At 43.6% G+C, this 70,982-nt stretch overlaps 5 protein-coding genes across 7 annotated transcripts; 3 read left to right on the top strand and 2 right to left on the bottom strand.

Annotated features, from left to right (window-relative positions):
• Positions 1-2,756: 2,756 nt before the first annotated feature.
• Positions 2,757-3,296, bottom strand: LOC121054710 (oleosin L-like). The gene has a single exon (XM_040525153.1). It carries the CDS (start codon positions 3,294-3,296, stop codon positions 2,757-2,759), a length of 540 nt encoding a protein of 179 aa, XP_040381087.1.
• Positions 3,297-9,476: 6,180 nt separating this feature from the next.
• LOC102719872 (mitogen-activated protein kinase kinase 3) lies at positions 9,477-18,833 on the top strand. Of its 2 annotated transcripts, XM_006656021.3 has the most exons (10): positions 9,477-9,797; positions 11,566-11,817; positions 13,207-13,425; positions 13,535-13,672; positions 14,325-14,492; positions 14,908-15,021; positions 15,286-15,393; positions 16,852-16,943; positions 17,577-17,960; positions 18,153-18,833. In XM_006656021.3, the coding sequence occupies exons 1-9, from the start codon at positions 9,681-9,683 to the stop codon at positions 17,938-17,940; spliced, it is 1,572 nt and encodes a 523-aa protein (XP_006656084.1). In that variant the 5' UTR covers positions 9,477-9,680; the 3' UTR covers positions 17,941-17,960; positions 18,153-18,833. The 2 variants fall into 2 exon arrangements, with proteins under 2 accessions (XP_006656084.1, XP_015694336.1); XM_015838850.2 differs by lacking the exon at positions 18,153-18,833 and having other exon boundaries at positions 17,509-17,716.
• A 15,527-nt stretch (positions 18,834-34,360) lies between these two features.
• Positions 34,361-38,760, top strand: LOC102700350 (protein POOR HOMOLOGOUS SYNAPSIS 1). 2 transcript variants are annotated; one of them, XM_040525238.1, is made up of 11 exons: positions 34,361-34,704; positions 36,345-36,461; positions 36,570-36,635; positions 37,120-37,223; positions 37,303-37,448; positions 37,527-37,655; positions 37,757-37,803; positions 37,882-37,909; positions 37,995-38,068; positions 38,172-38,199; positions 38,462-38,760. In XM_040525238.1, exons 1-11 carry the CDS (start codon positions 34,405-34,407, stop codon positions 38,518-38,520), a joined length of 1,098 nt encoding a protein of 365 aa, XP_040381172.1. In that variant the 5' UTR covers positions 34,361-34,404; the 3' UTR covers positions 38,521-38,760. The 2 variants fall into 2 exon arrangements, with proteins under 2 accessions (XP_040381172.1, XP_006656967.3); XM_006656904.3 differs by having other exon boundaries at positions 37,303-37,655.
• Positions 38,761-39,273: 513 nt separating this feature from the next.
• On the bottom strand, positions 39,274-40,980 carry LOC102700631 (peroxidase 5). The gene is made up of 2 exons (XM_006656905.3): positions 40,619-40,980; positions 39,274-40,523 (listed from the first exon to the last, which is right to left on the bottom strand). Exons 1-2 carry the CDS (start codon positions 40,940-40,942, stop codon positions 39,645-39,647), a joined length of 1,203 nt encoding a protein of 400 aa, XP_006656968.2. The 5' UTR covers positions 40,943-40,980; the 3' UTR covers positions 39,274-39,644.
• Positions 40,981-60,770: 19,790 nt separating this feature from the next.
• LOC102720245 (probable WRKY transcription factor 19) lies at positions 60,771-67,617 on the top strand. The gene is made up of 5 exons (XM_040524965.1): positions 60,771-61,147; positions 63,937-63,964; positions 64,051-64,109; positions 64,195-64,222; positions 66,318-67,617. The coding sequence occupies exons 2-5, from the start codon at positions 63,946-63,948 to the stop codon at positions 67,376-67,378; spliced, it is 1,167 nt and encodes a 388-aa protein (XP_040380899.1). The 5' UTR covers positions 60,771-61,147; positions 63,937-63,945; the 3' UTR covers positions 67,379-67,617.
• Positions 67,618-70,982: the final 3,365 nt, after the last annotated feature.

The following is a 70,982-nucleotide window of genomic DNA, read 5'->3' as shown; positions in this document are numbered from 1 at the left end:
ACCCTCTTGGCAAACAATGTACCACAACTGCCACCGGCGCCTGATCTATCAGGCCATAACCTTTCTTCATGTCCTAGGATGTAGGTTCCTGGCCTCCTGCTCCTGCAGCTGCCCTTACTATCCAATATATGATATGTTTTTCCCCTTCCGCTGAAAATTGATCAATGTTGGCTGATCGATGAGACCTTAATTAGTGGATCCCAGCCTTAATCACCAAGGTATGCCCAATCTGAATGGATCGATTATATAATTTGGTCAAGATGAATTTGATCTGTAGTCTCTAAAAAATATTTTCCAATTGCTTTTGTTATTATTCCTCTCCTATCTGTCTTTGTTAGGTGAAATAGATAGGATAAGCAGTCTATTCATAATTAGTTAAAAGAGTGGTGTAGGGGTGGAGACGATTGCTATGATAGCTGAACAAAGGATGGTAAGAAAAAGGATGGTAAGAAAGATATACGTCAAAAGCTACTGTTGGTAAAAATAAGTATTTCCTATTTGTTGCATCACCCATCTAAGGCAAGGTTTGGATATCCTTTTGGTGTTAAAAAATAGTTTGGCCTTTTGCAAAGATAGTTTTAGGTTTAGAAGTGAATATTTTGGGTGCTTATTGATTGGGATGCTGGGTTGGAGTCTCACTATGTTCTGATGGAAGACATGGAGGATGATGATCCATGTACGTTTGGGATATTGATGAATCACTTTGATATATGTATCTAAGTATGTGTATGTATATAAGTATATGTATATATAATGAATGACATAGATGGATGGTAGAAATTGCTCGAGTAGGTGAACGTATGTCTATTATGCATTTTAATATATGTAGAATATGCATTTTAAAATCAATCTCTGACTGCTGAAGCATAGAGAGGTTCTTTCTATGCTTTTTTAAGCTATGATAGTTATGTATTTGATGACATTGGTTACTTCACACGTTTTTATCCTAAGATTTTATATTTTTTTTAGGAAATGAAAGTAAAAACAACTTGTGTTGATATTTTCACTACCATTTCAAATGAAATAAAAATAAACTGACATAGTGTTTTGTCATGTGGTTCTCAAGATTGTTTATGACACGATGAACGATTATTTATCGAATATATAATTCAAAACGTGTCTTTGCATGTGCACCATTACTAGTAAGAACCAATAGATTGGTATGGATTGGATTTACTTAGGTGATTGAGATTTTAAATGGATTTAGTTAGGTGCACCATTATGCATGTGCTTACATGCACATATAATTTTCATTCATATATATTTCTCCTATATCCATCGTTGTATATTTGTATTTTAATATTATGTACAACATGTGTCTAGTGCAAATTAATAATGACTCAATAACAAAATATTCTCAACCATCTTCTTACGAAATATTATTTGCAATAGGTTATTTTTTAATTTTTTCTTTGGAATTCTCGGTTATGATTTTTAATTACGTCATAAATACATTTTTCATGAATTTCTTTGACAAAACTATACTATATATCAACCTATACAACATATATTTTCCATTAAATTTCCTTACAAATTTTAAATCCTCCTCAAATTTAAACTCAAAACCGTGGTACATACCATACCATGTCCCCATGGAGGACCCGGTTACCGCGGTATCGGGAACCCTGCGCGGGAGTTTCTCGGTGCTCATAGACAAAACATTCTGTAGCCTCCTGCTATTATGCTGATGGGCACTCCCTCCGACCGATTTAAGCAGGGGTGAGAAAGATAGGAGGTGAGGAGTGAGGGGAGAATGAGGAATTAGATTGTGTTCTTTTGATCGTACCAGATGAAAGATTAGAGCGTGTTCTTTTGTTCGTATATGATAAATTATGTGATTCTTTTTATATTATCAGAGATATGAGATATTGATAGGCTTAGTCCATACACAACTTGCTTGATTTATTTTATGTTATGATGAGATTTTCACTGGCATATTATTGTGGGAATTGGATCCTCTCTCACATTGTATAGTAATGGTAGACAATGAATAGTAACGTGCCATGAGGAGAATCTGAGCTGTCCATTTCGAGATGAATCTGAGCTGTTCATTTCGAGATGGATGACCATGGATCTCTCTCTAATACAGTACCCTGCTACAGCACAGTAGCATTATTATTAATTTTATCTACAGTAGTTTTGCTATATTACAGTACAGTACAGTAAATTTGCTACATGAGCCTGCCATTTTTTTTCTTTTGCTACAGGAGCCTGCCATTTTTTTCTTGGTTTTTTTACTGTGCTTGTGTACCATTACCTTCCAATGCCAGACGACAATGGATTCAAGTCCATATATCATGACATTTCTACAGGCAGATCTATTAATGAGACGCTGGTAAAATGTCTTCTCGGTAAACGCGCCTACAAAAATGCAAAAACTAGGGTCCTTCGTTTTCGTCTAAAAATTCGTCTAAAAATCGAGGGAGTATTGAATTTGGGTAGCTTGGGAGTTTTATACAATTTTTATAAAACAAGTCTTATTTCTGTCTGCTTGTAAAAAGGATGGAGGGGTGTAAAAAAACCATTATAAGCACACTGTCGGCTACTCCACTTTACCAAACATTTACACGATGCCGTATTTTTGTGGGGCGTCAAATTTATTGGCCACATGGCAAGTTTCTGTGGAACATGGCATGAGAAAAGAAATATACACTGCCACGTACGAGTGTGACGCGCTCCAGCTAGCCAAAGCATCCCTTCAAGTTAACACCACCGAGCAACGCTAATGATAAACAAGCTATTTTCGGGACCAATAATTAAATATTGAACTGCATATTATGCCCTGGCTGCGTCTTCGGCGTCATCTTGGCCGGTCTCCCGGAGCCGATGCCCGACGAACGCCGCCCCTCCCGCGCCGCCGCCGTGTTGCATCTTCCCGTCATCCAGCGGCTGCACGACCATCCCGGCCGCGTGCCGCCTCTCCAGAGGTACCCGGCGGCCCAGGCGAGCGCCGAGACGCCCGCGACGCCGAGACCGCCGGCGGCGAGGAGCCCCGCCACGGCCATCCCCGCCCCCGCCGCCGCGGGCGCGAGCACGGGGCTGAATAGCACGAGCGGCGGCGCGGCGAGCGCGAGGCCCACGAGCGTGGCCAGGAGCACGGCCCCGGCGCCCGCCAGCAGCGCGGCGCCGACCGGGACGAGCAGCGCGGCCACGGCGAGCGAGGACGCGCGCGGGCTCCCCCGGAGCGCGGACCCGACGCCGACGCCCTCCATGCGGCGCAGCGGCTGGTGGCGCTGGTGCTGTCCGTGGTGGTGCAGGTGCGCACGCGCTGGCGGCGGCGCCACCATGGGCGCCATATCGCGGGCGGGTGTACGTGGCAGTGTACGTACGTTCAAGACGATGCGCGTGGACAAGCTCGATCTCGAGCTGGTCCTGCGTGTCGCGGATACACTTTCTTATAGCGAGCACCCACGGGCCACGGCCACGAGGACGACGATGCATGCGCGTCTCTGGGCATGAGGCGTGTCGTGAACACGTGGATTGCGCGCATGGCGGCCTGGTTGACACCTGCTTGCACGGTGGGCCGGAGAAGACATGCACGCGCGACGTCGGCATGTCTGCAAGCTAAGAGCATCTCAGAAGCTCACCGTGCTATCCTCCATTCTAAAAATATAATAAAAAGTAAAAATTTAGCTTCGATAGAATATCTATCTTATCATCTATTTTTGGATGCATGTCGTAAACTCTATATTTAGATGTTCTTTTTTCAATCCTTCAAATAGATATAGATGATGACATATATAGATGATCTGCTGGAGTATAAAGGGATATGAACGATAAAAGTGTTCTAGATGATTATCTAAATAAAGATATGGATAACTAAATTTAGATGAGTCCTTAGGATGCTCTAAGGCCGCCAGCCTGGCGACGGCAACCTTGTCACTTACGCTCATGATTATCCGGCGGCGTAAGCCATCCTGTAGAGAACTGGTGTTTAGTATTCTCTTTTTATTTAATATCACTGATTTTTAAGTACATATTTAACATTTATCCCATTATAAAATTATTAGTTATTTCGCTGTGATTTGATTTATTACTAAACACACCTTAAAATTTTTTATAGTTTTGCATATTTGTAAAAGTTTTGAATAAACTTGAATGGTTAAACATAGACTTAAAAATCAATGGTAAAAGGTAAATAAGAAATGAAGGGAGCTGTTACGTTTTCGTGTTAGGTTTGTTCTTTAACTAAATTTATATAAATATACTTACATCAACTATGCTAAATTATTTTTATTAAATTCACTATTAAATATACTTTGTAATATATTTTTTGTAAATCTTTCTATATTTTTTTTATAAATTTGATTAAACTTCAAGATATTTAACTTAGTACAGATTTAAAGTGATTTATAAACTTTTGTTTATCTTATGAAACGGGAATCATACTTCACCATCAATTGCTTTGCTAATTACCATGACCATATCACATTTCTAACTAGTCATGCATATTCATCTATATCTTAGCTTAACACAGTTTCCACTTCCATGTTATCGTGCTAAACTACCCCATGGACACAAACCAATACAACACTATCCCACTACCCCGCGCAGCCATCTCGATCCTTATAGTAAATTTTAAGGACCGTTCGGTCAATTTAAGATCGATATCGAGGGCGAAATGGACCCTATATAGCGAAACTTTATGGACCGTATTGGCTGTTCACCGAAAACATAGAAACGTATGCTAAAGTAATAAGTCCACTTGACATCCTTCAATTTATCGTTCAGACTGTTTTTCGTCCTTCGCCGTAAAATTAGATACAACTGGTCCTTAAACTATTAAAATTGGCACAACAGAGCTCCCTCGGCGGTTTTGGCTGACTTGACGTCTACATAATAAGTTTGATTAGGTCTCCGTCTCACGTGGCATTTACATGGCACTTACATGGCAATTATATATAAAAAAACAATGGGCTCACATGTCATCTGCACAAAAATAAATATTTAAAAATGACAGGCCCACAGTCAACTCCCAAAATAAATAAATATGGTAGCACATGTCATTGTTACTCCCCTACCATATTTATTTCTTTTAGGTAGCTGACTGTGGGCCCACATGGGCATGCCGTTTTTAAATCATTTTTTTCATGTAGCTGATAGGTGGGTCTACTGTTTTTCTGGTATATAATTGCCACGTAAGCTTCATGTCATGTGGGACGGAGACCTAGTCAAACTAGCCATGTATGCGCCAAGTCAGCCAAAACCGTCGAGAGACCTTTTTTACGCTGGTTTTGATAGTTTAGGGACCATTTGTATCTGATTTCACGGTCCAAAGATGAAAAATAAGTTGAACGACCGCATGTGGACTTATTTCTATGCTAAATACGGTTAGTAGAGAACATGAACAACATGCAGGCCAGGCCCAAACTTCATCCAGGCCAAACTTTTGCCGTTGCTCGACTACTAACCAGATCACCCAGATAGCCGAAGGGGCTGGTGGCTGGTGGGCCGTTGAGAAGCTCCACAGGATATCCTTGTAGGCTTGTAGCCTTCTAGGCCCCTGAGAAATCCGTGTGGAATGGATGTTGCCACCCACGATGCAGGCCGACCAGCCGTCGTCCGCCCGTCCTTGGAAGGCGCCGGAGTTTGACCGAGAGTCCGAGTGGCCCTTTCGAAAGCCGCCGGGGACAGGCACGGCTTGACTGTTGAGATATGCACATACGGTAGTGGAGTATATCTCTGGGTGGAGTGGAGTACGTACGTACGCGCGTGGATGGATCGATCATATGCACGTGGGTGGCGCATGCACCATGCAAACCCGTTGTGGCGATGACCACCGACCTGGATCGGGATGCGAGCGAGCTGAGCTACAGGCCGGCGCGCTCGCCTTCCCGGCCAGGCTGGCATGCATGCGCCCACTGATCGCCGCCATGCCCTACCCTGCCCCCGATCGACCCTAGCCTACCTTAGCTGCTGTACTGTGTTGTTGACTCTCATCGGGAAATGAACGAAGGAAACACACGTTACGTTAGTAGGAAACATATTTTTGGAGCGGATCGATGTGTATATATGGATATGGACACGACGATGCGCCGGCCTGTGCCCGGTATAGCGATCCTGCTCCTATATATACTCCTACAGATATGCGGATATCCGTATGCCGCCGGAAGGAGGTGCGGGTTGGGGACCTGGGGTACTTAGGCATGCAGTCTCTCTTGCCCGTCTGCTACGAGGTAGCGCTAGCGCGTCGTGCCGGAGAGACGACACCCTTCGCTATACGTCAGTACGTAGGCTTAATTTGTCGGGACTGTTTTGGCCCAGCGCAGTCGCGACTCGATCGATCAGTACGTAGAGTAGCTAGCTGCTCTAGCAGGTGTAGCGTCTTAGCTGTAGTATGCCTCTGGCTACGGCTGTAGCCTGGCTATTCGCGCAGGCAATTTGCAATGATGGACACGCCGGGCGGTCCTCTGCAGTAAGTGCACAGAGGAACAGTAATTTGTGTCTTGTGCTACAGTGATATACATTAATTTGCACGTATTCTTTTTATTTTATATTATAAGACTTTCTGAACTGGTTTATATTTATATGTGTGCTAATAAATATAAACATATATACTAGATGGATTTAGTCAAATCTAAAAAATCTTACGATATGAATGAAGGGTGTATCTCGGTTCTGTAGCAACCGTGTATCAACGGTGTTTAGAATCATGATTAGCCTCTGGGTACGGTATGATATACTGTAGCGCTTTTATTTTTGGACTGTTCTAACATCCAAAAAGGTAATCTAATGCTAATCATCGTAGCACATCCGTATTTTCTTTTTCAATGTAGAGGATCTCATCCATGCCATGTTTGGTTAATTAGCATATGCATGGCTTATCGTTTCGTGTTTTTTCAAGAAAAAAAGACAAACGGTATATTTATAATAAAAAATATTTTTTGAATTAAACTTTTATATACATATTTTAGTGTTTAAAAACAAAGCAAAATTATAATACGATAAAAATCAATTCTAAATTTACAATATTGTATCTAACAAACAAACACATTCTTCATCCTACCTATGATCCAGGTAAGAGGAAAAAAAAAAGTTAATCCTTGTTTCTGGGTTTTGAAAGTTTTAAAGTATCTCGTCCTAATCATAATCCGTCAGATTTCATAAAATGCATAAGTATATGTTCCATTAGATCAAATTTGGAGCAAGTAGACAAAAAAACTACTGTACCGCTTTTTATTTTTACTGTCCCAAAATATACATGTTGTATCTTGATCGCCAAATTGATGCGAGGTTAATAATATATTAATATATTGTAACATCTCAGCCCGTTTGAACCCTGGTAGTGTTTAGACCTATATGGCTCAGAAGTGGATCCATAGTGGTGGTTTAGTAACACCTTCGAAGTTTAGGTGAGTGAAAAAACTGCTTATAAGTCTGGGTACTTCAACCATAGTATTTTTCGGTGTGGGATACTTATACTAGGGGTATCTATAATATATATATATATGTACATATGGTATGAGGATACTGAATAGGAAGGGAATCATATTTGCACCGGATCGGATAGGAGTTTGGTATTATGCAGAGTACACGCCGAGGATATCAGACCTGACCGTGTCTACATGACAGATCTTAGTCTTGTTAGATTAAAACCCTACCATATCTGTAAGCCATATCCCCCACTATATAAGGGGGTATAGGGCACCCTCAGAGGACACGCAATCATACATCATCAAATACATTTTCAACAGAAATAGGGTATTATCTCACCAGCTAAGAGCTCGAACCTGGGTAAACCTTCGCCTTAATCCTAACCATCGACTTCCACATCTTTTAGCCACCCTATATTATATTGTTGCAAACCTAGATCATCGACACCTGGTTAACCCTTTTACACGAAGCGAAGACGAAAGTGTAAGCATGACATTATACGAACGTAGGTCCACTCAATGTGTAGAGCAGACTAATGTGAATTTCAGAGGCAGGGTGTTACATGTATATGAACCATGTGCCTTTGCAATATGACTATTTTGTTTTGGAAAACATTTCTAAATTCTAAACAACATTATAATTAAAAAAACATCATCTAAAATGATAATGGTTATCAACGATATACGTACTCATGCTTTGTTTTTTAAATGGATCGAAGCCATGCGCAGCCTCACAGAGAGAAGGGATTAAGTTGTTAATGATATTTGCAACCATAAAACATCTGCTCTATTATAGTCAAAGACATATGAAAATGATCAAAACCTACTATACAACCTATACTATGATTTGCTATAATTCTAATGTACTAGCCATAAAATAACTATTATGTACTCCTTCAATTTCACAATGTAAGACTCTTTAGCCTTGTCTAGATTTATATGGATGCTAATAAATCTAGACATATATATAAATTATATAAACTCATCAATTGATGAATTTAGACATCGATGAATTTAGACAAGAGTAAAGTCTTATGATATAAAACAGAGGTAGTAGCTAATTAGCTACACTTTTTTTTACAGTACGGCTACTTTGTACCCTTGTGCATACTGTTTTTATAAAATATTATTGCCGTATAGTTCTTCCATTATAACCATTTTTTTATCTGGTAGATGCCGCTACATCTCTATAATTAGTTATAGTAACACTTTTCTATAGAACAGTTCATGTACCTACATGTACCTACGTTCATACTACTTCTTAATGATATAGATCCATGTTATCTTTCTAATTCAACTATTGTTGAACATAACTACCAAATTTATAGTAATGCTAACGATAACATGGCATATCCCAAACACATTTTTAATAAAAGATTTTACCATGTTTGCGAGGTACGTAGATATATGGATAGATGATGCAACCGTACCTTGAGCATTGATCTAGTGAGAGACAATATATGAAAAAAAAATAGTGTAATGGTGGTTATGATGTAACTACATAGATAATTTTATTGCAATTGTGTTTGCTCTCAATATCTTTACCGTTAAAAGATATCGTTCGTCTAAAAGGTATTATTGATTGTTTTTCTTTAGATGTAAATCTTCCCCTCTTAGGGTTTATCTGTCGTTGACGTCAAGAAGGTAGATCGACATTGGATCGAAAGGATGAAAGGACGACCATCGAGGAGACATGAAGATCTGGAAACAGTTGACCGCCTTGGCACTCATTCTTTATGTTGAAAATTTGAACCCTTTAAATACATAAAACACCATGTAAATCGTGAAATACTTGAAAGTAAAACTTACAATAGAGAAATCACGTAAATCACGTCAATAACACAAAATCATGTCTTATTTTATTTTAACTGTATCGATACGATAACTTTTGTTTCGTTTAAAGGGTACCATTTTAATTTATATCTCTACGCGGCTAGGTTGGGAGTTTTCAGTGGGAGGCCAAATTTGCTACCATTTTAAGGCGCAGCCGCTGATAGATGGCCTTCTGATGCGGGGTCCAGGCGTCCACCTGGATCCTCCCCGATCGCGCAGGGAACAGGCCAAGGCACGAGCGCCCTGATCCCCCCCCCCCCGCCCCACCCACCCCCCCCCCCCCCCCAACCTCCCGACCCACCGCCGCCGTACCGCCCGTGCCGTCGCCGGAGCCGCAGGTTCGGCTAACTCCAGTGGCTCGCGCTCCCCTCCTACTCTCTTCCTCGGATCCGGCCGGGCTGCCGTCCCCTTCTGGGGGCTGCCTGCCTGCCTTCCTGGTGGTGTGAGCGCGCGTTGCGCGGGGGTCGCCACTCGATGGCGGGCCTCGAGGAGCTGAAGAAGAAGCTGCAGCCCCTGCTGTTCGACGACCCGGACAAGGGCAGCGTCAGTAGCAGGGTGCCCCTCCCGGAGGACACCTGCGACTCCTATGTGGTGAGCACGGATGCGGCCTGGCATAAACATTCCTGTGTGTATGTCTCAGGGGGTAGCTGGACTTGGGAATGGTGCGGCAATGGGATCAATTCCACTACGTTTTTGAGCTTCTATGAACTATAGTTGTAGTACTAGTCTTGTTGTTTGTGCACACCATCTATGCACACTTGTTTTTATTTTTTAATTTTTTTGGCATTAAGTAATACTTCAATTATTTTAGTCTTACGTTGTGTTAAAGCACATGAATCATAATTAGGCAACTGAAATAGTGAGGAAGTACAGGCAGAATATCAGTATTACTTCAGATGCTATCACCCCATTCTGCACATACTATAGTTACTCCTCTTTTCTCAATATTTCATATCAGACTTCGGCATTGGAGATGGGACGAGTTATGCACTATGATTGATTTTGGACTCATGGTAATAATATGGTATTGAACTCAGAAATTTTGCCAACCATTTAATTAACTTGGAAACCTTTCACCGTTGATTGGATGTAGTTTGCACGCTAGTAAGTTCTTGAGTTTGACAAATATGAATGGGATTGAAATCATTCTTGAAGGCATGGAAAACACTTGCAAAGATGCCGCTGAGTGTTTCATGAAGTAAGGTAGGGAATAATGGCTGAGGCAGTTAGGCACTATCAGTATTTACTGAGCTGGATGCAAGTATGAAACATAGTTAGACTGTTGGGAAAATTTTAAGTGCAACTTTTTCCAGGTTTGAACATGACACTTATGCCTTCCATGCCATCGTGGATTCTTGATGGTGTAATGACACAAGCAATACTGAAATCTTAGTTGCTAAGGGTCATGCTCATACGTACATATCCAATAATATGTATAACTGAATAGCACCTAAATTCAGTTATGGCCTTTTCTAGTCTACCTGTTGCTTGTGGGCAGCATTGGTTGTGAGGGAAAATATAGATGCTACATGCCGACCTGTCAGTTTGCCATGTTTCTGGAGGGAACAGATTGTATATCTATGGGAAACTGGTAGTTTAGCATCGCTGGCCAGGACCTGTACTGAATAGGATAAGGAAAGTGATGGTAAAAGTGCAGAGAGAAGGTGTACTGAAAGTAGAGAAGAAAATGAATAGAGAGATAGATTGGCACTTTGCTTGCCTGCATTGATGTCAACTTGTCCGTATATGCAAGGCTCCTAGCACATGTGACTAAGGATTCTTACCTTTAGGCTTTATCTTTGAAGTTAAGTGGATCAACCAACAACTAACTAACTAAGGTGTTGTCTGGACTTATGCCTTCTGTACTCCGGATGTCACTCAGTAGTTGCTGAGGCGGGCCAGAGCACTGATGCTGGATTCCCCTGCATGACACAAGCCCTGACAAAATTCATGAGTTTAATCGCATATTCGGAACACATGGTACCTCACAAGTTTTGTCCCTTTTTTGTGTTTCTGTAAACTAGGGTAATATTTCGTTTCTGTTGTCACAGTCTGCTGCTTCCTGTTTCTTTTCTATTATTCCTATCTTTTTCCTAAATGAGTTCTTTCCTTTCACTGCGTACCAAATCTAAAATTTATTCTTGCTTTTATGTATAAACCATATTAAGTTAAATTTATCCTTTTTGCACAGAAATACCATTTCTGCAAGATCAAATTAGAATATTAAAATAGGAAAGAACATCAAAGATTCTTGGATTGGGTGATGCCTAACGGACATTTTGTTTCTAGTTATATGATATTTTTCCTTATTTTCTTATTTATATGTTTAATAATTTTATTTCTCATACTCTTTGTGAAGGTTTCTGATGGTGGAACTGTGAATTTGTTGAGTAGATCATTAGGTGAGTACAACATCAATGAGCATGGCTTTCATAAACGAAGCACTGGGCCAGAGGAGTCAGATTCTGGTGAGAAGGCATACCGATGTGCCTCTCACGATATGCACATATTTGGTCCTATTGGTAATGGTGCAAGCAGTGTTGTGCAGAGAGCTGTTTTTATACCAGTTCATCGAATTTTGGCCTTAAAGAAGATAAATATATTTGAAAAGGTTCATATCTTTATTCCTCTATTATCCAAAAGGCATATTATGTTGAGCTGTCATGCACTTCTTTTAAAATAATTTCCATGTGAATGAAAAGGATTTGCCCCAATATCTTGTTCACAGTACCTTTATGAAAGAAAATCTGCACATAGAAGACTGAGAAACTAGACTCGTAAATGTTCATACCAATAGTTCACTGGAATCTGTGCATTTGAATTATGAACACTTTAACTAGAGCTTGTTTTCGTAGCATCGCATCACTATATCCATTTCTAGATTCATCTTGGAATACTCTGTAAGTCAAGGCTATTAGTTAATGTTTTTTTAGCAACACTATGTGCATTTTTAGATTCAACTCGGGACCTACTTAAAAAATGTGCTAAGACAAGTAAAATCTAACCTGATTCCTTCCATGGTTTTAAAAGTGTCTCCTAGGCGCCTGAGCGGCTGTGCAAGGCAAAGAGGCACCATTGCTCAGCCATCTGCTCTTCCTCCACCCTTCTCCATGCTATTCCTCTTTGCTCCTCAACTCTCTGCTCTGTTTCTTGGATGTCTACTCTACCTCTTCTCCAATCCTCTGCTCTTCCTCTCCCGTTCTCCCTGTTCTTCCTTCTCCCCTCCTCTTTGCTTTGCCTCTTAGATCTCTGCTCTTCCTCTTGTGCTCTTGTGTGTGTGGTATCGCCTAGGCAATTGAGCGGTGCTGTGTCGCCTTGCCTCGCCTTAACACCTTAAGAACCTCGATTCTTTCTAACAGATAGAGTTCATATATATTTTGACGTAAGTATCAAATGGAGCGAACTAAACCATATATTCATCCATATTTTCTATTTGCACGATGGAGTATTCTGCCCTTTCCATAGTACATATTTATTCTCCCTTATTGACCTTCATTATGACATGTTCTTGCTACACCTAATACGTGAGGTAAGCTGGATTGAGATATTGTAGCCAAGTGAGTACAATGTGAACTGACATTTGCAGATGAATTCTCACTTAGTTTGAGCGATAGTAGAGGTAAAAGATTCATTTTCTATTTGCAGCATAAAATCAAAAACACCAAAGAATATATATGTTTTATTTTTTCCTTATGTTCTTTATCCCATCTGGTAAACATGACTAGATGACACATTACTTATGGAATTGGATGGCTATTTTGGTTATAGAACATTTATCTAGCAAATATGATCCAATCCAAATGATAATCACTTACAATTTGACTCTCCTAAGTGTGTATTGGCAAATATTGTGAAGCATGATGGGAAACCCATTTGGTATTGCACGCAGTAATCTTGGAACCTTGTAGTGATCTACTTATTTGATTCATATAATTCGTTTGTTTTGTTGCAATCAGAAATCTGAGTCACCACACTACTATATTTCTTGATGTGTTCCCAGGAGAAGAGGCAACAGATTCTGAATGAGATGAGAACATTATGTGAAGCATGCTGTTATATTGGTTTAGTTGAATTCCAGGGTGCATTCTACATGCCTGATTCTGGACAAATAAGCATCGCCCTTGAATACATGGATGGTGGGTCCTTAGCTGATGTTATAAAGATTAAGAAATCAATACCAGAACCAGTTATTGCACATATGCTGCAGAAAGTATTGCTTGTAGGGATCCTTCACGCTACCCTTCATTTCTATGTTATAATTAGTATAACTCAGGGAGGCTGATCAAAATCTTTTGAACTATGTAAATTGTTTTTGTACAATTCTACAGGGCTTGCGCTACTTGCATGAAGTAAGACATCTAGTGCATAGAGATATAAAGCCAGCGAATTTACTGGTAAATCTCAAGGGCGAGGCAAAGATAACAGATTTTGGTGTCAGTGCTGGTTTGGACAATACAATGGCCATGGTATGCTATAATACTCACAATTTCCTTTTGGTGTTTTTTATATGCCAATTTGATGGTTTTAGGGGGAAAAGTATGGGGGAACCTTACCGGTAAATATATTAGTGCAATATTCTCTATAGTTATTAAATTACAAAGGAATTAAAGTCCTGAAGGGGGACTGAAAGGTTCTATGAGATCAACAAAGCTGGAAAATTAGAAACTGAAAGCTAATAATAGTGAAGGCTAAAAAAACAATTCTTTCTTCTTCTTTTCTTGTTATTTAGGACATTTACTCAGTCTTCAATGCACATGTTTTATCAGTTATTTTTTGTTATAATATAGTTATAAAATTTATTGGAAATATAATTACATGTAATTAATTTCCATGACAAGTCTATTGACTATTTTAATATCAAATCCTTTTTTTTACATCTCTCATTGTTTACTATTTCGAAGTTTGACTGCATGTGGTAAAGCAACATTTATTTTTGAACAGTAGTAGACACATAGGCAAGTGAATCATGTAACTTGGCATTCTGCTGCTAGGGCAGGATGTCTCTGATCTTCTTTAATGTTTCATATATGCCAGTTAATTGTTCTAGAATACTTCAATCACATCAAATCATTTATATTGAATCAGCGATATATTTTCTGCTAAATAAATATGTTCCAGTGTGCTACCTTTGTAGGCACAGTCACTTATATGTCACCTGAGAGAATTCGTAACGAGAACTATTCTTATGCTGCTGATATTTGGAGCCTTGGACTAGCAGTGTTGGAGTGTGCTACTGGTAAATTTCCATATAATGTAAACGAAGGCCCAGCCAATCTCATGCTGCAGGTAATATAGTTTTGTGGATGCTTGATTTATTGTCTATAACTATTGCTTATTTTTGTAGTATGCAATATCATACTTTCTGTTGTTGATCAACTTTGACTATTGTTTGAACTTTTTGTTTGGAAGGTTTTGTGATTAGTTACATTCATATACCTAACAAATTGCATTCCTGCATGTTTTAAAAGAAATTGGTCATGACTCGCGACACTCATAAGCTCAATAGTATTAACATAATAATGTTACATGTTTACAGTCAGATAATTTATATACTTAATTTAGAGCATGAATGCATTCCTGTTTGAACCCAGTGAGGTAAAAAGAGAAAGAAGTATCACATGGCACTGGAAACCAAGCTCTCTAAAATTTCGTAATGTTTTATTTGCTATTTGTTGGTTTCCTTACAAACTTTGTGTTTTAGATTCTGGATGATCCATCACCATCACCACCAAAAGATGCTTATTCATCAGAGTTTTGTTCGTTCATCAATGATTGCTTGCAGAAAGATGCTGATGCAAGGCCTTCATGTGAGCAGGTAAGAGATGCTGTGTAATGTATGTGCTGATTTTCATGCAATCAAAGTTCTGTAGATTAGGGATTCAAGGCATATCATTTCTGATATTGTATCATGGCTTTTTTGAGTGTTATTAGTTATTGTTATAAGAATAGGATAAACTGTGATTAATGATTGCTTGATCTAATGACAATTATCCACACTCCATGCATATCAACACAATTTTTTGGATTGTGATACACATTTCTTTCCCTCTTGCTGACTAGGATATTTAACATCTTGCAGCTTTTGTCACACCCATTCATTAAGAAGTATGAGAACACTTCTGTGGATTTGGTAGCTTATGTCAAAAGTGTTGTTGATCCAACAGAAAGATTAAAGCAAATAGCAGAGGTCAGTTCATTGTGGCACATATCAGTTTAATTCTTTCCCACTGTCGTTCAACAGCAAAGAATAAGTTTTTGTTCACATGTCCCCCCAAATGACAGATAGAAGAAACCAAACCTTCATCTAGTCTGATGTATCTATTGTTACTTGCAACTGCCTCAATCAACATGATGAAAATAAGTCAATCTAAAGGGACAATAACTATTGAAATAGATATCACTTTCTAACTAAAGACATCTTAAGGATCTTATCTGATCTGACCTTAAGAAACCCAGCCTAACTTGCAAGCATAGTAATTAATTGAGAAATTTGTCTCTAAACCTTTGCTACTGCTTCTGCTGCTCCATGCTGGCTGTCAGTTGGACCTTGTGTCTGGAGCACCTGCACTAACCTTCAAAGGGAAAACACAAACTCCCTTTGTTGGAGACTGTTAGGTGTGTATTCTCAAGCCCTTTGTTAAAATTTATTGGGCCCATACGTTCCCTAAGCACATTTTAAGATTTATTTGCCTCTAATACCCTGCTTAAACCTTTCAAGTGCATCTAGAATTAGTACCTTACATACACTTGAAGATACTCCTAGGTGCCTATACGATTAATGCATGCGTGCAGGTGGTATTTCTGGAGGTGATGCGGTAATGCATGCATGCAGTCAGAGCAGAGCAACCTTAAACATTATTTTGTTAAAACAGCTGGTTTCATTTGTATGAGAACCCAGAAAATTTAAACCTAACGAACTCCAGCGGAGGGAGTACTATGTTAGGTCGGTAGTTTAACAATAACTCAATCAGTTACACATTGTTCTATGGACACAGTTGGTAAGGTCCCAAGGACTGAGCGGAGAGCACTGTCATGCCACCAGAATGAGGCTCTGACGATGACAACAAAGAAGCGGAGAGGCTAGAAAACTTATGTATGTCGTGGCGTAAGAACTCCATGTCCGTAGAGAAGCAAGAGTTCATTGTTAATTCTATGGTTCAGTATGTCAGTGAAATCTCTCAATATCCCTTCATCTCAGAGGGGCCTGATAGATGCTTATTCATCAGAGTTTTAGATTCTCAAACTGGAGATCATGCACTGCAGACTTCAGAGAAATGTGCACCACACGTGGTCTAGTGGTAGCTCTCTGAAGTCTGCAGTGCATGATCTCCAGTTTGAGTCCTGGTGACTGCTTTTTTCTCCTTTTTTTTATATCAATTCTAGCAGTACAAACAAAATGGAAAAAAACTAGATTATGCAATATCTATACTTTCCATATTCGAGTGACTGAATCTTGGGTACTTACTCCCATCATTTTATTACCAGAGAAACATGTGAGAATTGGGGTGGTTGGGAATACAGGGAAAACTCTTGATTCCCTTCCTTATGGTTGCCAAACAGGCCAACCAACAACAAGCACACATACACAATCAAACATAAGGATGCACTAGCAGAAATATTTAACTTGTTTTTTTCTTAATCCCAGATGCTTGCTGTACATTACTATCTCCTGTTTAATGGCACTGATGGGACTTGGCATTGTATGAAGACATTCTACATGGAAGAATCAGCTTTCAGGTACCTTGGCTGATGTTACACTTATTCTGGACTGTAAAATTGTACTCCTACCTGTAGTATGATATGTATCATCTTTTGCTGTGTGTTGGGGTTGGGGTGCTGCATATACTGTAGGGAAACAGTTCGGTTGTGTTTTTGAAAACAATTTAAAATCTAGAAACTAACCACCCATCAGTTTGTGGCCAGTGATTACTGATTAGGGCCTTCTATGGAAATCAACCCATGTCTAATCTTATTTGAATATGCCTAGTTTGAAGCCAGTTTCTCAAAAAGTAAAGAAAGCTAACTATCTAATATTTTTTTCTTTCATTTTGTCAAGCAATATTGGGGTTGTATTTTTCTGACAGCGTATTGAGGAAACTGGCTTTAACGGTGGCTCGTGTTGCTGACAAATTTGACATAACTAGGTGAATTGTCAGTTGTAGTTTGCATAAGCCATGCTTTCATGTTTACTTTTAGATTGTAAGGAGTCATGACTGATTATTTACTGCCGATTGCCAGCTTCCCTACCTTTATTCATAGCCACATGTATTCTGCTTTTATTATTTATTAACTTTTTTGTCAGGGAGGATCCAGCCTTTTCTGCTACCATAGCTCAGATGATATTTTGTATCATCCATTCTGTTTTTTCAGTTTCTCAGGGAATGTATATGTTGGCCAAAGTGACATATTTGATACTTTATCAAATATAAGAAAGAAGTTAAAAGGTGATCGGCCTCGAGAGAAAATTGTTCATGTTGTTGAGAAGCTACATTGTCGTGCACATGGAGAAACAGGAATCGCTATACGTGCGTCTGGATCGTTCATTGTTGGAAACCAATTTCTAATATGTGGTGAAGGGTTGCAAGCTGAAGGGATGCCCAGTTTGGAGGAACTCTCCATTGATATTCCAAGCAAGAGGGTAGGTCAGTTCCGGGAGCAATTTATCATGGAACCAGGAAGTTCCATGGGATGTTACTACATACTAAGGCAAGATCTATACATCATCCAAGCCTGAACAAACGTATAATCTGTAAGGTTAGTTTCATAAGCTCATGTCTGGGATTTTTCGTGCGACAACATATTTTGTGTACTTTATTTCAAGTCTTCAACGGTCTTATCTTTTGCAATTGAAACAAAATTGATCTTTTTACCTTCTGATAATGCTTGTGCTCTCAACAATGTGTTTATTTTGGTTGATTGATGATCTTGATATTGCATTCTCCCTAGGGATTGCTTGGCTTGCTGTAACTCCTATTTATACTGTCATGGTGCCACGGTGGGATTCAGATGGTTCAGGATTGTTGAATCTAGTTGCTGATGAAGGCTATAGGATGGCATCCACGTCTCAAGACACTTAACTTTCTCTGACTAAGTAATATCGTAATGTCTTCTGGCTTCATCATTTTATGACTTCTTGCTACGAGCAAATTTGTAATGCCAATCATTTCTTATTGTTGTCTGTAAGGAAATTAAGACATCAAATATATGTGTTTTTCCCTTTGCATAGGTCTGTTCAGTGGGGGAAACTATCTTGACTTGTTTCTATTGATCCATTATCCGGAAGTTGGGGTAACCTCTGTTGTAGATTAGAATGTTCTTATATGTTTGTTGTGCTAACTGTAAAATAATTCAATTGTAGGCTGATATGCCGGGATCTCAACCCAGATGACAATGACCATATGAAGGCCATGTTGAGAAAATAAGGAATTGCTGTAGTTTATGATTTTTCACCTAACATTTTTACTAATGAATATACCAGGAATGAAATGATCTATGTGACGCATTTGTAAAAGAATAAAACGTCAGGAAAAAACATTAGCATTGTGAGGTGGGCTTAGATCAACTGGTTAGATATCTTATAATGGAACTAATCAACCCAGGTTCAAATCTTTGATTTGATACGGGTGCTTGATGTACTCGATAGCTGATAGCTATAGCGGTATGGTGTGCACAGTACGAGCGTCGCTTTTGGCCAGTTGATGGTCATTTCACAACCCGAAAATGCTATGCATACACGGGTCGTACACGACGGAGCTGTACGACCCGTGTATAACTCCATCGTCATGCAGCGGCAGCATGCATACGACGGAGTCGTACGCGGGTAGTACGGTTTCGTCGTATGTTTAGTGGGGTTGTTCCACAACTACTATACTGACATTATTAATTATGCTCGTGTAATTGATCTCACCATAAATGTTTTGTTGATGTAAACAATTAAAGAATTTCTTAACAAGTAAAACGTAATCTGAACCGTAGTTGAATGATTAAGCATGCGAGGTTGGGGTTATATAGACCGACGAACTATAAAGTGATAGAATAATTTAACCAAAACCTAAACTCTAACGGCAATAGCTGCTAATTATTTATAAGTTACATGAGCTGTGGTCGTCCATAACATGGATTAGCCAAGCAAGACTCCGTTGCAAGGTCTGTATCCCAAAATAGATTTAGACAGTAAAAGGTGCATGACTTGTTTTGTAGATTTTGGATAGCCTGGAAGAAATTTTGATGCAGGACTAAAACCATCGAAAAGTCCGCTTCATAAGATTTCCAATAACTATTCATGAGCCCTGAGAAGCTCTCGGGCTAAGCGGCAAAATCTGTTTGAAATTGTTGCTTTCAGGAGACCCAAACCAGAATTGAAAAAGTGTGACTATATCGTAGCTTGTATCGCCCAAAAAGTGGTATCTTGTGAGAAACTTGAGGATGATTATGAGTTGGTCCTCTGGTCAATATTATTAATCATCCATGCGCTCCATATAATTGCCCTTATTCACTTTACTGTTGCAAGCACTTCTACGAACAATAATACACAGAACTTATAGTGCAACGGTATTTAGTCGAATATATAATAAGTAAATCTTATTTAGAAAGTTTGCTTGATGTGTAATATAGATATGGTCATACCCAAGTCGGCTATATCCTCGTTATTAATATTGCTTTGTCGACAAATTTTGCATAGAAAAGCTAGTGGATCTTTCGGATGCGCCGATTTTCACATATCAAAAGCTAGTGGATGTTTCTTAACTATCATAATAATTTATACTGAATCCCTACCTATTCCAAAAAACTTGATTTTTTTTCTACTCTTTAGATTGCCATTTATCACCCAGTGACAATGACATTTAAGATATTCTGGGTCAATGACTTGTGGACTAGGATGACAAATCATAAAAATATATAACAATCTAACCCACTTCCAACATACCTTCTCTTATTTGATACTATGTATAAAACTCAATGCTCGAACAAAACTTATGTTTTTTTTTCATTGAGATTATATGAAATGCAATGTCATAAGGTATATGCAAGTATTCCTTTTGATTCTACTGTAATGTTAACTCTTTCCACCTTCGGTTCTTGTGGCTGGGTGAGCTTGTTTACACCATCATTGTTACACTTTTATAGGCGAGGAGGTTTGCATAAGATTTGATGGTTACATTGACGCGACAACAATGTGTCCAAAATATTTCATGTGAACATGTTTGTGTTGCTGATTTAGTTAGTGAGGAAGAATTTATTTTTGAAACATGATTGATTATATTAAATGATGAATATGAAACACGGTTGACTACAACTTATTGTTACAAAGAAAAGAAACAAAAGATTTAGCAATATACAACGAAGAGCCTCCACATCTTGGAATGCTACAAAAGATAGAAGCAAATGAGTACATGAACATCACTTGCCAACTCTGATGAGGACATCATTCATTCGGATATACACAATCTTCTGTTGGTCATCCAAGGTCCAATTGAATTTAGAGGGTCCAATTGAATTTAGAGGTGAGCTTGTTCCTAAGTTCTTCTTTATATAATTTTGAGAATAGATTGATAACTAGTGATTATATTATGATTAGGAACAATGGATATGATAAGGAGATAGAGAGGGACTAAGGCGTGGAGGACCAGCAAGGGCGTCCAAGTCAAGATAGAGCCTCAAACCAAGTCAGCTTTGAGTAAATTCATAGTTCAGGACCAGTCTACACTAAAACGAGCACCCAAGTCTCATGCGTGCTTGGATTGGGACGTTATTTATATGGATGGAAAGGTAGGAAGATTCTTTCCAATGGTTCTAGTTTCATGTCCAAATTTATTACGATTCATCAGGAACTGACCAAAATAAGTTGATGTCCAGATTCTATTCCGAAGCTATCACTGAATTTTGGTCTTTGGGCTGTGTATCGTGATGGAGCCCATTAAGGTTGCATGAAAGAGTGCTTGCATAGTAGCCACCAAAACATTTAGGGTTTGAGATTTGCTTAGATTAATCTGTCAAGAACAGTTTCGTTGATCCTTTAGTTTGTAAGACCCCAACTTGTGAGATTAATCATTCATCTACAATTTGGTTGCAATCTTTCTTATTCTTGTTTGTGTTCTTTGACTCACAAGCAAGGATTAGACTTCTTGGCAAGGTCAACCGGGTTTCTACACGGTTAATAACCAGAGGAGATGTATGTGGTGCTGCAATTTTGGGCTCAAAAGCGTGTTCGTTTAGAAGCCGGATCGACTTGTATCGCAACTCCACCAAATCGATTGTTTATCAGAACATTTCGGAAGATCATGAATCCTTTGCCATACAAGTAGTATCAGAGCTTTAGGTCTACTATCAGGTTCATTCCTACCCTAGTTAAGTTTTTGATTTCGCCGTAATCATAGAGTCTCCTGAAATTCAAAAATTTTGTAGTCATTACTTTCTCCCCATCCCAAACAATGTAGTGTTGAGTTTTAGTCCTAGTTAAGTCTTGTTGCTGGTTTAGTGTGTGTTTCAGTTTAGTTGTGTGTTTCCCTTTGTAACCCTAGCCATCACCTTCATCTTGTGTTACTAGGGTTCATCCTTTGAAAACTGATTATGTCATCATAAACACCCACTTTGATCGCCACGCAATGCCAGAGCATCTTACATACTCCGTTGCCACCGTATTCCATCTCCACTGCTAAACCGATTTGGTTATATCCCCTTTGGAAAACCTAGTCGGAAGCTCCAACTTCAAACAACCATAACTTTTTCATACGGAATCGGAATCAGGCAAAATTTAACTTTTTGGAGAAGAGAAAAAATTTTGTAATAGGGGAATCCGGTACTACTACAATTTTCATCCTCAATAATACCTTAGTACCTGAAGATCGAAATGTACAACCAGATGATCAAAACTTTGGTCACCATCATTATCTTCGTCAATTCTCTCCTAGACAATTGACGTCGATCCAATATGTCTCCGCCATGAAAGACATTGGTATAAAATCATAAAGCATGAGGGTTCATGAGGATATGTGTCAACTACATCCAAACCAACGTCTGCTGCTAACTATCCGATCGAATAAAGTTGATTAGTATCTGACCAAGTTGTTGTTCTATAACAATAATACATATGGTGTCCTTACCCTAGATTTGTTCGGAGAATCAAGAAGTATCGAGCTAACTATATAAAAATATTGGTAGAAGCTGATTTCGATCAGCTGACCCGATAGCTGGCTCATCCCTCCCTAAATCTACTTCTTCCTTTCTCTTCCGGGTGTCACAGACATCCTAATTTGGGAAGTTTGGGGGGGGGGGGGAAGCATGGTCCTAGCACCCAAAAACCCCTGAAGGGGTATCTAAATATTTAAGGAGGTGGGAGGATGGCCAAGTGGTCCCTAGGGTCATGCTCCACCAAGTTGGGGCACACTTCACTTGGGCCCCACTTGGACCGACGTCCCATATGAAGTTACAGGCCCCATTATAGGTGATGCAATACATTGTTTATGAGATTGCATTCAACTGAGATAGAATTTTGACATGAAGCTGGATCAGTTTGAAAGAAAACTCTGAGAGCTTTCCATCAAGTACTCATAGACATGAAATGGAGTTTGTATGCATATTTGGCAATTGTTTGAATATCCCACTGTAGCAGATTGCTGGATTGGATTCTAAAACTTGGATAACTTGATCTTGATATCTTTCAGTTGACCTATTATGTAATTAACAGTTGCATCATGAGTACCCATGGTCACATGAGCCAATGATCCCTAGACACATCCCTATTGGGCACCAACACGATAAAGGTCCATGACCCAAAAGATGGTGACACAACACCCGTACTTAAAAGGAATTTTGATATGTGACTAGATCTAATGGAAAGTTGATCTCATTAGCTTTTTGTACATATGTAGAATGTGAAAAGTGGAGTTTGTATGTGACTTGGACGACCGATTTAGTGCGGCATGCTACTAGATCTCAAAATAGATCCGAACTTGATATAACTTTGGCCTCCATCTCGACTTGAACGTCTTTGTCAATCTTGTCCTCCTATCTTCACTCCAAGTACTTCCTGGTCCTATCGATGGTTACTAATCATAATTAAATTATTATGTAGCAATCTTCCTTCAAATCACATAAATACTTAGAAACAAATACACTTGTAAACTCAAATATCACGCATGAGCACTAGAAATAGTACGTTGTATCACAACTTTAGAAACGTGAGTGTCATTTGTATCATTAAGGAGGATTGATGGTTTGAGCGATAAAGTTGGCCTCGTTTAAATGGGGATTAGGAAACCAACAAATTTTCTTGCCCCGTGTGAAAAATTTACTTCAAATTTTTGTACTAGAGATTATGTGCCAATATCACGCTAGGCTTACAAACCGCAACATAGGCTAGATTCTATGTACACTTAGTTGAGACTAGTTGATTTATGTTTTTGACTTGCGCAAAACTGTTTTGGCTTACGCTTCCATGCAGAAAATTAGGTTTCACCAAAAGTTTATAAAACCACCTATTCACCCCTCTAGTTGGATTCCTTGATCCTACAAAACATAAATACAACAATTAAATGGGAAGGCCAAAAATACGAGAGACTTCGGTCGATCCGTTTTGCCAGACAGAGAAATCCCACAACAGATTCCAACAATGTTTTTATATCTGACAAGGATATAGACTACTTAGTTCATATGGATATCTTGATGAAGAAGAGAAGATGTTGAGAATGAAGTGGCTTCATAAGGATATGATATGTACTCCGTACAACGCAAGGATATGATATTTAATCTTACAAAGGTAAAGATTGTTAGATCCCCTAGGACAAGACATGCCCCCTCTCACACTAGGTCAAAAATATGATGCCCTTGGCCCTAGACCTATCATACCGATAGACTTTGTTTTGAGATATTCTAAAACTTTAGTTAGACCTTACCAACAAGACAAGTGATTGTACTTCGTAACAATTGTTTGAAGGCCGATCCTTGTAATGGCCGAGGTGTTTGTAGCAAAACAATGCATCGGGTGCCCCACCAAAAATATGTTTAGAGGATTTTGAATCAGAATTCAAACATGTCCTAGCTATACTAGCCATCCAATCATAAAATCACATATCTGAATCCCATTTCAACTAAAAATGTTATACATTAATCTAAGCATAAATAAGGCCAGCCTAAAATAACCAGTAAATATGTTATAACTAGTCGGTACACAAAATATAATGATAAAAATAAATTAAATAGCCATAAAATTGAGCCTAGTGTCACGCCCTGAGTTTTACCCTAGCCAAGAAATAAGTAAATAATGCATTAAAAATAATTTGTTAATTAAAGTTCAAGAGTAAACCCAGTGTAATAAATTAATTTAATTTAATTGGAAGCTTTTTGGATGTTCTAAAATGTCCCAAAAGCATTTTAAATTATTAACAGGATTTATATTTGAATTGCAGTCAATAAAATTTGGTCTAATAAACTTAATAAAAATCGGCAAAATTGGAGGCAATTTTTTTTCCCTCCTTCCTTTTTCTTCTTTTTCCTTTCCCTCTTTTTCCCTTTTTCTCCCCTCCCCCTTGCCCCTGGTCGCACGTCTCCCCCCTGCCCCATGCAGTGCCGCACTCCTCTCCTCCTCTTCTCCAAGCCATGTAGCCTCATCTCTATCTCCACCAAAAAAATCAATTCCAATTAATTAGAATTCTAAATCTTATCTCTTTGAAACCTTATCTATTCCTTGTTAATAGGGGATGGACAACAAGATTTATCTCTAGCTTCCCCCTATAAATACCCCCTACACCTTTGCCTCTTTTCCCCGTCTCCCTCTCCAGTGCATCTCCAGTCGCCTCTTCCGCCTCCGCTACAGCTGTGCCGCCCCTATCCCAGCAGCTGCGCAGCAAGCCGCTAGTAGCCCTGCTGCATCCTTGTTCGCAGCACGTCGCCAGCTGGTCTCTCTCCACCAAATTTCAGGTTCGCATATATTTTATTCTTGCGAATCAATCTAAATTAATCTACCGTTTAATTGTTCAGGTTTTCTAGCCAAACAGCGAGGATCAACCGCAATCCATTGCTGATCTCTCCACCAAACCTCAGGTTTGCATACGTTTTATTCATGCAAATCAGTCTATCGTTAATCTACCGTGTAATTGCTTAGGTTTTCCAATCTATTAACTAGCGTGAGATTGATCTACGGTGCGGACTTCAATTTCGTAAGCGTAGATTGGTTTAACGTTAAAGTCGCCTAATTCTAGTTTAGCGAGTCGTTAAATCTCAATTTAACGGGTCGTTAACTCCTGCCGTTGTTCCGCTAACAGTTCACGGTTTCACGTAACGGATCTAATTTGTCGTACGAATCTCTAATTCGTGCATGATTTGGTTCTGTCGTGTGAATGCGTGTACTGTCTGCAATTTCCCGAGTCGTGTCCCAACCGGCGCTCAAAGTCCGCATCACCTCCCTCCCTCACTCTCCCTTCAGCCTCTTCCTCCTCTCCCGCTGGGCCGGCCCAGTCCTTCTCCCGGCCCAGCTCGCCCCTACCTCTCTCCCTCCCGCACCGGACCGATCCAGGCCACGGCCCAAACCACCGAGCCCCAAGTCCTCACGCCTCCCTCTCCCTCTCCCAGGACACCGACAGGTGGGCCCCATCTGTCGGGCCCGTCTAGCTCCTCCGGCCGACACCGGCGCAACCCCGCCGTCGTCGGAGCGTCGTCGCGCCGCCGCGCCCGTCGCGTCGTCGTCGCCTCCCCGAGCCGCCCGGTGTTCCCGTCATGTGGCCGCCGCATTCACCGTCGGGCGCTGCTCCCCGCCGTCGGCCATCGCCACCGGTCTCCACCTTTGCGCCTTCGCCCGCCGGTCAACGGCCATCGTCGGTCGTCCGCCGCCCCACCGTCGTCGTTGTCCACCCAGTGAGCTCTCCCCTTCCTCCTCAATCTCTCCCTCGGCGCCCGCCGTCGCGTCGCTCCGCGCCGCCCGACGTCGTGTCGCCATGCCTAGCCGCCACGCCGTCCGCGTTGCGCCACTCCACCTGCGCACGCTTCCGCTCTGCCTCGTCACCACGCTCACCACCGTGAGCCGCATCCGCGCAGTCGTGCCGCGTCACCGGCCGCCTTCGCCTCTGCCGCCGAGCCAACGCCACGACGCGTCCCCACCGTGCCACGCGGTGCGTGCGCCTCGCGCCCGTGCTTGGCCGCCGCTCGCCGTCATCACTGCGCCGCCCTCGGGTCACCGCTGCTCCGCGTCGCCGTCACCATTCGCTCGGTCGCCTTGGCCGCTGCCGCGCCGTCGCCGCTTGGCCGCTGCCGCGTCTCCCTGGCCGCCGCCGGTCCCTCTTCGTCTCTGCACGCGCAGGTCGCCACCGCTGTCGGAGTGCGTCGCCTCTTCCCGATCCCTCTCATTCCTCTCCTTGCCGCTGCCGCCCCGCTCTCGGGCCGGCATCACCCCGCTGTGCCGACCGCGTATCCGCCGCCACCTTTATTCGCACGTCCCCGAGCCGTCGCTGCGCCCTTTGCCTCGCCGCCGCCAGTCGAGCTCGCGCCTCACCTCCGGTCGCCGTCACGGAGCCGCGTCATCACCCATCCCCGTTCGACGCCGACTTGCTGCCGCCCTTCGCGCCGCCGGTGAGCATCCCCTTCCCCTTTCCCTCCTTTTCTTCCCCTTCGGCCGCCGTCGTCGACGGGTGTGTCGCCGTCGCGCGCGCGCGCCGTTTGCTGCCGCCGACGCACCCTCTCGGGGCCGTCTCCATCACCTCGCCATCGCCACCGCGGAACCGCCGTCCTTCGCCGCCCTCCGCGCCGGATGCCGCCGCCCTCCTCTGCCTGCACCCCTCACCGCCACGGCACAAGCCGAGTACCCACGATGCGTCGCCCGTTGCTGCGTCGTCCTCGCGCTTGCGCCGCTGCGCTGCGTCCGTCCAACCTCCTCTGCTTGCCACCGCGCCGGCACCATCGTGCTGCGCCGCTGCCACGCCTCGCCGCGCACCACCGCCCCGCTCCCTCATGCCGGCGCAACCGCCACTCTGCTTTCCCCGGTCGCCGCCAAATCCATTGCCCGGAGTAACCACCGCCCCGCTTCTCCCGGCCGCCAGCCGCCGCCTCGCGCTGCCGCGCTCTCCGGATTTCCCGCGCCGAATCCGCCGCTGACTCCATCTCCCGCGCCCGCGTGTGCAACGTGGTCTCTAACTGCCGCCTCCGCCCTAGCCGGCCGCCCCTATAAAATTCGCCTCCCTGCCCGCCGCCGCCATTTCTTTCCCCTCTCCGCCCGAGCCGCCGTTGTGCCTAGCCACCCCGCCGCCACGCCCGATCTCGCCACCTGTGCGCCGCCATCCACGCCGCCGGTCGTCACCACCCATCCCGCCACAACGCCGACTCGCCGACGTCGCCGCCGGTAAGCCGTCGTCGTCCCCCTTCCCTCTCTTTTTCCCTCCGCACGATGTCGCTGAGGTCGCCGCCGCCGCCACGCGTGTGCGTGCCCCAGACATCACCGTCGCCCCTCCGCCCATCGTTACCCTCGCCTCGCCGTCGCCGACGCAACCTCGCCGACGCCGGAGCGCCGTCGCCCTCCCATCGCGCCGTCGTCACCGTCGGGCGCCGTTGCCGCCGTCGGCCATGCGCCTCCTCTCTACCTCGGCCGCCGCCTCACCTCGCCGATCCTTAGCACCGCCGCTCACCGCGCCGTCGGTCGTCGCCGCCGCCCGCTGCCGTTGCGCCGACGTCGCCGGTCGCCGCTCGCGCCGTCGCCTCGCCGCCTGCCGCGCCTGCGCTCTCCCCTCCCTCCTCTGCTCTCTTCCTCTGTCCAGCGGGCCCGGCCAGTCGATCTCTCTCTCCTCGTGGGCCTCCTTGTCAGCCCCTCTTCTCCTCTTGTCTCACTGCCAGTGGGTCCCGGCTGTCAGCTTCCCTCTCTCCTCAGTGCTGACGTCATCCCTCCAATTAATTGCGCAATAATTGATTTAGGACTTTTCTGTTTAGTTAAAAAACCCAGAAAACTTCTAAAATTCATAGGTAATTCATCTAGTCTCCGTTTAGGTCCAGTCAAGTTTCATTAAATCCAGAAAAATGCCAAGAATCCATTAAAAATAGTTTCTTTCTCTGTTTCAGTAGTTTTATAGTCTGTTTTTCTTGTTTTGCCTTATTTGTCGTAGGTTTTGACCCGTCGCAGCGCCGTCCGTTCCCGAAGTCGTCGCCGAAGTTCCTCGTGGGTCTAAGCAAGGCAAGTGGCACCCTTATTTGATCATATTGAACCTATGTTTATAAAATCCCCCGCTTTTACATTCAAACATGCATTGTATTCAAATGTATTTACTTTATTTATCTGTTGGGCATTTACCTTTATACCCGTTGATTCCCATTCATTATTATTGTCATCCCCCAGGGCTAATTTGACTAGAATTAGGGTTAGTCAATGCTTAGCCATGCTTAGTTCAACTAGCTCACCAATTCTTATTTAATTATCTGATTAAACTTTGATAGACGTTTATTGGTTGTAATCATTATTAATCTCCCGATGTGGATTAATACAACTAAAATATTGCTTATGGTGGGCTGTGGGTGCATGGTTTTTAGAGTCGTGCCCATGGCAATTAAGGACCGGTTCTCAGGAAACCCTGAAGGTCTTACACGTACTAACCACAAGCCAGAATGGGCAACGGTGAGACTCGTAATTTAGCTTATCCCTATTCGACGTACCGAGGCAAGGGTAGGCGTGATGGAGTATGGACGGGCAATCGTGGTGTAACGAAAGCCTCTGCTGCTTCCGGATCTACCAAGGCACAAGAGGGGACTGCCTGACTTGGTGTAAAGGAGGGGGTGAAACCTGAAGTGTGGTGCGATTGCCTAGGGAGGGTTAGGTGAAAGGTCTTATCATGGTTTCCGTACTGAGGTATCGTGGTGATACGTTGGGGCATGGTGACATGCTTGGCAGACATGTCTTGTGGGTAAAGTTGTACACCTCTGCAGAGTAAAACTATTCGAATAGCCGTGCCCGCGGTTATTGGGCGAACTGACAGACTCACTAGGATTAGTTGAACCCCTTTAATAATTTTATTAATCTTGGAACTGGTTTGACCCTGCGCAATGTGGTGTAACGTTGGCAGTGGTTTGGGTCTGTCGCAACGTGGTTTAACGTTGGGCAGAGGGTTGACCCTGTCGCTACGTGGTTTAACGTTCGACAGTGGTTTGGGCCTGTTGCAACGTGGTGTAACGTTGGACAGTGGATGTTTATTTTAAATGTTACTTTACTTTTATTTTAGTTTATTTTATCTACTGTTTTGCTAAATTACTGTAGCTTTTGCGCAAGTTAACCTTAGCCTATCCCTTGATACCCTATTGCATTCATTATTCTCCCTCTCTTGGGTGTTACTTGTTGAGTACGGTGGTTTGTACTCAGCCTTGCTTAATTTTTCCCCCACCAGAGCAAGTGCCAGAGCCTGCGTCAGAAGAAGGTTGTTCCGAAGGTTGAAGTAAGGTTCAGTCCGCCGTCAAGAATGCCTGTAGTGTGGAGCCGTCTTTGCTAGCTGAAGCTGAAGATTAGATGGTCTAGTCTTGTTTTCCTTTTCCGCTGCATTTCGATAGATAATTGTTTTTATTTGTTTTTAAGTCGTGGAACTGTATATTAATTTGTCATAGTGTGTACTCGGGCTGATTCCTCGACCGAGATTTAATGCATGCTATTGTTCAGAGATTTGGTGTAAATTTCTGGGCGTGACACCTAGCCAAACAATCACCTTCATCAAAATTTAGAACAAAGGAGACTAAAATGATTCGAAGGAAATAAAATATAGTTAGAATGGAGCTTGGTTTAAGCCCCCTATCGGTTTAATCCATTAGGGCATGTACATGACGATTATTAGTTGATTTCTCTCTATTGCGATATCATCAAATATGATGATATGGAGGAAACAAAAGTAAGGGAAGAGAAAAATGGTTGTTATGCATGACAATGACCTAGAGTCGACTCTTAACATTTATTTAATAAAATTGTGTTGCACGGAGTAGATTAAAAAAATAAGAGTAATAAAAAAATATTTTGTTATATTAATGAATCATACTTGGCTCTTTATTTGTATATATGCTTATAAAATGAATTAGTATTGCTGACGTGAACGAGAGAAGAGTCATACTAGTCTTTACCTCTGAATATGCCTTTAGGGTATCCCAATGTATATAGACTACTTAGTTCATGTGGATGGGACCCACATACTTAGTATTTTACTATTTCAATTTACACAATGTATAGATGGCAATAAATATAAGGTATGACCCACAAATCACATGTAATAGTTCTAGTTCTCTCACAAGAGAGAAAATAGATGTGAGAGATAATATATTTTAATTTATATGGGTAGTCCATATAGCTAAAGCTAGTTCATCTGATTTTATTTAATAATACTCTGTTCCACGTTAATAAAATATTATCTACATTTCATATTGTAAGACTTTCTAGTTTTGTCTAGATTCATTTATTGATGAATGTGCATAATTTGCATATATCATTAGCATCTATATGAATCTAGAAAATGCTAGAAAGTCTTACATTGTAAAACGGAGGGAGTAGTTTCTATAGAGTTATAATGATCACTTTTGGCATATATTATGTATACACTTAGAGCATCTCTAAGAAATGTCTAAAATTCATCTTTAAAACTAAAATTTGGGAATTGAGCTAGAAATATATCTCCAACAGGTTACCAAATACTCCATCCATTCCATATCTGTTAACACCAATAGGAAAGACAAAATCACCGATGGAAATTCTATCCGGAAGAGTTTGAATTCAACAGGGAATCGTGAAGACCAAGACATGACAATATAATTTTGTCTATTAATGAGAGTTAGTTTAGGTTTTTCCTTTATCTCTAAGATAGTTAGAGTCCGATCGGGACTTGTTTGTTTTCTTTTATCTATTAGGAAACAATGCCGTATCTAATAGGGATTAGAGTTGGAGTCCAAATAGGACTTGTTCGTTATTTCTTTTTATCTATTAGGAGTTGTGTGTTGTGTCCGACATGGACTACTATCTACCCAAGGGTATAAATATGTATGCCCAGGGTCATTATAAATCATCTACATATCCCAGATCAATATGATTTCGGCACATCGTCACCCTCTTCACCGAGGTTTCAACACCGGCGGAACTTAACACCTGACGCGGGGCTGCATCCTATCGATCTCCAGTGGAGGGACAAGTCCTACGTTCTGCCGGCCCACGGTGATCATATCAGCTAGATCAGAACTGTCTCGGTTCAGTCCGATCTTCTGATCTGGTTGTATGTTTGCTAGTTACTGTATTAGTTTTAACTTAGGTAACTCTTGTATCTTGAGTTGATCTGGTCGACCACTTTGAGTAATTTACTTTGATTTGATATTTGCTATTTGACATATTCAATCTTATACTGTCTCGGTTCGGTCCAATCTATTAGATTGCGTTTATCAAGTAGTTTTATATCAGATCGATTTATCTTGCTCATAATTTTATCGAAGTACCAGCCGATAAGTTATCCATCATCGACTCGTTGGCTTGTGTTACAACCAAAATTTGGTAAATTTTCGTGTTAGATTCGGATAGGAAAGGTGCAATCGCCGATAGAAATTTTATCCGGAAGAGTTCGAATTCAATAGGGAATCGTGAAAACCAAGGCATCGTGGCATAATTTTATCTATTAATTAGAGTTAGTTTAGAATTTTTTTATCTCTAAGGGAGTTAGAGTCCGATCGAGACTTGTTTGTTTTCTTTTATCTATTAGAAATCATATCGTGTTAGAGATAGAGATAGAGTTTGTTATTTCTTTTTATCTATTAGGAGTCGTATGTTGTGTCCAATATGGACTAGCGTCCATTCGAGGGTATAAATATGCATGCCCGGGATCATTATAAGTCATCTACATCAATCAATAGATCAATTCTTCTCGGCGCATCGCTACCCTCCTATCCAAGGTTTCAACTCTGGTGGAACTTGGCACCTAACACGGGATGCATCGCTTCAATCTCCGGTGGAGGGGTAAGTCCTACGTTTCGCTAGATTAGGACTATCTCGGTTCGGTCCGATCTTCTAATCTAGTTGTGCGGTTGCTAGTTATCGTATCTGTTTGAACTTGAGTTACTTCTGTATCTTGAGTTGATCTGGTCGACCACTTTGGGTAATTTACATCGATTTGATATTTGTTATTTAACATATTCAGTCTGTACTGTCTCGGTTAGGTTCGATCTAGTAGATTGTGTTTGTCAGATGATTTATATCAGATTGATGTATCATGCTCATAGTTTTATCAGAGTACCAGGCGATAAGTTATCCATCGTCGGCTCATTGGCTTGATAGCGATCTAGATCTGTTTAGTATCTATCCTGACATTGCTTGGCGTAATCTTGAACTATCTCAGTTTGGTTCGATCTTCTATCATTATTCTTAGCAATCTAGGCTAGATATTTTATAGATCTTGGTCGTTTGTCAGCTATCTATAGCCGATGATTTTCGCCGATCTACATGCTTATCATATTTACACCAATAGAGTAGCTGATTGCCGTACTATGTTATTTTTATACCAATCAGCTTGATTTATTTAGATCGGCAGTTATTTATGTTGCACCGCTTATGAGAATTACATGCAGTTGGGTTTAGCCGATCGTAACATATGATCCATTGTTTATTTCGAGTAATTCGTCAGTTTATTTATTAGCTTTATCGATCTTCATGTTTCCTATAATTATATCGTGCTCGACTACATACTGTCTTGGTTAAGTCCGATCTATGTATGTTTGGTTCGATATGGTTATAGGGACTCGTCCGATCGACTAAAATTAATAAGTAACTTACGTTGGTCTAATATTTAATTTCAGTCTGTTTTATCAAGTTTCTAGCCGATCCAAGTTTTTTTACAGCCGATTATTTATCCTAACAGCTAACCATCACAGCATCAACATCGGGTCGACTAGATTATTAGTTCCTATCGGCTCGATAGTCGATCGACTTGTTTTACCGTCCATCTTGTCAGTTGCAGTATCAAACTGACTGACATGCCCGCGCACGTTCCAAGAATTTAGGTCATGCGTTGGAGTTGTCTAAGATTGACTCTCAGGGCTTCGTGTGTGACATGTCGGATTGCATTTTCGACGCCAACAACTTGATAGCGATCTAGATTTGTTTAGTATCTAGCTTGACGTTGCTAGGCATAATCTTGAACTGTCTTGGTTTGGTCCGATCTTCTATGATTATTCCTAGTAAGCTAAGTTAGATATTTTATAGATCTTGATTGATCCTCAGTCATTTATAACCGATGATCTTTGCCGATTTGCATGTTTACTAGCCGATTGTTTTACTTTACTGCTTATACACCAATCCACTTGATTCACATATTCACCATATTTATATCAATAGAGTAGCCGATTGCATTACTGCATTACTTATACATCAATCGACTTGATTTATTTAGATCGGTAGTTATTTATATTGCATCGGCCTATGAGAATTGCATGATAGTTAGTTTTGGCCGATCGTAGCAAAATATTCATTGTTTATTTAACTATTCAAATATATCTTTATCGGACCTCAAGCTGATTCAAGCTTTCAACAGCCGATCGATTAGCCTATCGGTTAAGCACCACTGCACCAACACCCGATCGGCTGAATTTCTTGTTACCTATCGGCTTGATAGCCGATCGACTTGTTTTTTCATATCTTGTCAATTGCCGGATCAAACTGACTGGCACGCCCGTGCATCTTCTAAGAATTTAGGTTCTGCACTAGAGCGGTCTTTGAGTGATTCCCACACCTTCGTGTATGACACGTCGTCGGGTCAACTTTTGACGTCAATAATATCGTAAAACTTTTGGATTTGTCTAGATTGAACATATATCAATGTATATGTTTTGTATATGTGTTTAGATTCATTAACACACGTATGAATTTAGTTAAGACCAGAAAGTCTTATAATATAAAACGGAGAGAATATATTGCTAATATTTACATATGCCTAAAATTAGCTTACTTATTTCTTTAGGGCAAAAATATATGTTGCTAGTATGAGTTATTCAGTTTTATATTTTGTTGGAGGAGCGTATAACTTTTATGCTAAATTTTTTTAGATAAATCTAATACAAAGTTTTAAAAAGCAAAATATTAGCATTACGATTGGAGACGCTGCGGGTAGGCTTAGAACTGCCAAAGACCCGTAAATGCTACATCCACTCCACGGCTCCACACCAAAACCGTGCATCAAAACCCATCTCCCTGAAGGCCTGAACCCCCACCATCGTCGTCGTCGCGATGGTGGACGCCAACTACAGCAGCGGAGTGCTTCTCCCGGCGCGTGCAACAGCGGCGGCGGCGGCGGCCGCGCCGCGGCGGAGGCAGAAGTGGGCGGTGGAGTTCGCGCGCTACTTCAGGACGCCGCGGCGGGACCCGTCCAACCCGCCGCCGCCCGGCCTCCGCCTCGTCTCCCGGGGCAAGCTCCGCCACCACGGCACCTGGCTCCCGGCCGCCTCCCCCGCCACGCTCGCCATTTCCCTCCCCAGCCACTCCTTCGCGGCCCCTGTCCTCACCGTCTCCATCGGCAACGTCGTCTTCGTCCGTACCAAATACTCCCCTCTATTTCGTCTTTCCTCTCACCCGGCTGCTTTGCTGTTGTGTATGCGTGCGCTCGCTCGATCCTCGTACCCGTTTAGGTTCGTGACCTCGCCGCGCCGAGGCATAGTGGGGAACGCCTCTGGATTAGGCGTATGTTTTGAATGCGCCATGGCCTATTTTGGGAGGACGTTGCTTTCGGCCTCTCGAGTGCGTGGCCGTATATTTGTTTCTTGTGTAGGTTTGGCCTTCCAAGTGTTGGATGATCGCTGTTTCTCAAAGCAGCAAAGCCTGTGGGTTTTTTTTTTACCCTCTTTGAGATTGGCCAATTTGATCCGGTGTCACAGTTCTGTTCTTCTATGTGTAGGTGTAATAACATTTGCTTGGTTGAGTATTGGCATGATTAGCGTGTATTGTGTTCTACTGTGTTTTAGCCGGAGCGAAATCCTAAAATTTATTTTTTTCAAGAGGACCACTAGTGCTGGTTTTGTTTAAATTGAAAGTTACTTGAGCTACAGTAATTAACATTGAAAATCTCAAATCATAGGGGAAGCCAAACCCTGCTTGCTTCCCCCTCCGTCTGCTGCCGTGTCAGGAGATCCATGGACGTTTTTATGAAACAATCAGTGCAACAATTGCTTGACATCTTTACAAATGACATAGTGGATGCGTTTAGCATGATCACGTGGCAAATGTTGGCGGTGCAAGATTAGATCTGTCGGGCATAGTGATTTTTGCCTATACTTTGATTACTGTTGGTTTCCTTACTTATTGTTGCATATATTGGATTATTGGTTATTCCTTGCCATTCAAACTCCAATTAGTCTAGTTTGGACCATCCCAAGCTCCTGCCATTAGTTTTGAAACAGATAAAACCTTGGGCTATTCTACTCTGTTTTACTAGTTTTTGTAACTGCATTGTTATTATATTTGGTGTTGATCAAATTTGAAATTTCATTTCTTCTATAATTTTTAGGAATTATGCTTGGAAACTGAATCCAGTAGCCCTATATAAACAGGCCTGTATTGTGTGAACTATATATCTCTAGTTACTGAAAGACATATGCTACTTAGTCTTTGGGCAGACCAAAGTCAATACCTTATTTTTTGTGCCCTGGCCTTAATGTATTATTACAGAAATGAACAATGGAATTTCCTTTTATTGAAAGATAAGAAATGGACTGTATTGGTTGATTTTAACTTCTTTTTATACTTTGAGAACTGAAAACAAATGGTTGTAACTGTGTTGATTCTTTTGTAATTTGGGTGGGACAAGTATATAATAGGCCTTTGGTATTTCTACATCCTGCCATTGTTCAACTAAATATGTACTGTTTACAAGATCTATGCAATAAATACATTGTGTTCTGTCATTTGAGACGTTGTGGATTGTAGAATATTTCCTGTCAAAAACAAGAAAATGGGTTTGTAGAATGACCAATTCTAATGTATGGCGAAACCCAATTATTTGAGAGAGGTTATCTACCTAATCCCACTCTTTCTGGGCAGTACATTGGCTGTATCTTACCACATCTATCCTTGACAACCTGATGACATTGCAGAATGGCTTTGGCACACTGTTTTGGTTTCTCTGTATGCTCCCTTTTCATAATCTGGCATTATTTTTATTTCTTGTGGCACAGGAGGAGCATTTTGTTTCCATCCTCAATTTCTCATGGCCTCAGGTTACATGTGTGACACAATGCCCAATTAGCGGGAGCAGGGTGGTGTTTGTGAGCTTTTGTGATAAGTCCAAAGAGGCAAGTTTTGTTAAACCATCAAATTTTACTGCACATATTATAACCAGTACAACCTCTATAATCACATTTAAGTGGCCAAAATTTTTATGCTCTTTTATTTTTCTACAGATCCACAAGTTTGCTTTACGTTTCCCACAACTCAGTGATGCAGAATCATTTTTAAATTGTGTCAAGGTGCAAATTTCTGCTTCTGTCATATCGAACTATGTGTACCTCTTCATAGTTACGTTGTATGAGTATTCCATGGACTTCTCTTGTCTCTTCTCATAGTTCAACACCTAATGGTGGTTTGCTTAAGTGTTTATCACCATTCTCTACAATTTTTTACACTATACTCCATCACTGGAACTTGTAATCTTCTGTTCAATGTGTGCACATGACTACTGGGTGTTATAGTGATTAGGTAAAAACTATCAATGATGCTTTTGGGTTTCTACATTCCAGTTCTCTTTGAGATTCTCTTAACTTTGTAGTCGTGCCCTAGTTCACTGATATGAAATCTACTATCCATACAATTGAAATTTCAGTACTGCTAGCTATAGAATTCCTGAGACTACAGTCGTTTTATTTTTAACTTAATTTGATATTTTCTTTACTTTTGCTCTTCTTAATGTTTATGAAGAACTAAATGCATTTCTATTATGCTTTATTTACAAAGGAATGCTCAACTAACACCATGGATATCATACCATCTGGAAGTGACTATCTTTGTGAAGATTCATCAGCATCTGAATATATTGCTTCTAGTGGAATTCACCAAAGGTAAACAGTGGAACTGTTTCATGTCTGAGTTATGGAATATATTTTATATTATAATTATTAAGTATCACTCAATGCATAGGCCTCATGACACTTCAAGCTTTGAGAAGCCAGAGCAGCCTACCCACAGAACAAAGACACCAGCATTACACTACCATGAAGAACCAGACGTGCCTATCCACAGAACAGAGGCACCAGAATTAAACCAGCATGAGACAGCACCACTAGGCCACCATGAGGCACCAGAAGAACCTCTTCTTCAACCTCTCCTTGCTACCACAGAACAGCATGAGACAGCAGCACTAGGCCACCATGAGGCACCAGAAGAACCTCTTCTTCAACCTCTCCTTGCTACCAACGTTGATACCATCTTCTCTGGTTTCCCCCCAAGTTTTACTGATATGCTGACACAATTTTCATGTAAAACTGAGAAAGGTTAGCAATTTGCTGTTTCGTGACATTCACTCAAAGCAGTTTTTTTAAAAAAATTTCTAGTTATTCATTTGTGGCAACATTTTTTGCACATATTAAACCAGATGCTGAACCATATCCAGTGACTGCAACAGACCATGCACTACAAGAGGTATTTGTGGCTATATATATGAATATCCTGCAAAATATTATTATTGGAAGAAATGATGTTATGTTGGTAAAAATGCAGGTGTCTGTGTTGGATACTTCTCATAATGGTACACATAGTCTCGGTCTCATGTCCCACTTATTCATCTTGAAGTATCCGTCCTTTCCTCCTAACCAATCAAATATTGTGTGCAGTTGCAATTGCCACAACTTCTGCTAATGAAATTGATGTTAGTAAAGAAACAAGAGATATTGTGACAAGGATAAAGGTATCTATCCCATCGATAATTGCATGGTTGGGTAAATGTTTCTCTTATTTTAAATTTGGTAAATAATCTATATATTCTAATATATGTTGTTGTTCTGTCGCAGACATATATGGCTGATGGTGGCTTCCACGGTATGCTTTATATTCCTCAGTTTCCTCAACATTCCCTTTTGCTACATACTACTCTGGAAACTCACTAATCTACAATTCACATATGCTTGTATACCGCTTTTTCTCATCTTAAATATGTTTGTCAAGTTAATCCATTCCTACATAACTCATGAAAATAGTTCATTTTTTTCTCAAAATTCCCTTTTTCTAAAATGCTAATTTAGAAACTTCCTAATCCACGGTCCACACACTTTTATTGATCTGATGTTTTTGCTTATCTTAGATATGTTGTCCAAGATCGAGAAAGTTATTGATGAACTGGGTGGCGACTTGTCACTGTAGATAGAAAAACATCCTCTGTGGTGGGAAGGCCTTTATTTCCCTATGATCTTATGTACATCGTAGCTGTAGTTCACTTACTATCCTCTGCAGCTTTTGCTCCCAGAAGAAAAATGTTCAGTAAAGCTTCCATCAAGATGGGAAGTATATTGTCTCTGACGTATTGCGTAGTACATCTAAGGACTACTTTGTGTGAAATTTTAGGGTTTGCACCTGCAGTTTTGGACTTTTGGTTACGCGTTATCTGAACTGTTGAGGGAATGCTACCCCATATCCATATCCAGGCTCGTTTATTCGTGAATGTGTGTGGTATTTTTCATGTTTTCTGTTGCTTTTGCTGCCGTGTATGTGCGTTCCATACTAGATTGTGCCACAACACGCGACGGATTTGATTGCAGATCCTGTGCTTTGTTCCTCTGTTGCTTCCTCACCGGCAGATCTTGAATTGCTCATAGCCTGATGCTCATGGACTGTTGGCATACCTTGCCTGCATTGTGACTGCTTGGTGACCATACCTCTTGTCAAAAATTTTCAGCTATTTACAACGTTCTGTCAAGCTTCTCTTCAATAATTGCGACGATTTTCTATGAAGTTTAGCAGCGACAAGAACCATGTTTGATTTAGATTATCGAGTGAATTACTGTGGATTATCTACTTGATTATGTAGATAAATAAAATATTTTAAGAAATAAACTTAAACTATATCTTAAAACAAGGGGTCTAAATAATGCAGTAGAAGAAAGTTTGTTTGAGAAAACATATCTTTTGAAGCGTGGAAAAAATAACCCGTTTCAATGGTACGCTGAATAATCGGAAAAGAACAAGGGGTCTACACTGTCTTTTCTTGCAGTTTGCCACACAGAAGTCGAAAAAAAAACAACTTTTTGGTACCAAAACAACCTTGCCATAAACATTAATTACTTCTACAATCAACGATATAAATGCTTATATCTTGCAAGCGGAGTTATTTTAATAAGCCAATTTAACATATACTTTTTTCGGAAAGAAATTTAACATGTAGTACGTACTTGCAGTGCAGCAAATCGTAGTAGAAATAGTAATGATAAAAGACTTAAATTTTTTTGCCATGAGCAAGCAGTAGCAGCAGCAGCAGCAGCAGTCAGAAGTCAGAAGAAGCCGTGGAAGCCAGAGCCGGGCATGAATCTGGGGAACCGAGGCTTCTTCAGGCGCGGCACCGACGGCGCCGGCTGCCGCGACTGCTTGTTCACCAGCCGGCATTCCCTCCTTATCTGGCCCTGCTGCTCGCCGACGAGCACGTCGACGGCGCCGAGCTTCTGCATCGCCTCGGCGAACTTCTGCTGCCACAGGGCGTCGTCCCCGGCGAAGAGGTCGACGGTCGGCTTCGTCTGCGGGTCCTTGATGAGCGCGTCGTCGGAGGACATGAGGCCGCGCGCCGCCAGCACCTCGGTGTAGTAGGTGCTGTCGAGCTTCTCCGACGTGCGGCCGTCGAAGCTCACCTTGGGCGACTGCTGCGGGTCGTCGCCCTGCTTCGGCGGCGGGCACACCCGCCGGAGGTTGGCGGCGAACGCCGGGTCGAGCGCCGGGTCAATGTCGGCGCCCTGGGAGAAGCCGTAGATGCGGTTGGAGAACATGAAGCAGTGCGCGCCGCCGATGGAGTGGGCGCCGGAGAGCACGACGAGGTCCTCCTGCGTCAGGCCGCGCTTGGTGAAGAGCTCGGTCATCCGCGGGACCTGGTGGCTCGGCGTGGGCATGTTCCCCGGGAGGTCGTCCATGTTGGAGCGCGTGCCGTCGCGGCGCCCCGCGGCGACCTCGTAGAACGGGATCCCGGCGGCCACCGCGGCGTCGCGCGCGGCGAAGGCCAGGATGTCCGCGCACGACACGGTGCGCGGGCACATGGACTCGACGGTGGACTTGGCGACGTCGATCGACCTCAGCCCGTGGAGGGTGAAGCCGTTCGCCGACGACTCCTTCTCCGGCACGTCGCCGGACGGCGTCTCGTCGAGGAGGATGGACGCGTCGCATCCCTGACATGACCGGTCGATCGACGATCAAACGCCCGCGCGCCCAAGTTTTCAGCGAATCGATATGCTCTAGCTAGCTGCTCATCTCGTGGCGTTACCGTGATGAAGCAGTCGTGGAAGAAGATGCGGATGAGGCCGGCGGCGATGGTGCGGTCCATGGCGATCTCGGAGCTGATGACGTCGCGAACGGCCTCCTCCGCCGCCGGGCACGACCTGTTGTAGAACCCAACCTGGAGGCCGTCGACAATCGCCGCGTCCACGGCGGGGGCGGCGGCGCCGGCGAGCAGCGCCGCCGCCGCCACTGCCAGGAACGTCGACGTCAGCCGCGGCATGCTCGTCGTCGCCATTGATCGAGATCGTCGATGGTCACCACCGGAGAGCGTCCGCCGTTCGTCCGTCCGGCGCGGCGTATGCATGGGCATGCACGCACAGGCGAGGCCAGGCCGAGGCGGCTTAGCCTAGCCCCGATCAAAGTTAATTAAAATACTGGGGGTGGTGGCAAGATTAACGGTCGGTGAGAGGAGCTGCGTCGTCCTCACATTCTTTAGCCGCTTGACTCTGCGGAGAGAGGCGGTCCCGCCAACAATAGGACGTGCCAACCCCGGCCGCTGCGCTTGGAGGGACACTGTTAGGATGTGTTTGGTTTTAGAGATGAAATGGGTTGGAATAGAGCCAACTCATTTCTGATTCTACTTGGTTGGTGGATGGATAGTATGGATTGGACTTAGAAGAGGAATATTCCTCTCAGATTGAGTTTCAACCTATCCCACCAAAACTCCCAGATCCAGGTTCAACCCATCCCACCAAAACGGTGAGATATATCTGTCCCAGGACGACCATGACGTACAGAGGGGTGTCCATTTTATTTGTTAAATTTATTTAAAATATATTACTTATATAAATATACATTCAATTACTTTAGGTTATTCATATATTAATCCTAGTATTTAATATTTTATTTTGGATATGAGATGTAAACTTTATCCCATCTTGTCCCTTCAACCAAACAAAAAAACAGGTCCAACCTATCCCTTTCACTAAACAAAAAACAATGTCCAAACCATTCATCCAACTAAACAGAAAAATGGAACCAACCCACCCTACAATCCAGGGATGAAGTCAACCCAACCTAATTCATCCACGAACCAAACGTATCGTGTTTATTGAAAAATGGTTGGGTTGGCAATTAATATTATCGTCTCGCAATATGGATTTTCGTACTTTGGTCAGATATCTATTCCTTTTGTGGCATGTACTTAGGCCCTTTTTACTTCCAATTTTTTTTCTAAAAACATTACGTCGAATCTTTGGACATCTAAATAAAACATTGAATATATATGAACACTAAAACTAATTATACAGTTATGGGAAAAATCGTAAGACGAATCTTTTGAGCCTAATTAGTACAGGATTAGACATAAGTGCTACAGTAATCGACCTATGCTAATGACGGATTAATTAGACTCAAAAGATTCGTCTCGTGGTTTCCAAGCGAAATCTGAAATTTATTTTATAATTAGACTATGTTTAATACTTTAAATATGTGACCGTACGCATTGATGTGACCTTCCCCTAATTTTTTTTTGAAAACTAAAGGTGGCCTTAGATCATCAAAGTTTGAAAATAATTAAAAAGATGATTAATGTAAGATATATCACTCAACAGAATAAAAATCCAATTTCGACTTCTATAGTTTTAAAAGATAAATTAAACTAAAACTATTGTGCTTACATTCAAAATTAATTAATTATTTTGTTACGATTGGTAAAAGTAGAATTCAAACTTGCATGTTTATGGGTGATATATCTTATATTAATGGAATTTATCTTGTTAAATTTTTCAAAATTTAAATGACTATTAAGGTCGTATACAAGAAATAAGTGGATATTCAACCGAGTGATGAAAATATTTTTTCAGATGCATACCCTTTGCTTGTGAGTTGCAAAAATATTTTTCCAGATGCATACCCTTTGCTTCTGAGTTGCAAATGTAACCATCGCCTGTGACCACGGTTGGTAGGAGTAGTTGATAAAGCAAGTAGAGATATCAAGCTTTCATCTTTAAAATAATGATTTTGCAATATAATATTATTATTCGCCTATTGGAACCATAACACTATATAACTATGCATAACATTAGAACTATATCAGGTTACATCGGACATTTCGTATTTGGACGTATGGTTTTAGCTGTTAATTTTTTGGTACAGAACTTTTTGTATGGACGAAAGTGCCCTTGCCCCCACGACAAATTCCCTACACCAGCGTCATCCTCAAAGTACATAGAGAGAGCGGTCCATCATAGCCTTCATCGCTATCGCCACAGGCATTGGACCTGCTCTTCAATAATAACTTCCAATACACCAGAGGAATTAACACAAGCTTTTTCGCCACTACTACCACAAATGACAAACCTCATAGGCCTAGCTGCTCATCGACCGTGAGGCTTTGCATTATGGTGATAAATAAATATGTACGCGCATGCGTGGCTAGCGGTCCAGATCCTCCGCGCGTGCACATCCGGTCGAGCTCCCCACAGCAAGTGCAGCTCATGCTAGGCATGCACCTTCTACGCAAGCATCCGGCCGTGACCTCCTAACCCTTGCGAGGCTTGCAGCCGGCCTCCTCTTCACACGCACCAACACCGCTACCCGTGTGCCCCTAGGCCGTGCAGCGAGGGGGGCTGCGCAGCGAGTAAAAAGGGTGTTAGCTATCCGGCACGAAAAATATGGTAATAAATTAATACATGATTAATTAATTATTAATTATAAAAAATATAAAATAGATTAATATAATTTTTTAAAGCAACATTCCTATAGAAATTTTTAAAAAATACACCGCTTAGCAGTTTGGTAAACGTGCACGCAAAAAACGAGTGAATTGGGGTTAGGAAGGGAGTGGATGAATGCGGCCTGAATTAATTTTTGGTCTCATGCGAAAAAGGTTTGTGCACTAAAAGTCCTGTTTTGTTCGCATGAGTCATGCATTTATTTTTTTTTCTTAACTTGAATTTGAACTTGCATTAATTCCTAACATTTGACTTCCATAGATGTCAGATCTACCACCGACGCATCATGGATAGGACATGGGAGATTTTGTCACCGAGCTTTGTCGCATGGCGTTTCTAGTGGGCTACCCTCATGACCCGGATTACATTGCAATCTGCCGACTCAGTGGCAACTTCCCTCACCGTGTCAGCCTAGAATTACACGACAACCCCACCTAGCTGCCCAACACATCATCAGGAGACACCTTTGAGCACACCTGTCAGGAGGCAACCTATCAAATTATGACTAGGGTTCATGAAAGGCATGACGTGGACCTCCACAGCACCTACTACCGATACCACCCTAGTATCTGATAATGCAGATTTTGGCAAATAGCCATTGAGGATTAATGCACGATCAAAGACTGGATCGGACTGGAAAAAGCCAATCGGACGGAAGAATAAACTAAAGAGTAAAGACAGTTCAGGTTTAGCTGATAGAGTCTAAATCAGATAAGAATTAGAGTCCGATTAGGCCCAGGTGGTTAGAGATAGATTCGGAACTAATCACAGTCCGTGTAATTTAGGTTTATCTGTATCTTAGAGTTTGTTTAGGATTTTATATCTAATTAGAGTTCATGTGTATTAGGTTAGTTGCTAATAAAAATCCGTATCCGGTTAGGTTAGTTAATTTCTGGGAAATAGATAGAGTATCCTGTAGCTTTGTAAAACAACAATCAGTTCAACAATACATCTTCGGCGCATCGCCAACCTTTTCGATAGAGCGAGCTCTCGACACGAGGTTTGTCAGCTTTGCAATGTAGTTCGTGTTCGTTAGCTCATCGATCGACTAGAACAAGACTGCCTCGATTTAGTTCGATATCTCCTGCCTAGCTGGTCGATGGTCTATCTGAGACTTGTTGTTGCTTTAATCTGTTCTTGGTTGCAGTGGTGATAGGTTCTCGATCAAGTCCTCGTGAGTTCTTTATTCGATTTGTCGATATGAGTCTATTCAACTTGATTCTGCCTCGGTTTAGTCCGATCAATCTAGTTGGTTGGGTTTGTACTGTCAGATTGGATAAGTATTCGTGAGGGCTTATCGATGGAGTTCTAGCTAGCATTATCTTAAGTAATTCATCAGCTTATCTATTAAGCTTATAGATCTTCACATCTTCTATAGTTATATCGAACCCGACTGCATACTGTCTTGGTTTGGTCCGATCTATGTCTGTTTGGTCCGATCTGGTTATAGAAGCTTGTCCGATCAGCTAACTTTAGTAGGCAAGTTGATGGGTTACACTGGTTTGGTATTTAATTACTCATACATCGCAATGTTATATCGATTTCATGCATGGTTGTCCCACCCGGAGTTTTGTCCTAAGCCTAAAGTCGTAAAAGAAATCCGTAAATAACAATCGGCTTAATTAACTCAGGTAGAATCCCTCTAAAAGAACCTAATTTAATTAAATCGTGGCTCACAAATCGACTAACTGGATTTAAATTCAAATTGCAGAAGTATAAAATTTGGCCAAACAAATTAATTTAAAACTCAGCAAAAGTGGGGTTTTCCTTTTTCCCTCCTTTTTCCTTTCTTTTTCCCTTCCTTCTCAAATTGGGCCAAAGTCCAATTTTCCTCCCTTTCTTTTTTTTTCCTTTTTCTTTTTCCTCTCCTCCTTCCCGGGCCGGCCCAGCCAAGCCGGCGCATCTTCCCCCTCGGCCGGCCCAGCCGACCGGCCTTCTCACCGCGCGCGCCCCCTCCGCCTGGGCCGCCGCCTCGGCCCAGCTTGCTCGCCCGCGCCGCGCCCGCAAGGTCCGCGCCGCCTCCCTCCTCCCTCGCGCCACTGACAGGTCCCACCTGTCAGCGACCGAGTCCTCGCCAGCGCGCCGCGCCGCGTCACGCCGCGTCGCGCCGGGTCCGAGTTCACCGCCGCGCCACAACCGCCGTCGCCGCAACGGCCGCCGCCGAGTCCTCGCCGCGCCCCACTTGGTCTCCAACCTCCGCCCCGCCCTAGCCGGCCTCCCCGCACTATAAATCCCCACCGCCGCCGCGCCGTCGCCCTTCGCCGCCGTCCAGCCGCGTCATCACCTCCACCTCGCCGTCGCCGACTTGTTGCAGCCCCGGTCGTCGCCGGCGGGCATCTCCAGCACTCGTGCATCCTCTCGCCACCCGGTCGCCGCCGCGTCCGACCTCCTCACTGTCGCCGATCGATCTCCGCCGCCTTCGCCGATCGGCCGCGCCTACCCGCGTCACCACCTCCGTCTCGACCTCGCCGACTCACCCGCTCGGTCGCCGCCGCTGGTGAGCGTCTCCTTCCTCCTTCCTTCTCTCTTTTCCTTCCCGGCCGACCGCCACCGAGTCGCACGCCGTCGCCGGATGTGTGCGGAGCTCGTCGTTGCCGTCGCCCGCTGCTGTCGTCGTCGCCTTCGCGGCGCCGTCGTCAAGCCGCCGCCACCCGCGCCCGTCCGTATCCGCGCTCGTCGCCTGGTCGTCGTCGCCGTGCCAGTCCGTCGCCGCCGCTTTGCCCGGCTGCGCCGCGTGCGCCGCCGTCTCAGTCGTGCGCCGTGCGCCGTCGCCGGACGCCGGTCGTCGCCGTCACACCGTCGTCGCTGTCGCGCCATCGTCGTCGTGCCGAGCGCCGTCGCCGTGCGCCGCCGCTATCGCCGCCCGCCGGTCGCCGCCGTCGGCCGAGCCGCTCCCCCCTGCTCCCCTGCTCTCTCTCCCTCTGACCGACGGGTCCCGCCCGTCAGCCGCCGCCGCGCCCTCCTCCCTTTCTCCTCCCGTGGGACCCAGCTGTCAGCCTCTCATCCTCCCCTCTCTCCCACCGACAAGTGGCCCCCACCCGTCAGCGCCTCCTCTCTCCTCGCTGACGTCAGCAGCCCCATTAATTGCGCAATAATTGATTTAGGACTTTTCTGTTTAGTTAAAAAACCCAGAAAACTTCTTAAATTCATAAGTAATTCATCTAGTCTCTGTTTAGGTCCATTCAAGTTTCATTAAATTCATAAAATTGTCAAGAATCCATTAAAAATACTTTCTTTTGCTGTTTCAGTAGAGTTTGTGCCTGTTTTATTTATTTTTGTGCTTTGTCGCTTAGATTCGGACCCCGCCGAAGAGCCGGTTTACTTCGAGATCGTCGCCGAAATTCCCTGCTTTGATCATATTGAACCCATTATTGCAAATTCCCTGCTTTCTTCATTCAAATATGCATTGTTTTAATTAAAGTATTTACTGTATTTATTTTCTTCGGGTAAACCTTATTATTATGCCGTTGTTTATCCAACTTTATTCATTGCTAGACCAGGGGTAACTTGATTAGAGTCAGGCCTAGGTCAATGCTTAGCCGTGCTTAGAACAAGTAGTTCATGGGATCTCATTTAATCATGCTTAGTTCTGAATAGCTGAGATATTGGTTCATTACCCGGTTCGAGTTAATGTCAACTAAAATATGGATAATGGTGGGCTGTGGGTGCATGGTTTTGAGAGTCGCACCCATGGCAATTAAGGACCGGTTCATGAGAAACCTTGGAAGTAATTAAGTGCTAACCACATGCCGAAATGGGTAAAGTGAGATTTGAAGCATGACTTCGAACTATTTGACGTACCGTGGCAAGGGTAGGCGTGATGGAGTATGGACGGGCAATCGTGGTATAACGAAAGCCTCTGCTGCTTCCGGATCTACCAAGGCACAAGAGGGGACTGCCCGACTTGGTGTAAAGGAGGCGGTGAAACCTGAAGTGGTGCGATTAAATAGGGAGGGTTATGTGACGGCTCCTATCACAGTCTCCTTTCCAGTATACCATTGTGGTATGTCCGCGCACGTGTCTTGTGGGTACAGTAGTGCACCTCTGATCAGAGTATAATCTATTCGAATAGCCGTGACCACGGTTATGGGCGAGCTCCCAGCTTCACTGTGATTAGTGAACCTCTAATGACTTGAGTAAACTGGTTTTTCACTCGGGACTACTGCAACGTGGTGTAACGTTGAGTAGTGGTTGGACCTGTTGCAATGTGGTGTACCGTTGGACAGTGTTGTGGTATTTTACAGCTGTTATTTACTTATCCTTTACTGTATTCAATTATCTTTATTCTTTCAATCTCTGTTATTTGTTTAATTGCTGCTTTATTGCAACTAACCCTAGCCTGCCCTTGTTAATCCCTATGCATCATTTATTTCCCCTTTTCCGTGTTACTTGTTGAGTACGGTGGTTTGTACTCAGCCTTGCCCAACTTTTTCCCCCTTCAGGGCTAGAAGTTGAGTCCGATGGAGGTGTCTCTCAGGAGTGAGCTGATCTACCATCGAAGCTTTGCCTGTGGACTGGAGCCGTACCCACTGGAGCTAGTCTACCTTTTTCTTTCCGCTGCATTTCCGCTAGAATAAGTATTATTTTCAGTTGTTTCTAAGAACGATGGTTATGTAATCAACATTGTCTTTTTGTGTACCCTGGCTAGTCCTGGACAGAGATTTTAATACACAATTAAGTTCAGAAATTCGTGTGAGGAATTTCTGGGCGTGACAAGTTGGTATCAGAGCCTCCTTTGACCGTAGGATCAGCCCAATGGAAACCCTAAGAGCCCTCTGCTTTTCATGTTTGTGCATGGTTTGCGAAAGTTAGAGTGTTTTGAAAATGGGTTAGTGCTTTTCAAAAGCGTGAGTCATTTAAAAAGACAAAACCCCTTTGGTTGAAAAGCGTGAGTAAATCGATTTACGGGTAAAACTTTATTTACTTATTTCTTTTATGATTTATTTATCTTGAAATAAAATTTTGCATCTATTGATTCCAAATCCTTGTGTTCTTTAGATGGTTGACCACCCCTTGTATCACCGTGGAAACGGAATGGCTGGATTCGTGGCAGAGTTGGCAAGAGTCTCATTCACGGCAGGATACCCCTATGAGCGAGAGTACACCACGATCCACCCTCTTGAAGGCGAGTTTCCCCACCGAGTCAGATTGGAGCTACACGGAATCCCCGGTTTCCTCCCTAACTTGGAAGCAGAAGGAGCCGAAGGCTCGCATGAGCATGCCTGCCAAGAGGCTGCTTACAGTCTGATGACAACGCTCAGGGCCAGGCACGACCTGACGTTTCAGCATTCGGCATACCAGTATCACCTTGGTCGTGGACCCAATTCCATGGTCAGTAGGTTTCGGTCTGCCCGAAGTGAGCAAGACCCTACCTTCGGTAGGATGTGCACGGTGCTGCAGGGCCTCGACCAGATGCATCACGACCTCCATGAAGCGTCTAAGGCCTTGAACGACGCCAAGCTCACTCAGATCGTCCGTCTGCAGGATGAGATCGACCATTTGAAGAAGGAGAACGCCAGACTTAAAGGACTTCTAGAGCCCGGTGGTGCAAGGCTTCGCACCACGGCAAGGAAGCGAACCCGTGGGCCGCCAAGAGTTCAGTCTTACCCCGGTGCCCCGGATGAACCAGGACCACTGATGCAGATGGTGCCAACCTCTCCGACCCCAGTGCCCGAGGAAGGTGTCTCCCCTTTCAACACTGCAAGAAGCCGCGATGGTACCGTCACAGTCTCTAGCAACAGTGAGTCCGCTTCTGGTGAAGATGAAGATGGTCTCCCCAGCAACTCTAGGAGCCGTTCCGAAGACGAGGAAGAAGATCCGTCCCCTGTCGTCGATCGTCACTCTCCTTCCGTGCCCTAGACGTCGCCTTTAGCTTCGTTCTTAGTCGTTGTGTGCTAGTTTTGGTGTGTTAGGTTTGCTTCGCTTGGGGCTAGTGGTGAACCATAGCAGTAGTGGGGTTATGGTTGTACCGCCAGGAGTTGTGTGGTTTTTAAGTGTGTTTCTTAAGCAAGACAATTACAGTTCATTAATTAAATAAAGCCCCTGTTTGCTTAGCCGTTTCTTTTTCTTCTTTCTCTTTCTGTTCCCTCCCGCTCCTGCAGATGGTGAACACCCGCCACGGCAACCGTGACACCGACCAGTCCAGCAACGGAGGACCGCCCCCACCGCTTCCACCAGAGAACCCGTCACTCGCTCAGATTCTTGCTAGCCAGACCGAAATGGTCGCTTGGATGATGCAGCAGATGCAACAACAGCAGCAGCAACACCAACAAGTGCTACAACAGCTCTTAAACCAGAATCAGAACAACCAACAACAGCATGGACCACCCCCTGTGCAGTCCAAGTTGCCAGAGTTTCTCCGTGTTCGTCCCCCGACCTTCTCGAGCACTACCAACCCCATGGAGACAAGTGATTGGCTCCATGTTATCGAGAAGAAGCTCAACTTATTGCAGTGCACCGACCAAGAGAAAGACTCCTTCGCCGCACATCAACTGATGGGTCCCGCCTTTGCTTGGTGGGATAATTTCCTGGTTACCCGCACCGCTACCACGGAAGTAACTTGGGCGGAGTTCTGTCTTAACTTCCGCAAGACCCATATCCCTGATAGGATAGTCACCCAGAAGAAGCGTGAGTTCCGCGCTTTGCAGCAAGGTACCAAGACGGTGACAGAGTATCTTCATGAGTTCAATCGCCTAGCACGATATGCCCCCGAGGATGTCCGCACTGACGCCGAAAGACAAGAAAAATTCCTCGGAGGTTTGGATGACGAGTTGAAGAAGCAGTTGCTTTCGGGCGACTATGCTGACTTTGAGAGGCTGGTCGACAAGGCCATCCGTCAAGAGGACCAGCACCTTCAGATGGACAAGAAAAGGAAGGCCTCACAGTTCAGGTCCAACCAGTCGCCTCCGCAGAAGCCCCGGTTTCACACCGGCCCCCATCCTCAGAATCAGCAGCACGGGCAATCGACTTTTATTGTCCGCCAACACCGTCCCTACAACCCCAACAACTTCTACAGTGGTGGCTCGTCCCAGCGTGCCCCACCTCAGCGTGCTCTCCCTGCACCAACTCCCCGACAACAAAACGCTCCTCTATCAACAGCTCAACCTCCTCCAACCAGAAAGGATGCAGGTGCAAAGCCTGGAGTGTGCTACAACTGTGGCGACCCAGGTCACTTTGCCGACAAGTGCCCGAAGCCGAAGCGCAGCGGGCAGAGATTCGTGCAAGCTCGCGTGAACCATGTCACCGCAGAAGAAGCACAGGCTGCGCCAGAAGTAATACTGGGTACGTTTCCTGTCAACTCCGTACCTGCTACAGTACTTTTTGATTCTGGTGCTACACACTCTTTTATTTTAAGAAAGTTCGTGGGATTGCTTGGGTTAAGAAGGGAAAAGTTAAGAAACCCGATGCGGGTTAGTACTCCAGGGCATAGTATGTTTTCGGACCTTTATAGCCCTAATGTGCCCATAGAAATCCAAGGGACATCCTTTCTAGCCAATCTCATCCTTCTCGAATCTAAAGACCTAGATGTCATTTTAGGAATGGACTGGCTTACCAAGCATCAAGGAGTGATTGATTGTGCCAAGCGTACAGTCACCTTGACTAGTGAAGGTGGTGAAGTGGTGACATACCAGTCGCCGGAGTTAGTAACAACTAGGACTCGTTTGAATCAGATGGAAGCCAAAGAGCAACCCTCGGAGACAGTCGAAGATCCAAAGAAGTTGGAAGACATACCAGTGGTTTGTGAGTATCCGGAGGTGTTTCCAGATGATCTCACAACGATGCCGCCAGAAAGAGAGATCGAGTTCCGTATCGACTTGGTACCAGGGACTGCACCGATCTATAAGAGACCCTACAGGATGGCAGCTAATGAGATGGCAGAAGTGAAGAAGCAAGTGGATGAACAGCTCCAGAAAGGTTACATCCGACCGAGTACCTCGCCTTGGGGTGCCCCGGTTATTTTTGTTGAGAAGAAGGACAAAACTAAGAGAATGTGTGTGGACTATCGTGCTTTGAACGATGTTACTATCAAGAATAAGTATCCTCTACCAAGGATTGATGATCTGTTTGATCAATTGAAGGGAGCCAAAGTTTTCTCCAAGATCGATTTGAGATCAGGGTATCACCAGTTGAGAATTCGGGAAGAAGATATTCCCAAGACGACATTCACTACTCGCTATGGCTTGTATGAATGTACGGTAATGTCGTTTGGACTTACTAATGCCCCGGCATTCTTCATAAATCTCATGAATAAGGTGTTCATGGAATACCTGGATAAGTTTGTGGTTGTCTTCATTGATGACATTCTTATCTACTCCAAGTCAGAAGAAGAGCACGAGCAACATTTGCGGATTGTGCTAGAGAAGATAAGAGAACATCAGTTGTATGCCAAATTTAGCAAGTGTGATTTCTTGCTGCGTGAAGTGAAGTTCCTTGGTCATGTGATCAATGCCCATGGTGTAGCAGTGGACCCCAGTAATGTGGAGTCAGTGATCAAGTGGACCCCACCCAAGACAGTTTCCTAGGTCAGAAGTTTCTTGGGACTTGCGGGCTATTACCACCGGTTCATTGAGAATTTCTCGAAGATAGCCAAGCCAATGACACAGTTGTTGAAAAAGGAAGAGAAGTTCAAATGGTCAAATGAGTGCGATAAGAGTTTTGAAGAGCTCAAGCAAAGGTTGGTGTCAGCACCCGTGTTGATTTTGCCAGATCAAACGAAAGACTTCCAGGTTTACTGTGATGCATCTAGAACAGGACTTGGATCTGTGCTAATGCAAGAAGGGAAGGTGGTTGCCTATGCCTCTCGTCAGTTGAGACCACATGAGGGTAACTACCCGACTCATGATTTGGAACTAGCAGCTATGGTGCATGCCCTAAAAATTTGGCGACACTACTTAATTGGTAACAAGTGTGAAGTGTATACGGATCATAAGAGTTTAAAGTATATCTTTACACAACCGGATTTGAACCTCCGCCAGCGAAGATGGTTGGAATTGATCAAGGATTATGATTTAAGTATCCATTACCACCCAGGCAAAGCAAATGTAGTTGCAGATGCTTTGAGCCGGAAGAATTACTGCAATGCTGCGGTATCAACGGAAGTTTGTGAGCAGTTACAGCAAGAGTTTGAATGACTAAATTTGGGTTTAGTTGAAGAAGGTTTTGTGGCAGCCCTAGAAGCGCAGCCGACATTGGTGGATCAAGTTCGCCAATCCCAAGCAAATGATCCGGAGATAGCCGAGCTAAAGAAAAATATGCGAGTTGGTAAAGCTCGAGATTTTTCAGAAGATGAACATGGGACAATCTGGATGGGAAACAGGTTGTGTGTACCAGATAATAAGGAGTTAAAGGAGTTGATACTCCGAGAAGCTCATCAAACCCAGTACTCTATTCACCCCGGGAGTACCAAGATGTATCAAGACCTCAAAGAAAAGTTTTGGTGGGTCAGTATGAAGAGAGAAATTGCAGAATATGTCGCCTTGTGCGATGTTTGTCAACGAGTCAAAGCAGAACACCAAAGGCCAGCTAGACTGTTACAACCTCTTCAGATTCCAGAATGGAAATGGGAAGAAATCGGGATGGATTTCATCACTGGTTTACCGAGGACCGCTGCCGGTCATGACTCGATTTGGGTAATTGTTGATCGATTGACGAAGGTCGCCCATTTCGTACCAGTTCACACTACCTACTCGGGGAAAAGATTAGCGGAGATTTACTTGGCTAGGATCTTGTGTCTGCATGGAGTACCTAAAAAGATCGTTTCTGACCGAGGAAGTCAGTTTACTTCAAAGTTTTGGCAGAAGCTACAGGAAGAATTGGGAACCCGACTGAATTTCAGTACAGTTTATCATCCACAGACAAATGGTCAGACGGAAAGGGTAAATCAGATTCTTGAAGACATGCTCAGAGCTTGCACTCTCGACTTTGGTGGAACATGGGATAAGAATTTACCGTATGCAGAGTTCTCATACAACAACAATTATCAAGCCAGTCTGCAGATGGCACCTTTTGAAGCATTGTATGGGCGAAAGTGTCGTACACCCCTCTTCTGGGATCAAACAGGAGAACGTCAAGTTTTTGGGACTGAAATTTTAAGTCAGGCGGAAGAAAAAGTCAGAATAATCCATGAAAGGTTGAAAACGGCCCAAACCAGACAGAAAAGTTATACAGATAATCGTCGAAGGGACTTAGCCTTCGAAGCAGGAGACTATGTGTACCTCCGCGTCACACCTTTGCGAGGAGTACACCGGTTTTAGACCAAAGGAAAGTTAGCACCACGTTTCGTGGGACCATACCGGATAGTGGAACGCAGGGGAGAAGTTGCGTATCAGTTGAAACTCCCTGCTAACATGGCCGGAATCCATGACGTGTTCCATGTGTCGCAGCTCAAAAAGTGTCTCCGCGTGCCTGAAGAACAGACCAACTCCGAGCACATCAATCTACAGGAAGATCTGACGTATGTGGAGAAACCAGCACGGATTCTAGAAACCAGTGAAAGGAAGACTCGGAACCGTGTGATCAGATTCTGCAGAGTTCAGTGGAGTCACCACTCAGAAGAAGAAGCGACGTGGGAAAGAGAAGATGAGCTCAAGGCCGCTCATCCGCACCTCTTCGCCTGTACCTCCGAATCTCGGGGTCGAGATTCCGTTTAAGGGGGTAGGTTTGTCACACCCGGAGTTTTGTCCTAAGCCTAAAGTCGTAAAAGAAATCCGTAAATAATAACTGGCTTAATTAACTCAGGAAGAATCCCTCTAAAAGAACCTAATTTAATTAAATCGTGGCTCGCAAATCGACTAACTGGATTTAAATTCAAATTGCAGAAGTATAAAATTTGGCCAAACAAATTAATTTAAAACTCGGCAAAAGTGGGGTTTTCCTTTTTCCCTCCTTTTTCCTTTCTTTTTCCCTTCATTCTCAAATTGGGCCGAAGTCCAATTTTCCTCCCTTTCTTTTCTTTTTCCTTTTTCTTTTTCCTCTCCTCCTTCCCAGGCCGGCCCAACCGAGCCGGCCCATCTTCCCCCTCGGTCGGCCCAGCCGACCGGCCTTCTCACCGTGCGCGCGCCCTCTCCACCTGGGCTGCCGCCTCGGCCCAGCTCGCTCGTCCGCACCGCGCCCGCAAGGTCAGCGCCGCCTCCCTCCTCCCTCGCGCCACTGACAGGTGGGACCCACCTGTCAGTGGCCGAGTCCTCGCCAGCGCGTCGCGCCGCGCCGGGTCTGAGTTCGCCGCCGCGCCGCAACCCCCACCGCCGCAACGGCCGCCGCCGAGTCCTCGCTGCGCCCGACTCGGTCTCCAACCTCCGCCCCGCCCTAGCCGGCCTCCCCGCACTATAAATCCCCACCGCCGCCGCGCTGTCGCCATCTTTTCCTCTCCGCCCCACCGCCGCCGCGCTGAGCCGTCGTCGTCGCCGTTCGATCTCGATGCCGGGCGCCCTTCGCTGCCATCCAGCCGTGTCATCACCTCCGCCTCGCCGTCGCCGACTTGCTGCCGCCCCGGTCGTCGCCGGCGGGCATCTCCAGCACTCGTGCATCCTCTCGCCACTCGGTTGCCGCCGCGTCCGACCTCCTCACCGCCGCCGATCGATCTCCGCCACCTTCGCCGATCGACCGCGCCTACCCGCGTCACCACCTCCGCCTCGACCTCGCCGACTCACCCGCTCGGTCGCCGCCGCTGGTGAGCGTCTCCTTCCTCCTTCCTTCTCTCTTTTCCTTCCCGGCCGACCGCCACCGAGCCGCACGCCGTCGCCGGACATGTGCGGAGCTCGTCGTCGCCACCGCCCGCTGCTGTCGTCGTCGCCTTCGCGGCGCCGTTGTCAAGCCGCCACCCGCGCCCGTCCGCGTCCGCGCTCGTCGCCCGGTCGTCGTCGCCGTGCCAGTCCATCGCCGCCGCTTTGCGCCGCGTGCGCTGCCGTCTCGGTCGTGCGCCGTGCGCCGTCGCCGGACGCCAGTCGTCGCCGTCACACCGTCGTCGCTGTCGCGCCGTCGTCGTCGTGCCGAGTGCCGTTGCCGTGCGCCGCCGCTGTCGCCGCCCGCCGGTCGCCGCCGTCGGCCGAGCCGCTCCCCCCTGCTCCCCTGCTCTCTCTCCCTCTGACCGACGGGTCCCACCCGTCAGCCGCCGCCGCGCCCTCCTCCCTCTCTCCTCCCGTGGGACCCAGCTGTCAGCCTCTCATCCTCCCCTCTCTCCCACCGACAAGTGGCCCCCACCCGTCAGCGCCTCCTCTCTCCTCGTTGACGTCAGCAGCCCCATTAATTGCGCAATAATTGATTTAGGACTTTTCTGTTTAGTTAAAAAACCTAGAAAACTTCTAAAATTCATAAGTAATTCATCTAGTCTCCGTTTAGGTCCATTCAAATTTCATTAAATTCATAAAATTGTCAAAAATCCATTAAAAATACTTTCTTTTGCTGTTTCAGTAGAGTTTGTGCCTGTTTTATTTATTTTGGTGCTCATTGGGGCCCTAAAACTCTAGCAACACCATTAAATATTTGCATGAACCTGCTTATTGTCTATATTATTGTTAACCCCAGATTTTGGCAAATAGTCGTTATAGATTAAAGCACGATTAAGGACCAAATCGGATAAGAAAAACATGAATCGGCTGGAGGCAGGGAATTGAATGCGGTGTGATTGTAGCCGAGAGAGTCTGAATCGGACAAGGGTAAGAGTCCAATTGGGCCCAAAGTTTGGAGATGGGTTCGGTATTAATCGTGAGTCTGTTTAGCTTAATTTGGTTTTATCTTGAAGTTCGGTTAGGATTTTTCTATTTAATTAGAGTCCGAACAATGCAAGTTAGTTAGTAACGGATTTTTATTCAGATAAGTTAGTTAATTCCCAGGGCTATAAATATAAGTGCCCAGGTTCCTTGGAAAATATCTCTAGATCAATTCAACTTGGCGCATCGCCTCAAATCTTTGACTTGCTTGAGCTTTCGGCGCGGGGTTTGTCAGCTTCGCAATGTAAGTTCTGGTTCGTCAAAACCCGTCGATCAATTAGAACAGGACTGTCTCGGTTAAGTCCGATCTCCTGCCTGGTTGATCGGCGGGCTGAGTTCTATTATTGCTTTAATCTGTTTTAGCTTGAAGTAGTAGTAGTTCTCGATCAAGTCCTCACAAGTTCTTCTGTTTGATCTGTTAGCACGTTTCTGGTTAACCTGGCTCTGTCTGGGTTAGTCCGATCAATCTGGTTTACCGGATTTGTGTCATCAGATTGGATTGATGGCTTGCGAGGGCTTATCGCTAGAGTTCTAGCCAACATTATCTGAAGTAACCCGCTGATTGGTTTGTCAGTCTCATGGATCTTCATGTTTCTATGATTATATTGTGCTGGATTGCATACTGTCTCGGTTAGGTCTGATATATGTATGTTTGGTGCAATCTGTCCATAGAAGCCTGTCCGATCGGCCGAGTCTAATGAACCGGTTGGTGGATTACGCTGGTTTGCCATCTTGTTGTTTACACATTATAATGTTTAGCTGATATCATGTATGATTATGCCTGGATCTGTACTGTCTCGATTAGGTTCGATCTTCTAGATATGGTATGAGTATACATGTTGTTGGTTGTTATTGTTTTGTGCTGATAATTAGTATAGCATCCCAGCTTATATTCAATTTCATATCTAGTCTCGTATCGACTGTCGATTTTATGTGCGATAAGTCCTGTAGTGGTCCGATCGGTTGATTAATCTTAAGACTGTCTCGGTTCGGTCCAATCTTTTAAGATTAATTGGTTGGTTGGTCCGTTCAGTATTTATCATTCTTCTGACTCAGCCGATTGGGCATATTTACATTTGCTATCATGAAATTCCTGTAAAGCCAATCGCTTAGTCTATCGGCTAGGGTCATGGGGCGGTATCGGCTATCCGGCCGATAGCGATTTCAGGGTTAACTGTTTTCCATACTATATCTTGTCAATTACAGGATTAAACTGACTGGCACGCCTAGTATTTCTAAGAATTAGGTCCTGCACTAGAGTGGTCTAAGATTGATTCCTAGGCATACGTGTGTGACCGTTGATTGTTATTTTCAGCGTCAACAATTATAAGCCGGGAGCATCAGAATATTGTTGAGGCAAGATTGTTCGTTTGTGTCGATATGATTGGATGACTGAATGTTAAAATTCGTCAGGCTTATTTTTACTTGCTTACTATTGTACTTTTTTTATTTTCTTGTTGCTATATTAATCAATTGGCTGTGTATTTGCTTATTCCATACAATTAAATAATGAGAAATCTTAATCAGGAGATGTCTCGATTAAGATGTTTTTTGTTTGACATGGTTTCATCGGTGGGTACCCATTATGTTTCGGGTACCCAACGGGTATGGGTACAGGTTTAGTTTTGCACCCATGAAGGTTTATGGGTATGAGTTTACCTTACAATCATGGGTTTTGGGACAGGTGGGGTTTTACAGAACCCGCCCCAAACCCGACCCATTATCATCCCTCATAAGTTGGTTGATTGAGCTATTTGGTGATTATCCTACTCATAATTCAGTCGATAGGACATATTTTTACATGCTGTCATGAAATTACTGTAAGGTCGATTCTTTAGCGCATTAGCTAGGGTCCTAAAGCGGTATCGGCTAATCGGCCGATAGCAGTGTGGGTTTAATTGTTTTCCTTGTTTATATCTTGTCGGTTACAGGATCAAACTGACTGGCACGCCTGGTTTTCTGAGAATTTAGGTCCTGCACTAGAATGTTCTGAGAAGTGATTCCCAGGTCTTCGTGTGTGACACGTTGATCATATTTTTGATGTTAACAATATCTTCTGTTCGGCAACGAGAGAGCAAGACACTACCTTTGGCTGCATGTGCACCATGTTGCAGGGACTAGACACAATGCACTCCAACCTCCTTAAGGCGTCCAAGGCCCTCAACGACAGGAAACTTGTGGAGATAGCTCGGTTGCAGGACGAGGTAGCCCACCTCAAGAGGAAGAATGCCAGACTTTAGGGATAGCTTGGATCTGTGTCACACCACGAAAGTCGGACCATTGCTTCGGTGCTTGTGCAACTGCAGGCACACTGGAACCCGCCACTTGGACACTAGCCCTTGTCGTGGTTTGTCCCACCACCACCGCCCTTACTAGCAGCAAATCCTACTCTCACCTTCGGACCCTCCTCCACGGCAGTGGGAGCAGCCAATGGTAGTGGTGGATGAATATCCCCTACACCTTTCCTGTCAGACACTGTCCACAGTGGATCCAGCTTAGCTTCTGGCAATGACAAGTCATACCTACATTACTCTAGGAGCCAATCAGAGGAAGAAGGAGATGAGCAGGAGTCAAACTACAATGCCATCGATCGTCGCAGCATCTCTAAGCATTAGGTATCGTCCCTAGTTTGCCGCTTTCTTTAGTTTGCTTGGTTGGTAGTTTTTGTGCTTAGGTTTGCTTTGCTTGTGGGATAGTAGTGCACCATAGCAAGTAGTGGTGTTATGGTTGTGCAATCAGGAGTTGCTTTCTTTTTTAAGCGTTTTTAATTCAGATCAGACAATTGCACTAAATCTGTAATGTAATAAAGCATGTCTCTAAGCAATCTATTTTATCCTTTTCTTATCGCTCTCGTCACTCCTCCACAGATGGTGAACACAAGGAATGAAAACCACGACAACCCCAATGCCTTGGGCAATGAGGAACAACAAGGAGGCTCACGCACCACCAGTGCAATGGGAAATGGTGCACCACCACCTCCGGAGAACCTGACCATTGGACAAGTGCTCGCCAACTAGACTCACATGATGACAATGATGATGCAGCAAATGTAGCAGCAACATCAACAGACACAACAATAGATGATGCACCAGGTGTAGCAACAATAGTAACAAACAAGGGTTGCTGACACCCGCACAGTAGAAGCTCCCTGAGTTTTTGCGGTGTCTACCCACCCACTTTCTCGAGCACCACCAACCCCATGAAAGAAAATGACTGGTTGCATGTCACCGAGAAGAAACTGAACCTCCTGCAATGCAATGATTAGGAGAATGTGCATTTGCGACGCACCAACTCCTAGGTCCCGCTTCTTCTTGGTGAGACAATTTTATAGGAACTTGCACTGGTACTACAGATGTCACATGTGAGTAATTATGCCATCACTTTAGGGAGACCCAAGTGTCCGATGGGATCATGGCACAAACGAAGAGGGAGTTATGCGCTCTTCACCAAGGGAACCGATGGGATCATGCCCCCAAGATGTTTCTGTTTGGGTTGGATGATGGGTTGACCAACCAATTGATCTCGGGTTATTATGTGGACTTTGAGAAGTTAGTCGACAAGACCATACGCTAAGAGGATCAACACAACAAGATGGACTGTAAGCAGAAAGCCGATTTGGCACCGGACAACAGGGTGGGCCTTTCACCATGATTGTTCGTCAGCACCATCCATATCACTTAGGCAACTTTAGCCAGAACGACAACAACAACTGTGGTGGACAACCTCATCGTGCACTAGCTTAGCGTCCACCCATGGCACCGACTCCATGCCTTCCCATGGCACATGCCAGCTCCCTCAGCATAATCCATCTTGGCAAAGAAGGAATCCGAAGGAAAGCCGGGGCTCTGCTTCAACTGCAACGAGCCCGACCACTTTGCATACAAGTGCCTGAAGTTGAGATGCGCTGGTCCCTAGTTCGTGTATGCCCACGTCAACCATGTGTTGGTCGAGGAGGCACAGGCAACCCCAAAGATGGTATTGGGTATGTTTCCGATGAACTCAATACTATAATGTTATTTGATTCTAGTGTTATGCATTAATTCATTTCAAATAGATTTGTAGGGAACCGTGGCTTAAGAAAAGAGAAAATAATGAACTCGATGCGTGTAATCTCCATCAGTCACACCCCCTTAGTACCCATAGAAATTCAAAGCTCACACTTTTTAGCCAATCTCATCCTTCTTGATTCCAATTACCTTGGTTGACAAGGTACAAAGAAGTGATAGATTGTGCCAACCACACTATCACCCGAACAAAAGAGAATGGAGAAATGGTGACTTATCAATAGGGGTGTAAGTGCCGCTTAATTAGCTTATAAGCGGGTTGACGGCCGGCCACTTACACCCTTACCTATCAGTCTATTAGGTCATCGAAGCTAGGGATGAGTCTGAACTGGTATTTGTGACGAGATAACAAACAATGCACAAAATAATTACTTAATTTTGACAGTAATGGTTTGAAAACTAGATCGAGCCAACAATTTAGCAACGGAATACAAAAAAAAAAAAATCTATCTTTCACCGTACCTTTATACATGCAGCCAGAAAGATAATATTATGAGATCGAATCTAGAATTAGATCTTTTATAAGCACTCACTAACTCTAAAATTAAGTTTGTTTTAATACAAATATGCTCTGAGAATGATTCACATGGGTCCAATCCGACCCTGCCTGTGCAGCGACGGGGTGATCACCCTAAGCCAGTTGCACTAAAATAAACCCTAGTTGTACTAAAAATACATGCTGCGCAGAAGAACCTTTCTCCTCTACCCAAAGTCCAAACTTGCCAAGTTCATCCCTCCTCCTCCCCCCTCCTCTTCCCCTCCGATCCCGTCCCATCCCCGCCGCCCTGCGCGAGCGATCGATCCGCACCTACTTCCGCCCACCCCCACCCGATTCGCTCCGGTCACCACCTCACACCTTCGCGCCGGCGGCTCCCCCTCCCCGCCGCCACCGGCGCTCCGGCCTTCCCCACCTCCGAAAGGTTCTGTCCCCCTTCCCCCGAATCCCGTCCCTCCACCGCCGTCGATCGCCTCAGGAGGAGCCGCCGCGCGCCGCCGGGAGGGGAGCAGGTGCTGCCCTATCGCCTCCGCAGGTACCCCGTCGTCCGGCTGCTGCAGCCCAGTCGCCAAGGTCAGTGAGGAGTGAGCGCCCGTCCTCCCCTTTTAACTCTCGTCCTTCGTGTGGTACATGATCAGCGGACCGAATTGCTTTCTCAGTGTGTGTTTTTGGTTGTACATTCTCGTGGATCTGCGGCTCGAGCTGTTCACTGCGTTGAATTACGCGACCTGTGTGTGTATATGGTGCTGCAGCAAGGAATATTGTAGGGCTTGTCTTATTAGTCTCCACTGTGGTACACAAGTGTTCAACTATTACATGCATATTTGCAGCACGAATGCAGGCACAATTTTTATTAATCTTGAGCATGAACCATACGTTTTGGTCCTGAATATCTCATGGAGATGTTAGGCAGGGGACTAGATCAATGTGCATGTTTAGCAAATTGGCCGGTCTGGTTGTTCTCAAACAATTTTATTTTAGAATGTTACTCTGTTACTTTCTCTGTCCCAAAATATATAATCATGTATAGGTTGTTTAGCAGAGATTATGGTTAAGAAGGAAAGAATGTAGTGCTGTTTACTACTGAGGAATGGATGATGGTGAGAGGGTAGGTGAGGGATAAAAATGGGAGGAAACTTGAACAAGAAGTGATTGATGGGACAACTAATATTGTGAATAATGTTAGAAATGCTTACATTTTTTGATAATATTCAAATACTAGAAATGTTTACATTTTGGGACAGAAGGATTAGAAATGATTTTGGCTTGTTATCGAATGTTGACTTGAAGAATAGAAAGCTGCATGACCTTTGGTTCAGTGTAAGAAATGAAAACATAGCATTGTCTGCATTTCTCCCAGTTAACTAAGCACCTTATATGATTTGATACCATTGGTTTGATGACATTGAAAGATCCCAAGTTCAGTAATATATGATCAAATCGTTAGTACGCTTCAATATCACCCAAAGCCACTAATGTGTACGCATGTACCACTACCACAAAATTCTGTTTCTTTTCCCCCTTTTTGATTATTTTGTCAAATAATTGAGGGGGAATTATGTGTTTGCCCCCCCCCCCCCCCCCCCCAACCCTCTGCACAAGAAACCTGGGTGAACTCTGCTCAGCTAAAGACCACAATATCCGTGCAAAGAATCTCGGTGCAAAGCGATAAGGCTTAACATTGAGGACCCTATGATCGTTACCCTAAACATTTATAACTTTTTTTTATATTAACGCGTATCAACGTCTTTTGGTGACCCTTGTACAATTCAGTACTAGTAATAATATTCAAAATTGACCCTGATTGCCTTAGGGATCTGATTGGGGTAGAATCAAGATCACCCATAATCAGGATCTGCAGCCCTGGAAAACAGGGCCTAAAACTTTGCCCATGCCATTTAGTAATGTTAAAGTTTATATTTCCTCATGTGTCAGGGTATTACTGTAAAGTCACCCTCTTATGGTCCACTTATGAGTACATAGCATTTGCATTACTTCTTTGCTGCATAGTGGAGTAATTGCGTATGGAAGAGCAGCAGGAAGAGGATTCTAACACATACATTGTTGGAACCTGATGAACCAGGCTGCATAGTGGACTAATTGTGTATGGAAGAGCAGCATGAAGAGGAGTCGAACACATACATCGTTGCAACCTGATGAATCAGGCTCCTTAGGAGTGGAAATGGCTGATTGTTGACAATCCCTGAAACCATAACACGGATTTCAATCTGCTCTTGGAAATCCTCGAAACCCATTCCATATCCAATCTTTGGACTACCACCCATATCTCCTACTATGGACCCATCACTGGATAAGTGAAGTACTGCGAGGAGTATTCAATTCACTAGCCAAACAAAGATCCTTCAATGCAACCTGGACTATCTAGACTGACTAAATCATATGTCCTTACCAGGCATAGAATTAAGGGGAACTAACATGCCATCCCTAATTTGTATGAAGGAATGGCATCAATATGCAAATCCAATTTTTGATCTGTCAACAACTGATTGTGCACCCATGGTTTTTATTTATAGCTGAAGGGCATAGATTTATCTTCTTATTTCAATTAATTACATGTTTCGCTCTAAGTGATCTCAAACCTCTTTAGCTTGTTTCTAAGAAGCGCTTTTTGTTCATAGAAACTGGAATTATACCATGTAGTTTGCTAACTGTCCAACTGAGCTTTTAGTGAATAGACAGATAGCCACTTAGCACTAAGCACAAGAAACAGTAAAGCATTGCACTGGGTAGATCCAGAAAGAAAAATACTCCTGTTTTATGAAATGAACATGACAATTAGCACTATTCATAGAATTGTGGCAGTGCTTAACTTTGGTTGCCACCATTTTATCTTGAGCTCATAACAGAGTGGAATAGAGATAAAGATGGGGCCTGGCATGTGTGGTAATTGTCATGTTGTCCTCTACGTAGATCACCAAGGTGGTGAACTGCCTCCAAAGCCATTGTAGAGGGTTATAGCAGATTATTTCCTAGATTTAATTAGCTGCCAAGCTCTGACGACTGCATTTGAGCCTTAAGATACACACTGATTACGATGAGGAATAGTGGAGTGTATTCTGAACCTCTCTCATTTTACATGATATGACTGGGATGTCTACTCCTCTTTTGGGTTTTACAGCCCAGCAGTCCAAGTCATACACTAAAAGGTTAGAAAAAATGTTATTATGGAGATTCTTTTCAGCATACAAAGTGAAGTTTATGTTTTTGACAGTCAACATGCTTTCAGTCTGTAATATCGCTGATTGGACATATGCAAAGAGTATTCTTTGATAGTCTACAGATAATTTGATTTTTAAAATTATCTTTCTTTGTTAGTTTAATATATTAAATTACCCGTGCAGGTGTATGTCATGGATTCTTTTCAACATGGTATTTTGCAGAACTATTTTCACAACTTTCTTGTATTTTAAACTGATCTGATCTATCTGGTTGATCTGACTATTTACTTTTTCTAGGCATGGATGCTGATAAACACAACATCTTTGCGGGGCGTGACAACATGATTCAGTTAAATGTAAGCTATTCGCTCTCCCAATTTTCTGCTGTCTAGTATAGTAAATGTTTACTGACACTTCCATTGTTTATTTCCTTCTCTACAGACACGCATGTCTGACGGTCGTCCTGTTGGTATGTTTTTTGTAACCTACCTTTCCATATACTGTATGCACTTCTTTAGAGACAAGCTGAATCCTGTACGTTTGCTATGGGTAAAAATGAATAGTATATGTGTTAATATTGTTCAAAATTGATAAACAAGTTCTTTTTCTCCATGCACTTTTCATGCTTTAGTTGCAGTGAACATGCGAATTTTCTGTATATTCTGTCGGTAAAGTTAGCTTTCATACTACGTAATATATGTGACAGTTTTGGTCACCATATGCCTTAGTAGACCAGTTTGTATATTACAAGCTAAATAATAAAATAACAATATGGAAGGGATACTGTATATGTTGAAGAACATTAAGATCCATTTGGTAAAAAGAATGTTGTGCATAGTTGGTGACAGGTTAACTGTGATCACATTTATGTTGCCTTCTTTTAAAGGAGATGAAGTATATTTGACCATCTGAAGTATCGCCATGCATCCACTTTTGCTTAAAAGCTGGAGTAACGAACCCCAGGGGTGTTTAATTTTTGGGGGCTTTTTTTTCTTTGATTCTGAGGGGTTGGACAGGAGTATTGAAATTCAATATGAAACAATTCCTTGCATAAATGCCCTTACATGTCGTTCAGAGTATAGTCAGTATACCCTTCCTTTCTTCTCTTCATTTGCCATGGAACTTGTGCTCCCCTGATCACATGAGTGCAAATTTACAAGATTTACCACATTGTCAATCCTAACAAGAAAAGAAAAGTATTTGCAATTCGTGGAGACTACATCTACATGCATGGCCACACCAGTACAAACAGAAGCCAAAATTGGTTTTACATTAAATTCTGAGCCCCTGATGACCTGATCTTGCTCCCTCAACGTGGCATTAGACTGCAAGCTACAGGATTTTTTGGGATATTAGTGAATGCTAACTAAGGAAGTTACTGGGTGGAAAAGTATGGATGTTGACTATCTTGCCTTGTGCCACAGCTTCTTCTTCTTCTTCTTCTTCTTTTTTTTTTGCATCGTGTGCCTTCTCCAGTGATACATGTTTGTGTTATTGAGCTGTAACAAAACACTACCAGCATCGCTAGCTGTGAGATATAATAACTCTTCCATCCATGGTCTAGCAACATAAGTGACGCAAATAAGAGGGATGAGAAGGGACGATAGTTGGTACCCTGCAGCTAGTAGCAGAGATGAATGTACAAGGGGTTTAGATAGGTAGATGGTCTATTTGGGGGCTTGGGGCTAGTTCTGGATGTGAAGGTCCTTTAGGAAAAAAAAAAAACAGATGTGAAGATGCTTAGAAGGGGTGAGAGAGAGAGCATAGGTGGGAGAGGAAAGAGGTTTTTATAATTTTATTGACATGTTGGACCCATAGGTTTAATTCATTGCCACATCTTTGACCACAACAAATGCCATGGTGGTGAAAGTACCTACAAAATCACATGGTTATTTGTTCCAATTTAGGAAGTGTACCTGTGTAGGGACAATCAGAGTGGTTTTGTAACAGGGGAAGTAAATGCGTTTCAAAGTTTAAAGTGATCAACCAGACATTTCCTTTCATTCAATGTCCATTTGTATTGACATCCCCATGATATGTCAATACTTATCCTTTTTATGCACATTTTTTTTTATTTTCCCCTAATTATTAAACAGAATGACACTACTCAAGCTTGTTTGTGGTTGTGTTGGCATTGTAGATGGAGTTATTTTAAAGAGTAAAATACATGGCCGGTCTTTAAACTTGTGGCGCGGTATCACCTAGGTCCATGAACTCGTTTTAATGTACCATTCAGGTCCATGATTTTAGACATTAAAACGAGTTCATAGACCTAAACGTGTATTATTTAAGTTTATGAACCTAAGTGGTACCGCGCCACAAATTTAAGGACCGGTCATGTACTTTACTTTATTTTAAATATATTAATAACTGTTCTTTATGTCAATATAATATAACAATGAATTTTCTCATTTAAATGCCTTTACAGAGGTTAACTATTAACCAAAAAATGACAGAAATAACTGTGGAGAAGATTTAATTCATGGATAAATTTATGTTTGTTTCTATATTTGTCTAACGCTTACATCTTTCCTGGCCTTTTATTCTTTGTTTTAATTAAGCAGTTGTACAACGATGCCAGAGACTTGGGTGTAACATGGTTGTCGAAGGCCAGTCATTTTTCTGTAAAAGTCACAATATAGGGCAGCGGTGCCAAATGCTTGGCTGCCCTCATATTGTACCAGAGGGCTCAGTATTATGTATGTCCCATGGTGGAGGTCGCCCACTTGGTGAACCTGGTTCTAGTACTGTAGCTTGCTCCAAATCAGAAGTTCCAATCAAGTATGAAGGAGATAGTGGATTCAGAGTAACACGAAATGCTGGGAATGATCTGGGTAGTGCAGGAATCTATAATGTTGATGGTGATGCTGTAATGTGCAAGTACCAGGGCTGCAGCAAGCGAGCCCAGGGAAATGCAATGTATTGTAAGATTCATCGCGGCGGTTCTAAGGGCTGCATGGTTCAAGGTTGTACAAAGGGGGCACATGGGGGTACACCTTTATGCATTGCTCATGGTGGAGGCAAGCGCTGTGCTGTCTCTGGATGCCCCAATGCAGCATGTGGTAGCAGTCAAGGCCTCACTGACCGCTGTGTAAGGCATGGTGGTGGAAGGAGGTGCAAATTTGATGGATGTGTGAAGGGTGCACAAGGGAACACAGATTTTTGCATTGGCCATGGCGGGGGAAGGCGCTGCAAGTTTGAAGGATGTGGTAAGAGTGCACAAGGGCGTAGTGATTACTGTATCAAACATGGTGGTGGCAGACGCTGCAAGTTTCAGGGATGTGGCACAAGTGCAAAATGGGGTATGGATTTCTGTTCTATGCACAGAAAGAGCTTGATGAGTGGCAGCAATTCTTCCCATGAAATGCTGCCAGCCCCACCGCCGAAACGTCGAGCCAAGAAAACTAAGAGCACAGTTGATCCATCCGCTGGTCTCTCCAGTGAGCCCAAGATGGGTATCATCCATGTAGTTGACAAATCATCAGACCATCTGATGATTAAGCATGCCTCTAATGCTGTTCAACAACAGCCGATCCAGCTCATGAAATCCTCGCCGTCTTCTGGGTTAACCGCTTCAACTGAGGGTGATGTGGCGGCAAGGAGCCATGCGTTATTTGGACTGTAGATACCGTGTTGATGCAAAGTGGTTTCTGATAGACTTGTTAACTAGGAGGTTAGCTGTGCACTGAAGTGAAGATAAGGATCGTAGGTGATCCACTTTCTATATTAACATGCTTTCACTGTCAGATGACTTCAGTAGAACTGTGCATTGTGTTGTCTGCAAGGGTTATCAAAAAATCTGAATCTGCATAGTACCTATATATTGGTTTTCTTTACTTTGATAACTTTTCCATGATTTCTTCAGTCTGCCCAGGGAATTGTTTCTTCTTGTTTATGCTCTCTTCTTTCTTTCTTTTTTTTTTCATTTTTATTCTTGGAAATGGTTGGAATGGGGAGAGATTTGTTTGGTAATTATCAATCTTTTCTATGCTATGCACACAGGGTTAAGTAACGATTGTGGCTATAGTATAAGGTGAAAGTAGTAGTCTTGCACTCCAGTTATCTGTTTACAACAATTGAACTACGGGCTGCAGCTGATGGGATATTTGTAAGCTTCTCTGTTCTCTTATTCACCTTCTTTCCTCACTCCCTCGGTCCCAGCCTCTGCTCATCCGATTAGCTGGTGCTCCAATGATCAAGTTGTTGAAAACAGATTGAAGATTTACGCTGGGCACATCGTCCAGTAGATGTAGATGACTCAATGTTGCAATAAGTAAGTTTGTATTTTTGCAGTTCTTTGTTTTTGGGATGTTTCAGTAGCTCTCATGCTATATGATGTTGCATTGAGTGGCATGAACTTATTTTTCTTTTGCAGTGATGTTTTCAGAAGATCGAAGTACACCAACGATTTCTAAACTTATTTATGTTGTCATGTAGGTGTCCTCTAAGAACTCTCTGTGAAGCTGACGTGGTTTTCCCTCCTCTCTATCTCATTTCTAAGAGCATCCTTAATCATGATCTGGAATAACATAGGCTACACCAATGTTTTCAAATCGTCCGACTAATTGTCCTTATCGATGGTCTAACCTCGATCAGGGAGTCCGGCTTGATTAGCTCGATTAGATCCCTGGTCGTCCGACTAATCATCGATCCCTGGTCGTCTGACTAATCATTGACGGGTCGTGATTAGTCATCCGACTAAAAGGTGGACGACCAGGTCTAGGTGGCTTCCCAGGTGGGCCTGCTTATCTGGGCTGCGACATGAGTGGTTGGCCCAAAAAAATGGCCCATTAGGGTTAGTAATATACTGCCCATCGCATCGTCCTCTCCTCTTTTTCTCCTGGCATACGTGTTCGGCGACGGCTGTGTCTTTTCTTCGTTTTTTCTCCTAGCGGGTGCGTCGTAGCGGTTGTGCCCTCTCTCCTCTCATCCTCTGTGGCTCCGACTGCGTCCGGCAGTGGCCGTGCCATCTCTCCTCTCATCCTCCTCGGCTTCGGGGCCCTTGGTGAAGCTCTCGCCGGTGCTGCCCCTTTGCATCCAAGGGGCTGAGGAAGATGAGCTCCTCCTCTAATGATGGTCAATGGCGCCGTGCAAATGTTGAAGTGATCATGCCTGATCCACGTGTAGATGCTACTGCCTCCTCAACTGCATTAGGTATTGCTGCTGCTGCCTCAGCTTCCTCAGCTGCTCCAGATGGCTCATCTCTAGCTGCGAAGGCTATAGCAGCGCTGCCATCAGAACTTGCTGCAGAGGCTAATAATCCCAGGAGGAAGGCTAAATCACAAGACCTAGGATGGAAATAGGGGTGGTGGCCAAATCCTAAGAAAAAGGATTTTGTGCAGTGCATTTTCTGTAAGAAGGTAGTACCATCAGGAATAAAACGGTTCAAGTAGCACCTTGCTAGGGGCTATGGGGATGTAGTGAAATGTAGTAATGCTCCTAAAATATTTTGGAAAGAGATGGATGCCTATCTGAAAAAGAATGCGAGGACTGTGTTTGTGGACATGGCTGAACAAGGTGGAGAAGATGCAGATGAAGAGGGACAAACTATTGAACCTCAACCTGAACCAAGTTCTGGGACAAAGGTTAAGCAAGCAAAGAAGAAAATTGCTCAATCTGCCATCACTTCTTGTTGTTTCTGCAGCAGTTAAACCACAAACTCAAAAGTACTTGAAGGCAGTGAATTCCATGCTTTGCAAGACACCAGAAGAAGTAGTTGCAGAGAGACACAAATCAAAAACTTCTCAACCTACTCTTGAGCACTGCACTAAAAAAGACAAGGAGGTCAAACAAATTGTTGATGACCATGTTACTGATTTTTTATGAGAGCGATATACCGTTGAATGTTATCAACTCAAGAAGCTGGGAGATTATGCTCGAGTCCATTGGGCAGTATGGTCCAGGGTATCGCTCACCATCATACCATGCAATGAGGAATCCTTTGCTTGAAAGGGGTGTGGATAGGACAACCCTTCTAGGAAGAAACATGAGGAGGCTTGGAAGGAATATGGTTGCACGATTATGTCTAATGGGTGGACCGACACAAGCCACCGCCATCTCATCAATTTTCTTGCCAACAGTCCAACAGGGACCTTCTTCCTTTGTTCTGTTGATGCTTCAAGTGAGGTAGCAAGTGCACAGATGTTGGCAGATTTGTTTGAGAAGCAAATTGATAAGGTTGGGAAGGAACATGTAGTGCAGATTGTCACAGACAATGGAGCCAACTTCAAGGCAGCGAGAAGGTTGTTGATGGATAGGATCCCACATTTGTTTTGGACACCATGTGCTGCCCATTGCTTGGATTTACTGTTGGAGGACATTGGCAAGATTAATGAGTTCAAATCTTGCATCAATTCAACAATGAAGGTGTTCAGATTCATCTACAAGCACGGGAGACTTCTTAGCCTAATGAAAGAGAAGATAGGTGGGGATCTTGTGAGGCTACCTGTTACTCGCTTTGCTACCTCGTTTCTCACATTGGCAAGCATGCTGAATGAACTGAGAAATTTATTTGTTAGTGAAGAATGTTATTAGTTATTCTACTTCTTCAGAAGGCAAAAAAGCACTGGATACTATTCTATCAATGCCATTTTGGAAGATGGTGGAGAATTGACTAAGAGCTTCACAACCACTTCTCATTGCTTTGAGGATAGCAGATGGAGATGAGACACCAGCAGCTCCTGAGATCATGGCAGTCATGGATGTGGGAAAAACTAGTATCAAAGATGCTTTGAAAGACAAACCAAGATTACTTGCTCAGGTACTACAGTGCTGTGAGAAGAGGTGGGAAAACCAAATGGAACAAAAACTATATGGGGTAGCCTTATACTTGAATCCAGGCAAGTTCTTCGCCATAAGGGACAAAGACCAGAGACAAGCTGCAAGGCTGTCACACAAGGAGTTTAATCCTAAGCCTAAATTGGTAAAAGAAATTCGTAAATAATAATTGGCTTAATTAACACAGGAAATCCCTCTAAAGAAACTAATTTAATTAAATCGAAGTTCGCAAATCATTAACTCGAGTTAAACTCAAATTGAAGAGTATAAAATTTTGCCCAAAAACTTAATTTAAAATTCGGGAAAAGTGGGGCTTTCCTTTTTCCCCCTTTTCTTTCTTTTTCCCTTCCTTCTCAAATCAGGCCGAAGTCCAATTTTTCCTCCCTCTTCTCTTTTTCCTTTTCCTTCTCCCTTTTCTTTTTCCTTCCCTCCTCCCAGGTTGACCCAGGTCG

This window comes from Oryza brachyantha, chromosome 6 (assembly GCF_000231095.2).
Source record: "Oryza brachyantha chromosome 6, ObraRS2, whole genome shotgun sequence".
NCBI classification, from domain to species: Eukaryota; Viridiplantae; Streptophyta; class Magnoliopsida; order Poales; family Poaceae; genus Oryza; species Oryza brachyantha.
This window is presented reverse-complemented; position numbering and strand designations above follow the sequence as displayed.

Excerpts from the sequence above, each read along its gene's own strand:
- LOC121054710 (XM_040525153.1), bottom strand. The coding sequence starts at position 3,296 with ATGGCGCCCATGGTGGCGCCGCCGCCAGCGCGTGCGCACCTGCACCAC.
- LOC102719872 (XM_006656021.3), top strand. The coding sequence starts at position 9,681 with ATGGCGGGCCTCGAGGAGCTGAAGAAGAAGCTGCAGCCCCTGCTGTTC. Across the intron at positions 11,818-13,206 it reads AGATAAATATATTTGAAAAG|GAGAAGAGGCAACAGATTCT; the intron begins GTTCATATCTTT and ends ATGTGTTCCCAG. Across the intron at positions 15,394-16,851 it reads GATTAAAGCAAATAGCAGAG|ATGCTTGCTGTACATTACTA; the intron begins GTCAGTTCATTG and ends TCTTAATCCCAG.
- LOC102700350 (XM_006656904.3), top strand. The coding sequence starts at position 34,405 with ATGGTGGACGCCAACTACAGCAGCGGAGTGCTTCTCCCGGCGCGTGCA. Across the intron at positions 36,636-37,119 it reads CATTTTTAAATTGTGTCAAG|GAATGCTCAACTAACACCAT; the intron begins GTGCAAATTTCT and ends TTATTTACAAAG. Across the intron at positions 37,910-37,994 it reads GTTGGATACTTCTCATAATG|TTGCAATTGCCACAACTTCT; the intron begins GTACACATAGTC and ends TATTGTGTGCAG.
- LOC102700631 (XM_006656905.3), bottom strand. The coding sequence starts at position 40,942 with ATGCCCATGCATACGCCGCGCCGGACGGACGAACGGCGGACGCTCTCC. Across the intron at positions 40,524-40,618 it reads TCCACGACTGCTTCATCACG|GGATGCGACGCGTCCATCCT; the intron begins GTAACGCCACGA and ends CGGTCATGTCAG.
- LOC102720245 (XM_040524965.1), top strand. Across the intron at positions 64,110-64,194 it reads ACAACATGATTCAGTTAAAT|ACACGCATGTCTGACGGTCG; the intron begins GTAAGCTATTCG and ends CCTTCTCTACAG. Across the intron at positions 64,223-66,317 it reads GTCTGACGGTCGTCCTGTTG|TTGTACAACGATGCCAGAGA; the intron begins GTATGTTTTTTG and ends TTAATTAAGCAG.